This window comes from Rhinolophus hipposideros, assembly GCF_964194185.1.
Source record: "Rhinolophus hipposideros genome assembly, chromosome: 17".
Lineage (NCBI taxonomy): Eukaryota > Metazoa > Chordata > Mammalia > Chiroptera > Rhinolophidae > Rhinolophus > Rhinolophus hipposideros.
In genome coordinates, this window is record NC_138063.1 from 34,457,782 (window position 1) to 34,529,870 (window position 72,089).

General features: G+C 35.2%; 1 protein-coding gene across 2 annotated transcripts; it reads left to right on the forward strand.

Annotated features, from left to right (window-relative positions):
* Nucleotides 1-1,853: 1,853 nt before the first annotated feature.
* On the forward strand, nt 1,854-44,523 carry DSC3 (desmocollin 3). Of its 2 annotated transcripts, XM_081078656.1 has the most exons (17): nt 1,854-2,287; nt 11,112-11,196; nt 12,906-13,105; nt 13,802-13,921; nt 16,202-16,357; nt 17,574-17,718; nt 20,618-20,784; nt 24,202-24,336; nt 24,731-24,916; nt 30,859-31,118; nt 31,229-31,371; nt 32,279-32,503; nt 34,729-34,956; nt 37,186-37,307; nt 40,518-40,775; nt 42,574-42,616; nt 42,695-44,366. In XM_081078656.1, the coding sequence occupies exons 1-16, from the start codon at nt 2,222-2,224 to the stop codon at nt 42,598-42,600; spliced, it is 2,523 nt and encodes an 840-aa protein (XP_080934782.1). In that variant the 5' UTR covers nt 1,854-2,221; the 3' UTR covers nt 42,601-42,616; nt 42,695-44,366. The 2 variants fall into 2 exon arrangements, with proteins under 2 accessions (XP_080934782.1, XP_080934783.1); XM_081078657.1 differs by lacking the exon at nt 42,574-42,616 and having other exon boundaries at nt 1,909-2,287; nt 42,695-44,523.
* The last annotated feature ends 27,566 nt before the right edge of the window (nt 44,524-72,089 follow it).

Here is a 72,089-nt window from a genome sequence, read left to right on the forward strand (position 1 = left end):
AAAGGGGCGCTTTGCTTTCTGGTGTCTCTTTTCATAAGGACACTAATCCTATCAGAACAGGGCTCTACCATCATAACCATTTAATCTGTATTACTTCCTTATAGGTCCCATCTGCAAATACAGTCATATTGGGGATTAAAGCTTCAACTCATGAATTTGGGAGGATACAACTCAGCCCATAGCATCACCTATGTTACAGGAAAGCAATGGTCCACTTGTGTTTCTAAGGCTGGGTGGGGACAGAGGAGATTTTAAGAGGCATTCCTTGAAGTCTTTGGTGAAGGTGAGGATGGGAGGTGAAATGGTTGGAGTAGAGAGGAATTCAGAGAGCTTTCTTTGAGAACGGAAGTGTTCTTTTATACAGAGGCCTCCAGAAGTGAGACAGGATCTCTGATGGATGCCTCCAATACCTCAGAGGTTGTCTTTGTCCAGAGAGATGACTCCTGTGAATGTTAGGGAAGCCCAAGACTTTAGACAATGAGCCTATTGGGGTGACTATGGTGGGATGAATGAAGGCCATAGCACCTTCCCTGATTGATCTGGACTATCTGAGGAACTTGACCTTGGAACTTACCCATGGGATTTGAGGAGCAGCAACACATATCTAAGGAGTTCCTTCTGAATCACACAGGTGGGGCTCAGAGGACAGAAAATTCAATGCAGGGAGAAATAAAAGACTGTGCCTCTAGTGTTGCCAGCTACCCCTCTATTAAAAGGTTTAGCATACTGGGCTATTGATGATTGCCTTTATTCCCTCTTAGACTTGGAATTGCTTTGGGCAGGAGCTGGGTTTCATACATTTCCTTCCTTCCAGGCCCTCACACAATGCCTGGGTGACCTTGAGCCCTGATACAAGGTGGGTGTATGTGATAACCAAAATAATAATAATATGATAGAAAAGCATTGCTAAGAGAATCACTTAAAATAGAGTCAGAAGGCTATTAAAGAAGTAAGGCCTACGCACATCTTGTGCCTCAGTTCTGAGAGATGCGAAGTTGCTAAACTCGTTGCTAAACTCAGCTTAAGGCCGAGCCATAAAAACCCTGTAACAACTACTACGTGGATAGATATGGATTTTACCTCCTACTTATAGTTTTTGCTTCTCATTTGCATATTGGAATTAACCAATCCCTGTTAACCTAGTCAGCAATCCTTATTTGCATGAAAAAAATACATTTTGTGGCTTTTGCCTTGATGAAACTTGCCTGTCTTTGTTCTATCTAGAGTGCAGTTTGGGTTGCTACCATGTTTCCCCGAAAATAAGACCTAGCCAGACAATCACCTCTAATGCGTCTTTTGGAGCAAAAATTAATATAAGACCCAGTCTCATTTTACTATAAGAGCGGGGTCTTATATAATATAATGCAATATAATATAATATAAAATATCTGGTCTTATATTAATTTTTGCTCCAAAAGACGCATTAGAGCTGATTGTCTGGCTAGGTCTTATTTTCGGGGAAACAGAGTAGCTGAATTTTGTAAGCTTATGTGAACCTTTGGGTTTGTAAACCTGGTCAGACAGCAGAATTTCTTTTAGTTGGTTTGAGTTTCCGGTATACCAAATGCCAAGTTCTTCATGCCATTTGGGATACTTTTCCCTCCGTCGTTTATCTTATCCTGTTAGTCAAATTTGGAAAGAATACATATATTTTGTATATCAGGAGACATTGCCCCGAACTTCATCAGGAGTCCAAGGGAGGAGCCTGTGATCCAGTCCCAGAAACGTTCCTGGCAGCTACCTAGGAGCGCCCGTGTAGGGGCAGGGATCCCTGCAGGCGGATTTGGGTTCTGCGGTCGGAATGAGCGGTGCGGCGTCGGCTCTGGGGACGCCGGGGAAGATCTCGGCGGGGAGGATCGCGCGGAGGGAAGGCGGGGCGGTAGCGCCGCGGGGCAGCCGAGGGGCGTGGGAGAGCGGGCGGGGCCCGGCTCGTGGGACCGCTTTCCCGCGAGCAAGCGCCCGGCGCAGACCTGGGGAAGCGGAGGGGCAGGCTCGGGCAGCTCCCCAGCGGCTCCCGCGGTGATAAAACTTGAGAAATAACAAGGAGGGGCGGCTCGGCGTCTGCTGGGTCCAATCCCGTCTCACAAGCGAACACGCTCCCAGGCAGGCCAGCTTGAGAGAGGCCAAGGCGACTTCGACACTTGCAGCCGCGAGAAGCTCCCCGCCCGCGCCGCCGCACCTCCGCGGGGTATCGCGTCCCCGCAGCCCGTCCCGCGCCCCGATGGCCGCCGCCGGGCCCCTGAGTTCCCTGCGCGGAGCCCCCTGCAGGCTGCTGCTGACGCTCCTGGTGAGCGGGAGCCTCCGGGAGCCCGGGTGGGGACGGGGGTGGGTGCCCGCGGGGGGGAGCTGTAAGGGGCAAAGCCCACTGGAAGGTGACGGCTGCTGCACGGCTTAATCGGGGAGGCAGGAACGAGCCCAAATTCAGGCTCGGAGCCGTGAGGATAGATGGCAAACGAGCTTTGGGAGAACGACTGGGACTGAACTTTGTTGTTTGGGACGCCGCGTTCGATTGAATTCTGAGTCGCGGCGTCACGGGTGAACGGGGCCTGGGGTTCGCACGCCTCCCCTGGCTCCCGGGGCTGGTGGTGGTGGGTAGGATGCGTTTGGGTGAAGGAGGAAGGGTATTTGGCCAGGTATTTCAGGATCCTTGAGGAAGCAAAACACAGGCTTGAGATGTGGTTCAAAGGGCCGCCGCCCACCCCAGGGTGACTTGGACGGGGGACGTTTAGGGCGTGGAGGGGTTGAAGTGGTGCTTCTGGGTCCCGGCGTGGAGTAACCTCTGAAAAACCGCTGTCAGGTTTTGCCTTCCCTAAAGGTTATTCAGCAGCTCGCTCATACCGCTCATCCCCGCGAGCCACTCCGGGCGCGAGGGCGTGGGAAGGCTGGATAAAGGCTGGGTTGGGGTGGGGTGGTTGGTGTGAGGGGACTGTTGTGATGAGACGGAGGGGATAGGGTCAAGGTGGAGGGTGGGGTGGGGTAGGCGTGGGGTTGGGTGTTCCTTTGGCTCCCGGGAGGATTGCACAAGCCCAGAGCCCAGCGTGGGGGTCTCCTGTGCCCGGGAAACCTGCGACGCAGGACGAAATCGAGCTGGAGAGCAAGTTAGGGACAATTTTTTGAAAACTTGGGAGACAGAAAGCGAAAAATCAGAAACTCTGACGGTTGCACTCGGAAAGTGCAGTGGAAAGGAGCCGCGGACCCGCACATCCTCTCATCCAAGAATGGGCATTCAGTGGCCAGAGGACCCGCCTAATTCGGGCGGTGTGCTCTGACTGCGCGGATTCTTGCTGTTCTTACGCCTCCAAGGAGGGAGAATGAGTCCAAGATTTGTCCTCTCTGAGTCAGTGAGGTATGTGTATTAGATTGATAGTTACGACCAAAGATAGATTCATGGGCAGGGAATTGTACAAAAGAGCGCAGCGACCTTCCAGACATCTGTTCCAACAAAATGTCTGAGCTGATTAAATGACTTTATGAATAAAAACTGTTCTCTGAGAAAGGGACTGGAGAATAGGGAGAAGAAACTACAAAGGTTTTGTGTTCCCAAGACTTCCCATATTCGCTGGAGGGTAGGGCATGGCATTCAGGGAGCTGTCCTAATGACAGAGGGTTTTTGGGGTGTGGCAAAGCAAGAAGGTTCGTGTACATCTAGAGATAGCATCAGTTGTAGTATATGATACTCGTTTAGGATTATTAAAAAAAATCCTACAGTTTAGATTAAATGGTATCTCTGGAGATTTGAATACTGGAGAGTGCATATAGAATAATTCCTTTCATCCGTGATCCCCAGTTTACAAACACCTTCAGTTTCTGTGCAGGTGGGTAAATTAAGACTTCTATTGGCCATTTTATGTCTGTAGCTCCTTTTGATTCTTACGACTACCAACGTTTCAGCCTAATATGAATGGCGTAACACTTTAGAAGCACAGTTTTCATTTTATAGATGCTTTAATGGATCTTTTGAAAACAAGTTCTTGTTTGAAGTGAGAGCTCTTCAAGGCAAGTCTGTAATACAAAACTAAGACTTAACATGTTAGCCCTTCCCACTGAGCGGTCCCGTGGGTTGAGCAATGTTTCTTTCCATTTGCACTTTTCTTCTCCTGCGTCTGCACCCCTTTACCACCTCTCTATTCTCAGTACTCTAAACTGCTGTGATTCCTAATGATCTCCCTCCCCCACCACACAAACAAAAAAAAAAAAAAAAGAAGAAAAAAGAACGAGAGGGGAAAACTCTTGATGTTACAAAAATTGTTAGGGATGGTGAAAACTGAATTGCATTAGCTCAGTTGCTCAGATGTCTTCAGCTTGAGATTCTTTTAAATATGTGTTCAATGTTCTCCATATCAAATCCACTTTGGGAATTATGTTATCTATATGTTAAGAACGGTATGTACTTGGACACAGTTAATCTATCATTTTGCTAAAAGGGCTCTTCAAAAGGAATGAAAATAGTGTTTTCCTTTATAGCATAACATACTTTTCCTCTTGGATTATATGAATTCTACCTGCAGCCTATATTGGCAAACAGGCATGCTACCTTTCCAGATTTTATAGCATTAATTAATGAGAATAATGTGACTCCTTTACCAAGAAGACTTTTTTTCCTTAAAAAAATGAGTGTAATAATTCCGATTATCTTTGGTATCAGTGAAAAAAAGCTTAAGGCAAATAAAGGAAGTATTATAAATGAGAACTAGTTTGTATTAAAACCATGATCTTAAGGAAGTCAAAGTTTTAGTATTTATTTAGATAAGTGCATTATCAGTTACCTTTTAAAAAGGAGATTGTTGATGTGCATATTGAGATACAGCTAGATCCTGAAGCACCTTCTGAATCACTTAATACATGTAAGCTCAGGCACATTTTTGGGACCTGTTGCAATCCTATTGGTAGTTGGTATTCCATATGTGACACCTGTGGTGACTTGTAATTCATCATACATTTCACTTAACTAGAATTCCATGTTACAAAAAGTTTGGTTAGAAAGAAATTTAGTCATAAAATCTACGCATTGAAAATACCGAGAGGTAAATCTTACCGTTTACCTTTAAAGTGATAAGAATTTCAAAGGAAATATTTCCATTTTGCAGAAGGCAGTGTCCATAAGAAAAATGACAAATTTAAAATCCTTAACTATTATGCTCACTCAAGAGGATCCTTATTTTTCAGACATTCCACTAATTTCCGTTACTTAGCTTCTTTTTTCCTTTATTGAAAAAGGGAGTCATTTTAGAAAGCTTATCTTACGTATTCACTATAAAATCGAACAATGTACAGAAGTGAAACAATCTCAATTAACCCCTTTAGTTTTCACTCTCTTTTTGGTATTAGATTTTTCTATCAGTATTTAATGATTTGTATGATAAGCATATATATACAATTAGTTGTATGTAAGCTTATCATACATTTAATAAAAAATGGATTGTACTTTAAAATAAAACAAAGCAGCTTATTTTTCCAGAATACAGTGGACAATGATTTCTATTATCATTTTTAAAAACTTACTTTGTTATATTTTAATTTAAAGCTGTTTGCAACTCTAGGTTTCATAAATCAAATATTTAAAGTTGCCTTAGATGGTTCTCCATTAAAATAGATTTTTTTAAATAGCTCAAATATTCATTCCATAATTCATCAATTTTTTAAGTCTTTGCATATTGCAATTTTTATTGGGCACTCTTCCATATAAATTATTTTAAAAATACATTTAAAGGTTACTAGTTCATCATTACTAATTTAATGGTGACTTTACATTTTTTACTTTATTTTCATTAATATATCCAATCACCACAAATACAGTATCACATTAAATTTAGTTTCAAGAAGCATGACATAACTGAAATGTATTTATGAATATCATCTCTTTCAAAAATTATGTCAATGAATTAATTGCAAATTCTTTCCAATGATACAGCAATGAAAATTACTTCTGTATACTTAGCATGAATAAATTTCACAAGCATAATTTAAGCAAAGAAATCCAGTTGCATACAGTAAGCATATGACTGCATATACTGGGGGTAACAAAAAAATGTATACACATTTTAAGTGTTGTCATCCATGCTCAAACAGTAGTTCGCCATAATCAGAAGTGTCTGGACTCTGATGGTAACCACTTTGAGCACCTCTATAATTGCAGAAATCGAATGTTACTTGTATTCATCTTTTGTTATGAGTATTATAATTAATACAGTTTTTTCCTTTCTCAAAATGTGTATACATTTTTTTGGCACTCTCTGTATTTAAAAACCAAAAATTGGCAAAATAAACCTGTATCTCCTTTAGGGGTAGATAGATAGATAGGTAGATATGCACCAATACATGGGGTAAAATAAGCAAAGGCAGGGAAACAAACAACACAAAAATCAGCCTTTAGTTGTTACCCAAGTTTTAGGGGTTGAGGGATGGAAGGAAATACAATTGGGGAGAGATTTGAAAATAACAGTAATGTTTTATTACTTAAATGGTGAGAATTCCAGTTTTCACTTTATTATTTCTTAAAATACTCATATATGCTATATATTGTCTTTTTCATTTATATTTTATGAAAAACATGTTAAAACAAGAAACAAGCAATAGAAAGGATGAAAAAAACCAAAAGTTATTCTTTGAACATATAGACAAACCCTGCTATGATTCAGCAAGTAAAAAATAGAGAAGGCACAGATAAAACAATGTTAAGGAAAAAAAGGAGACATAGTCACCAAGAGGACAGATGTTTTAAAAAAAACATAATAATATTAATGGATTATTCCAATTAATTTGAAAATACAGACAAAATGTGCAATTTCCTACAAAATACTAATTACCAACATTGACTTGAGGAGGTATAGAAAGTCTAAATAGACTTGTAACCATTAAAGACATTGAATTAGAAGCCAAGTGTCTCCATGCACACACCTTCACATCCATCAGGCCCAGACTTGTGATAGGTGAATTCTTCCATAATTATATGGAACAGATAATTTGTACCTCATGTACATTGTTTCAAAGAACAGAAAAAACTGGAACTCTTCTTAACTTATTTTATGAGGATTGTATGAAGTTGAAAAGAAGTAACTTGACTTCACTTATGGACATATATTTGAAATACTAAAATAGCAGCAAATGAAACCAATAATGTATTAAAAAATTATCGTGTCCTGTAATGTTTATTCTAGGTATGGAAAGATGGTTTTGCATTAGAAAATTTATTATTGTTCTGTATTTATATGTGTATATGTATACATACATACATATGCATATATAGTATATTCAGAGAGAAAAACTATATGTTCCTTTCAAAATAAGGGGGAAATTATATTTATTGTGATAAAAAATTCTGAGCAAACTAGGAACATAAGGGAATGAACTTTGTCAACATAGTGAAGCATTAGTAATTTTTTTTTTTAAAGCATTAGTAAATTTGACTGCTTTAAAATTGAGGTACTGTTTATCAAAAGATACCACAAAAAAGAGTGAAAAGGTAACCTACATAAACCTACAAGTAAAAAGTACTGTAATTTAAAAATAGATAACTTTAATATGGAAATGATTAAAGGATAGGAATACACAATTTACAGAAGATAAATGGCAAATAAATGATGCTCAATCTCAGTAGAAATTAAGAAAATGCAAATTAAAGCAACAACCATAAGATTGGAAAAAATTTTAATGTCCTTTAGAAGTAATTGTAGTAAAGAATTTGAGAAATAGAGAGATCTAATAATCTGGGGGTATACATCAGGATATCTTGTACCTGCAAGGCTATTCATTGTGATATCATTTGTAATAGAAAAAATGGAAAACAAGAAAATAAATTACCATCTTAGGGAAATGATCAAAATAAACTGGTATCTTCTTGGAAAAATCTTAAACATACTGTGAGTGAAAAAAGTAAGTTGCAAAAATATGCACATAGACACATACTACACACAATATTAGCTTGTAATTTTATGGGCATGTGCATACGCTATATATATATATATACACACACACATATATATATGATGAAATTATGAAAACCTTCAGAGGAAGTATAAACATCAACTTAGAAGAAACTATTGCCTAGAGAAGAGAGATGGAAATGGAAAAGAGCATAGGACTCTAGCACATCGGTAAATTTGAATTAAAAAAATGAAGCAAAAATTGCAAAATGTTAATTTTTGAAACATCTGGATGGATACATGAGCATATATTATATTTACTTGATTTAAATATTTCAGAGTAACTTAAATATTTTTTAAAAACTTGTGATTAAAAATATGTTGAACATGACTTTCTTTTGATATTAAAAAATACCAACTATGGAGTTAAAATATATTTGGACCAATGAGTATATTATTGATTAACACCATTTTTCACTGCAAGATAACAACTATAGTCTTAGGAGCAATATGCAATTGAGCACATATAATATATTTTTTTTTAAGGCAAACATCTTTTTACTTCATTGTCACAGCAATCTGATTATGACTTTCTGAAAATGAGTTTTTTGGCTTGTATTTAAATGAAATAACACTATTACATGTTGACCCCACATGTTCAGATTTTTGAGTTGTTTTCTTAACTAATTCAAGCAAGGATAAGATAGATGTTACAGAAATGCAATAACATTTTGAACACAGATTAGTTAAGAATTTTGATTATACATATATATATATATATATCTATTTACAATAATATTAGCATGACTTAAAATCTTTTAATTTTGTGAAGAAATCTGTTTTATATTTGATTATTATCAGAAGTGAAGTACTTCTTTATGGTTACTCAATTTATTTTGCTGAAATTACTTACATGAATTTGTAAATTTGAAAGAGCCTCTCACTGTCAATTTGTAGAGGTGGGTGTGGAAAGAATCATTTTTATATCAATGACAATACATTTTTTTGTTTTAAATAGCTTTATTAAGGCATAATTTATGTATCATAAAACTCACTCATGTTAAATGTAGAATTCAACTAAGTTTCAGCAAACTTACAGAATATACAATCATCACCACAATCTAATTTTAAAACATTTCCATCATTTTAAAAAGAAACCTCATACTCATTTACAACCATTCCCCATTCCTACCCCCCAGCCCTAGGCAAGTAATTTACTCTTTCTACATTATTTCCCTTCTTTGGACATTTTATATAAATAAAGTCAGACACCATGTACCATTTTGTGTCTGGTTTCTTTCACTGGACCTAAGGGGATTTTTTAGGTTATGCATTGCTTTTTTTTTTAACAGCTGAATAATGTTCAATTTTCTGGATATAAAACATTTTGTTGATCTAGTCAACAGTTGATGGGCATGTTAGTTGTATCCTCTTTTTGATTATAGTGAAAAATGTTGCTGTGAATATTCATGTAGACGTTTTTATGTGGTCATAGGTTTTAATTTCTTTTGGGTAAGAGTGGAATTACTGGATCATATGTTATGTTTATGTGTAGCTTTTAAGAAACTGCCAAACTGTGTTTTAAAGTTGCTGTACCATTTTACATTTCCACCGGCAATGAATGAGAGTTCCAGTTTTTCTACCTCATCTCAATAATTGTTACCCCTGTCTTGCTTATGTTAGCCATCCTAGTAAGTGTATCATTGTGGTTTAGGTTTGCATTTCCTTAATGCCTAATGATATTGGGCATTGTTTCATCTGCTTATTGGCTATTTGCATACCTTCTTTGGATAATGTCTGTTTAAATTCTCTTTTGTGTTGTCTTTTCATTATTGAGTTGTAAGAGTTCTTTATATATTTTGGTAGAAGTCCTTTATTGTTATGTGATTTCAAAATGTTTCCTCTCATTCTGCGGGTTTAATTTTCACTTTCTTTGTGGTATTTTTTGAAGGGCAAAAGTTTTTAATTTTGATTAAGCTCCATTTATCAAATTGTCTTTCATCATTTGTGCTTTCGGTGTTATAGCTAAGAAATTATTGCCTAACCCAAGATCATGAAAAATTACTCTTCAGTTTCCCTCTAAATAGCTTTAGTTCTTACATTTAGGTTTGTGATCCTTTTTGAGTTAATTTTTATGTATGGTATGAGGTAGAGCGTCCAAATTCATTTATTTTTTTGCATGATGTTATCAAATTGTCTCAGCACCATTTGTTGAAGAGACTATTTCTTTCCCTTGATCTTTGTTGAAGCTGTTCATTTTAATGGAATTTGAATTGAATTTGTAGGTGAATTTGGGAATATGTTTTCTGATGCTTGATGATGGGATATCTATTTTAAAGGACATTGTTTGCTTAATTTTGTTTTTAGATATTTTTATTGCTAGTGAACAGGAATACAAGTGATTTTTGTATGTTGATGACCTTGAATCTGCATCCTTGCTGAACTCCTTTATTAGTTTTGATTTCTTTGTAGTGGGTTTCTTAGAATTTTCTATATACACAATCATATCATCTGTAAATAGAAACAGTTTTACTTCTTTCTTCCCAAACTGGACACCTTTAATTTCATTATTATTATTATTATTATCATTATTCTTATTATTACTATTATTAATTTGTGTAATTGCCCTGCCTAGAAGCTCCATACAGTGTTGCCTAAAACTGGTGAGAGTGGACATCATTGTCTTGTTCCTCATGTCAGAGGACAGCAGTCTTTCTCTATTAAATGTGATGTTAGTTGTAAGTTTTCCGTAAGTTTTGCCCTTTATCATGTTGAGCAAGTTTCCTTCTATTCCTAGTTATTGAGAGTTTTTAATCATAAATGGGTGTTGAATTTTGTCAATTGCTTGTTTTGCATCTATTGAGATGATCATGCGGTTTTGTTCTTATTCTTTTTTTAACAACTACCTTATTCAAGTAAGAATGACATACAAAAAATTGTACATATTTAATGTATACAACTTGATGAGTGGAGATAAGTGTATGTCTGTGAAATCATCACCACAGTCTGTGCCATAAACATATTTGTTACCTCCAAAAGTTTTCTTTCACCCTCCTTAATTTATTATTTTCTTGTGATAAGGACACTTACCATAATATTTATTCTCTCAGCAAAAAATTGAAGTATACAATATTGTATTGTTAACTGTAAGCACTATGCTATACAAATCTCTAGGATTTATTTATCTTGCATAACTAAAACTTTGTTTTTTATTTTGTGCTGTATTGATTTGACCTTTTTTTGTTCTAGGTCTTCAGTTTTGCTTGTGAAGCCTGCAAAAAGGTGGTATTTAATATGCCTTCTAAACTAGAGGCAGACAAAGTGGTCGGCAGAGGTGAGGAATTTCAAAACTGTTTTAAAACAGAAATTTAGTTTACCTACAGTGGAAAAAGCAGGTTATCTAACTTTTGCATTTTGGAATTAATCTGAATCTATTTATAATTCGATACAATTCAAGATAATTTAACTATATGTTTCTGTTCTTTATAACTCCGTTGAATTCTGTGGTTGATTCTAGTGCAAATGTTCTAAGCCAAGCTTTTATAGTCATTCATGCCTTAAGGGTTTAAAAATTACATAAAGAATTACATGTAGAAGATAGCCCTTTCATTGCCCTGGGATTCAAGCTTTAGAGAGCTACAGATAAAGAGCTGAGAGAATCAGAGCAGTATTTTTATTGATGCAATGGTTGCATTGGTGAACATAATAGGGTGAGCCATTCCATTCAAAATAGAACTGAATCAACTATTTGCACACTGAGAAAACAGGGAACTTCCAACTTTCCCAACAGTAAGTATGCTTTGCCCAGGTGGACTTTCCATGTGGTACAAAGTATCATGTTTTAAAAAGATATATAGCTTGTTCCAGAGATAGAAAATTATTATTTTTTCAACAAAGTGTAGCATTTCTGGTTATAGGGACTCATTTAATTTTATTAAGCAAATGTCACTTTAATTCTTATGTGGAGAAAAAAGGAAGAGCTGTAAAGAGAGGTCAGGGGTGTTCCTCTAGGGAAATAGATTAGAGGTTATCATTCTGCTAAAAATGTAAAGATGGGATAAATCACTCTTAAAAACGTTGACTCCTTTTTGACTACACATTTCCACCTGTGACAAATTAGGATTAAAGAGAAAACAGTATACTTGGAATTAACCACTATGCTGTACATCTGAAACTAGTAATTTAATATTGAATGTCAACTGTAATTGAAAAATTTTTAAAAAGTTAAAAAGTTAAAAAAACACTATACATGGGTGACATATGAATCCGTTGAGAGGTTATTAATTTATTAGTTTGGTTTCTGTTAAGGCAGATAGTTGAAGAAGGGGATGGATTTGATACTTTTGATATTAAGTATCAAAACACTGATACGGATGTTTATATTTCATTACCTTTTACTACAGGGCAAAATTTCCAGGGAAAGCAGACCCCATGTAGCCTTTTAGTGGGGAGTTCTGGGAAACTAGGAGCACAAAGAGAACTGTGGGCCTAGTGGGGGGAGGCTTGTTAGGAGGGAGTGTAACAGAAGAGTGCCAGTGGGAAGAATTCGAAGATAAATTTTTCTTATTTGCCTATTTGCCTAACTCATACACTGCATTGCTCTTTGGACCCGTGTAACTTCTGGCTGAAGACAGGTGTATCTTAAAAGACTCAAACTATATTAAGGACAATTTTCTGTTTGTTTCTTCAGGTGTGTGTGTGGGTGTAGGGCGTATGGCTCAGCTTTGTCAGGATTACAATAGACACACCTCTTTTATAGAAAGATCATTTTCATAAAGCTTTTAGAAGCATATGAAGCTTTAAAGCACCTTATTTAATACAGGTATACAATCAAGGAATTGCTATTTTTTAACTGAAAGAAAATTATCTTTTTTTTTTTTTTTAATACAAGTAAAGAGACTGGTTAAGATATTTGGTAAAGGCAAAATAGTTGATTTATTTTATTTTACTTCATGATTTTGAAGAAGATTGTATAAATTATTTTAAGGTTTTTTTTAACCCCCCAAGTGTTTCACTTTACAACATGGAAATTTTTACTTACAGTTAATTTGAAAGAGTGCCTCAGGTCAGCAGATCTCATCCAGTCAAGCGACCCTGATTTCAGAGTTCTAGATGATGGGTCGGTGTACACAGCTAGCACTATTGAGTTGTCTGATGAGAAAAGATCATTCACCATATGGCTTTCTGACCTGAAGAAACAGATCCAAAAAGAGATTACAGTGCTCCTGGAACATCAGACGAAGGTATTCAAAGTACATTGATATTTTCAGACATGTTTTTCTTTTTATTTAAATATTTTAATTAAAAGTGCAGAAGACCAAAGGATAGTTTTTTTTCCCTCCTCTCCTCTTTTTCTTATTTTTCCTTCATTTATGTTTGCTTTTCCTTCCCACCCCCCAATGCCTTTTCTCTCTCTTTCTCAACACAGGCTAAAACTGGCTTTGGTTTTGCCAAATGAATGTAAACAGTCCCGTATGGCTAGGGCTTCGATATTGGACACCTTAACACAGAGTGTTAAGGCAGTGAAGAACGTACATTTGCTTGCTCTGGTTTGTCTGAGAGTATGAGGTTTTAGCAGAAAGAACAAGTAAATGCTGTCTATAGATTGTTACAAAGAGAATGTGTTCTTCATCTCTACTTGGGACAGAACAAGAAGAACTAACGTTACAGTGATGATTTTCCTAACCTGAAAGTATGATCAGTGTTAGAAAGGTACGTATACAAAAGAAGTTCTCTAGTTTATGAAATCTTTAAAATCTGGCTACATTCTTTCTTACCATTCTAATATAAAAAGACCTTATTATCTGGTCTTTGGCTTCAGTATGGAAATTCCTGAGACTGAACCTCCAGAGAGGCGTTAGGTTTATGGCTCTCCACTACCTTACAGCAAAGCAGGCTTTGATCCTTTTGTTTATTTAATTTTCTTTCTCTAAATTCAGGTACTGAGTAAAAGACACACTAAAGAAACTGTTCTCAGGCGTTCCAAGAGGAGATGGGCACCTATTCCCTGTTCAATGCAAGAGAATTCCTTGGGCCCTTTCCCTTTGTTTCTTCAACAAGTAGGTTTTAAATTCCTTTTGATTGGGAGTATTTTAAGTCCAAGAGTCTGTTTTGTTCAGGTTTAATAACTCTTTAAATATTTTAAAATAACAGATTTGATTGAAGATATTCATGAAATGTAATAAAAGTGAGAAAAACGAGAAAAATCACTAAAAAACTAATAACACTATGAGAAAGACTCTCTAGCCATTCAGTGATCTTTATTAGTTTATTCATTCATTTAGCAGCTAGTTACTGAGCAGGATATAGTAATATCCTGTGGAAGGCACTGCTGTGAGTACTGAAGCTAGAAATAAATTTAGTTATGGTGCTTGCTCTCATGTAGTTTCTTAGCCCAGTGAGGGAGGTAGAAGCAACAAATGATTACAATGTTGAGGGATGAGTGCAGAGATGGTTTGGGGTGATCTGAGAATCCATGGGGTAAGCACCAGGTCCTGAAGTGAAATGGAATAGAAAACAAGAAAAAGCTTAGAGGAGGAGATCTCTGAGCTAAGTTCTGAAGGATGAGAAAGTGTTGTGCAAGTAAACAATTGTGGAGAAGATGGAGGTACGGAGGTGAAAGCGAGCAAGGCTGTTTAGGGGAGCCCTGGGTAGCTTAGTCTGGGATCCCAGGTGTGATGGCTGTGGAGCAGGGAGATGAGGCAGAAGAGGCAGGTTGGGGTCAAATCATAATGGAACATGTGTGTTCTGCTGGGAAGTTTAACTTTTTCCTAAAAACAAGAAGTTTTTAAGCAGGGTCAGGTTTACTTTTCCTAAAGATCTAAATGGAATATACACAATGAAAACAATTATTGAAATAAGGCGATGGCATGGAGCTTGCCTTTTCCCCTTAAATTTCTATTACTGTGGTTGATGTTTTATACCAATAGTGTGACCTGTGTGTTATTTGTTTACATTTTTAACTATTCTTCCAGGGTCTCTTACACTTATTTTTTATTTTATCCAATGCTAAACACTTATTTCTTCTTTTTAATTATTGTACTTAAAGCATGGAAGAGGCATTTTAAGAAATGCTTTCTGATTACGAAAGTTATGCCGGTCATCGGTAATTTTAGCCTTTGGATTACTAAACCAGTCACTACCTCTGAATCTCCATTTCTTTGACATAAAGACATACATTGATATAGCTGACCTCTCTCTCCTTCTGGAAATACTTTCTTCACTTGGCTTCTAGGACACCATTCACCTAGTTTTCCACTTAGTATGTTATGTTAGTTCTTCCCTGCTCTCCGTCTCACCTACCCCCATACCCTACCAGCCCAATCTCTAAACTTTGTGAATTTCCAGGGCTCAGTCCATGAAGCTTGTCTCTTGTGGTTTTTTATTTTTTGTGTTGTTAACATTCACCGTCTCTGTGATCTCATCTAATCTAGCTTTAAGTGTTATTTATACACTGGAGACTTAAAACTTCATATTTCCAGCCCAAATTGCCTAATTGATATATCCACATGAAAGTTTAATAGACATTTCAACAGACATACCATTCAAATGTTTGGGTTTTCTCCTAAAAACACCCTCCCATCTCAGTTAATGGCAGCTCCAACTGAAAGTTGTTGGCATTCGAGTCTGTTTGGTAAGGCTTTGGTTGTAGAGAGCATATTTCTGTTATAATTAACAGATAGGGATTTACTACAGTGTATTAAACAGTTTATAGAATTATTGGGAAGTTTGAGGAAACAAACTTTAGGTTAAATTTTCAGTAATGAGCCCCAAGCTACACCACAGAATCCACAACCAAGGGGCACGCTGCTTTCTCCACGATGGGGAAGCCACTAATTCTAGAGCCAAAGTGCCATTGCCATGGTCAAGAAATCACCAGAGTCAGGAAGCTGCTTGTCCAAATACAGCTTCAGAACATCTTAATTGCTCCAGTCAGCAAAAGATTGATCCATACCCTATCTCTCAACATCCACTAACCTTGTGCAAAACTACTGGAAGTTCTGCTGCTAAAAGAAAGGAAAGGAAAGTGGGAGAGGAGAGGAGAGAAAGGGAGGGAAAGGAAAGAAAAGAAAAGCATCTAAACTATGATGCCAGCAAAAATAGCAGAAACAGGGAAAATGAGACATCTACTTCGTTTATGGCTTCCAAGTCTCATGCAAGCACACTTGATTGTCTGTATTTAAATCCAGACCTTGGTGTATTGGTGAAGTGACACATGATTATTATTTTATTAAGTCATCTCTTTAAAAGAAAATTATAAACACATAGTCTGTGTTTTTTAAAACTAGCATTTTAATGGAATTTAAGTTTTTTACGTATTTTTTTTTTTTTCCTTTTAGGTTCAATCTGATGCAGCACAGAACTATACGGTCTTCTATTCAATAAGTGGGCGTGGAGTTGACCAAGAACCTTTAAATTTGTTTTTCATTGAGAAAAGCACTGGAAATCTGTATTGTACTCGACCTGTGGATCGTGAAGAATATGATATTTTTGATGTAGGAGTTTTATTAATATACATGACTTTAAGTGATTAAACCATGTTTTCTTCTGATATTTAACTCTTTCTTGTCTTCTTGCACTCTCTTCTTAGAGGCTATCTTAAAGTCAAAGGAAGTAGATAATGCAATATTTTGGAATACTAGGTCTGCTCTTTATCTCAATTTCTGTTAGGTACACTTGAAATGAAGCCAAGTTTAACTGTATTTGAATGTAAATTCCGGTAAATTTCCAGTTGTTTTTGCTTATGAGATATTCTTGCTCTCTCTGGTCATGATACAATTTCTCTCTCCAGTTCATGGACACACAATCTTCCCTCTTCTGCTCTAACTACTTTTTTTGGTCTTCTTTCCACAAGTATGATTCTCTGATCATATCTGAGAACTAGATAAGGAGGTAAAAGTGGGAGATCAAGGGTTAGTAAACTAGCATTCTGAGATGGATGTGCTTACTGTCAATGGGGAATAACTCAGACAATTTTCAGTGTAATATGGTAAATGTAGTGGGGTCATGTGGTCATCCCTGTGGTGCACGGACAGTGATTTCCCATAAGAAAGAAGGAGTCTCCTTCTAGAAGAAGGAAGAGATGCTGGGTAAGCAAATATGACTGATGTCCACCACATGACATTTCTTAGCTTTCGGTTAGAAAATTATCAACTGTATGTTATAATGATATGCTGAATAGAAATATATTCTATTTGGCATTCCATTGCCTTTAATTAATGAGCAGTGCAGAAATTGGTAAATATATTTTGTTAGAAAAACCCTTCAAATGTGTGCTCTACTCGGTAAAACAGTAAAAGTGCTTTGTAGTTCCAAGATTGGGAATCATTGCTTTATTTAGATGATGTAGTAGAGATTTTTCCCCATTATAGTGAGTTTGGTGTTCTCCCCCCAAAACTTTCTGATTATGGAGAGAATAAGGACTATAATCTTAGTCTGTATGTTCACATTTAATTTCTCAATCTAATTGACAGAGTTGTCTCTGACTTCACTGTACTCTGAAGTTTTATTTGAAGTATAGCCATTTCTACCAAACACTGGGTACTCTTTACTGTATCTCCATTTGATGACTAAAAAAACACGGAATAGAAAATTTTAAGTCATTTCTTATTGACAGGATTTGCAAGGAAGCTGGTAGATAAAACAAAGTATTCTCTCTTGCTAGGATCTTATATTAATGGCCTACTGAACTTGCTTTTTTCTGTTTTTCAGTTGATTGCTTATGCATCAACTGAAGATGGATATTCAGCAGACTTACCGCTTCCACTACCCATCAGAGTGGAGGATGAAAATGACAACCACCCTATTTTCACAGAACAAATTTATAATTTTGAAGTTTCAGAAAGTAGCAGACTTGGTAAGACAACATTTTTGTATTGAACTATTTTGTGCATATTTTCTTTGGCCATTTGTGTTTTTCATTTTATGAAATGTATGTTCATTTCCTTTATTCTTATTTTCCTTGGGGTTTATCTTTTTCTTAACTATTTTTTTTTATCTACCTAAATCTGTGCTTTATATATTCAGGATATTAACTTGTCACATTGCACATGTTTTCTCAGTGTATTGTTGCTTTTTAATTTTATTAAAGTTTCTTTTTGAGATACAGAAATTCAGGTCTTTCATTTAATTAAATATATCCGTATTAGACTTGAATGACCTTTTCCTTTCTGACTTTATGGTGAGACAACTTTTAACAATAAAATGTATTAAGTTAAATACATATGTGTACGTTTTTTAAGACATTGAGTTTTTTATATCAAAGTCAGATCATCCTGAGATGATATTGGACCAGTATCTATTTACCAGAGTACTTTTCATCCCATCAAATCCAAATGACATGTAAGTTAGGGAATATTAAAGGACTTTGTGGTGTTGTTAATATGATACCAATTGGTTATAAAGGCAGATAAGTTATTCAAACTTTGTACCATATTTGGTTTACATACATAATTTCATTGTATCGTTATGTGGATTTATCAATTTTATCACCTCAAGTAGACAATATGCAGGGTAGAATGTACAGTAAAACTAAAATCAAACTAGATATTTTTATTAGGTTTTATTTAGGGAGGTGTTGAATGACATCCACTAAAGATACAGTTGTTTAAAGCTCTTATTTCTTTTTCTTTTAAATCTACCACTGTACTACTTCTAATTTAAAAAGAATGCTGGAATAATTTTAGAAAAACAGATCACATGCTCTCCATCCTAAACACTTACTTTCACATATAGACAACCAGATGTTTCAGGTTAGTTGGCTTTTAAATGTGGCATTCATGAAGTCTGCTGAGACTTGCAATGTGGTGAATAGCTACTCACAATAAAGCTGAAAGAACATGGACTCAGTCATAAAGGATGACTTTGCTAACTTGTCTTTTAAGATTTCTTCTAGTTACTTAGATCTTCACTGCATTTTTATACTTGCTATTCCCCTTCATATTTTACTTTGATAATTTGATGCCATAGATATTAACTTCTTTATTACATGGTACAATTAAAAATAAATATCATTGGTTTGGAGCTTACGAAACCTAGTTTTTGATTCAGAGTCTGTTATTAACTCACTGTGGGAACTCAGGAAAGTCCCTTTGAGTTCTCTGACCTGTAAAATGAGTTAATTACATAAGATGACCTATAATGTTTTCAGCATCACAAGTCTATGACTGTTACATTTTTCTTTTTTCAAAGAGGGACGATTGATTTCAAACTCTTTCTTGAGGATTCTGTTCTCTTCAGTATTAACAGGGAAGAATTAAGGACAAACACTTAGATGAAGATTAGCCCCGGGTACTTTAAGGATGTCACATGGGTAATTTCAGACCAATTATGGCTGTGAAACTCTTAATCCAAAGGGTGCTCTAATAGGTGCTCTTGAGTTTGTATTAACTCACATGCAGAGAGTTTGGATAAAGGATGCTGAACTAATATTGAAGTATAACACTCATGGAAAGGAATTTTCAAGATTTTAGGAAGATTTTGTGTGATAAGTAAAGCAATTCTGTATCCAGAGAATTAAAATTGTGTTTATGTCTTCCTGAGTGTTAATAATTTTTCGGGAAGAAAATGTTATGTCTTACAAAGATTATACATTTTTTTCCTATGGAAAGATAGATGAATAAAATTTACTTTCTTATGGTAAAAAGATTAATATTTCATGTCTTCATATTGCTCCACTGCAGAACTCTTGTCATTAGTTATAAGTATGTAATGGGAAATTCTCTACTATATATAGTATATGTTATAAATATATATAAAAATATAGAAATATGCTAAGTATGTTTATTTACATGCATATATACACACATATTTAAGGATATTTTACAGTGACAAAATCATTTAAAACTAATATATCTTTGTGTTAAAAGTTTTACTAGACTTATTTCCTTCAAATACAATATTTCAATGAATATGTATGTATGTATATGATATGTATATATATGTACATATATATGTATTTGAATGTGTCTATGTGTTGTCTCAGGTCAGCCTTACATATAATGCTATAAGCAAAGTAGATCTATGCATTGCATTTTCATGGTCATTGGAACACTATTCTTACACTGTAAATACACCTGTAGGTATTCGATATGGGAAATTCTTTACTAGGGCAATATTCTTACATTCCATACAGGTGACAAATATTAATAGCTCTAACTGAAGAAACAGTTGGCTTAAATTCTCCCCAAATGGTGAATATAATAAAATCCTTTCCTGAAGATTAAGTGGGACTGAGAGAAGAGGGGGTGTGGATACTAAGCTGGTAGAAAAGAATTAGACAAATCAGACTACCAAAACACAAAAACATCATAGAAAGGAGACTGGGTCATGAAAGGTCAACTTAACCATGTATGCAATTATATCCCAAATTAGTCTTGATTTAGCTATTCATCAAAAGTTTAATTTTAAAATATCTGATTTACTCAGGAGACATGGTTTATCTCTCCAGCTAGGTTTGTTGTTGCAGTTATGTAGGAATGTTTATTGAAATCATTGTTGAATGCCATTTAAATAAACTTTTAGTAATCTACTATCAAACATTTTGAACTGTGAGCCTTGATGCTCAATTTCATAGTGTTTTACATTGTAAATTTGAAATCATCTTGATCAATATTTTCTAAGGATACAATACCTCTAGTAAGAAACACATTTTAAAATAGGTTTCCACCATCATTGTTAAAATTTGAAAAGTGTAGATACTTCTACACATATTTAACAATTCTGTAAATGAAAGACTCTTTTTTTCTAACATGTAGGTGTTACAGTGGGGGTGGTTTGTGCCACGGACAGAGATGAACCAGATACGATGCATACGCGCCTGAAGTACAGCATTTTGGAGCAGACACCAAGGTCACCGGGACTCTTTTCTGTACATCCCAGCACAGGCGTCATCACCATAGTCTCTCAGTATTTGGACAGAGAGGTAGCTTTCACACTCTGTCAAATATCCTTTTACTGGGGGTGGAGGCTTCCCTTTCTCCTCTAATTGCTGTAATTTGCTAGTCTTTGGATTAGAAGTTTCTAATTTTATTTTATTTAGGTATAACGTAATAAGAATCCCTGGATATGATACCTGTTGTGTGTTGTTTTTAAATATTACTTCTACTTCTTTGTGTAAGCGAAACCATAAGTGATAGAAATACATATTGATTGGCATTTAGGACTGGAAACAGAAAGTATGTCTTATGAAAGTTGTTATTATTGAATATTATTTTATTTCTTGTGTGGCTAGTTGGTTCCAGCTCAGTTCTCATGTAGGACAATTGTTTTTATTGGTTCCATGAGCATAGATCACAACCTCCTCCCTATCCAGTTATTATAGATAAGTATCTTTTTATCAGGAAAGGATTAGTTGAGGTAAGCTTTATGGATTACTACAAATCTGTAACACTATTTGGTTGATAGTAATAGCATATTGTCATCTCAGTTATAGCATTTCTTGCATAATTTTATTTGACCTTTATAGTTTCTTTGTTTGACTAGATGTGATATCTAACTATAGAGGAGAACTGCGATAGTCATTGATTGATTGACTTGATTTTGTCAGCCTATTTTTAACTCTGAGTCATGTATTATTAAAGGAGGTAGGTTAATCAATTTCATATGTACAAAATAGCTTTAGTGGAACACTTGAATGCTTCCCACTACAACTAGATTAAAATAAATAGAAGGATCAATATGACTGGGAGAGACGTTATGAAGAAGAAATCAGTAGGTTTTGATGCCAAAGAAAAAGAGAGAGATGGTGAGAACTTATTAAAAAGAATCAAAAGTAGTACCTAGGTTTTATTTATTTATTTATTTGTGTGTGGGGAAGCAGGACATTTTATGTCATAAAGCACATACTGGTAATAATCAATATGAAAGTTTGAAAGGGACAATATGAATGTGTTTTTCATGTGTAATATGTGGGGATGATGTGGTAATCAAGTGAGGATTTCTTCCTCATTTTTTACCAGATTGAAAAAATGAGGCTTAGAAAAGATCATTTTCTTTTTTAAATTAAAGTTTATTGGGGTGACAACTGTTACTAAAGTTACATAGGTTTCAGGTGTACAATTCCATAATACATCATCTATATATCACATTGTGTGTTCACCACCCAGTCAGTTCTCCTTCTATTACCATATATTTGATCTCCTTAGCCCTCATCTATCACCCTTCTCCCCCCTTATCCTCTGGTAAAAACTAAACTATTGTCTGTATCTATGAGTTTTTGTTTCTTCATTTGTTTATCTTGTTCCTTTGTTGTTTTCAGTTTTATATCCCACATATCGGTGAAATTTTATGGTTCTGGACGTTTTCTGTCTGACTTATTTCACTTAGCTTAATGATCTCAAGATCCATCCATGTTGGTGCAAATGGCACTATTTCATTTTTTCTTATGGCAGAATAGATTCCATCATATATATAGCACATCTTCTTTATCCATCTATTGAAGAACACTTTGGTTGTTTCCATGTCTTGGCCACTGAAAACAAAGACCACTGAAAATAAAATGAGCATATGAAAAAATGCTCAACGTTACTAATCATCAGAGAAATGCAAATAAAAACCACAATGAGATATCACCTCGCACCAGTGAGATCACTCACACCAGATAGTATCATCAACAAGACAAATAGTAACAAGTGTTGGAGAGGCTGCGAAACAAAAGGAACCCTCATATACTGTTGGTGGGAATGCAGACTGGTGCAGCTGTTATGGAAGGCAGTGTGGAGGTTCCTCAAAAAATTACGAATAGAATTACCATATGACCCAGCAATCCCTATCCTGGATATCTACCCAAAAAATCTGAAAACATTTATCCATAAAGATATATGTGCTCCAGTGTTCATTGCAGCTTTATTTATGGTGGCAAAAATAAATAATTTAAGGTTACACAGCTTGTAAGTTATTTTGGGCATCAAACCCAGATCTGTTTGCCTGAACAGAAAAAAATCTAACGAGATTTTGTGGGGACTAACATAGGAAGTAAAGAAATGAATATGAGGGGTAAAGAAACAGTGCATTTATAGGAAGAAAAAACAGGATATCAGAGTCCTGGGGCCTCTGGGAGGAGCACTTCAGGGAGGGAATGTTGACTTCCAATGTGGAAGAGAGGTAAGTAAAATGGAGACTGGAAAAGAGATAGAAGGAAATAGAAAATGAAAAAGAAAAAAACAACATAAGAACAGTAACATAGAAGAGAAAGGCAACAGAGATGTTTGTGTCACAAACTAATGAGTCGATTTCATCATCAACACACCATTGGCAAAACTCCATTCCCAGAAGTATGTCAGCAATGATTTCCTAATTGCCAAATCCAACAGTTATCATAAGTCCCTGTCTATTGTCACTTACTGAAACTCTGTCTTCCCTTGGATTTCTGAGTTTCCTCCTGCTTCTTTGATCTTTTATTTTTAGTGTTCTTTGTTTAGCCATCTTATTTCCTCTTTATATCCTCAGCTATTGAAATGCTATTATATCTTATATTCTCAGCTCTCCTCATCCTTTAACCTCTCCTAGATAATCTGATTCCTGCTATAATTTCTTTTTTTTTTCTTCCCGCTATAATTTCAACCACCACCTATCTACATACTGTTGACTCCCAGATTGGTATTTCTGGCTATCTCTCCTGTATGAATGAGACCATATATTCAAGGGCTTTCTAGATCTTTCTCTTTAGATTTCCCCCAGGCACATAAAATTCAATATATACACCAAACAAAACTCATTGAGTTGGTCCCTCCTTGCCAACCTTGCTAGTATTCACTTCCTCAGAGAACAGTTTGTCCTGCATTTCCTATATTGGTTGGTGGTACCCCTGTCTGCTTATCTATTCCAGTAGGACACCTGAGCATCATTCTCAACCTTTCTTTCTCTGTTAACTAACATATAGAATCTGTTATCAAGTCCTACTCTATTGACTCCCACCTAACTTTCCTGTCACCCTTATTCTCTGTTCCTATTGCCACTGCCTTAGATTTGGACCACCTGTCTGAGACTATTCCAGGAGCTGTGTACCTGGTTTCTTCGACTCCCAGTCCAAATTATGCTCAACCTTCTTTAATAATATTCTTTCTAAAACTCAAATGTTTTTGTTTTGTGCTCCCCCTATGACTCCTAGAAAACCTTTCCCTATTACCTGCTACTTAAAGCATAGTCTAAATTCTCAGTATGCCTCTTTATGTCTTAACCTTTGCCTCCCTTTTCAGCTTTATCCTGGTCTACCGAGTTCTTAGCGGATATACAAACAAGGAAATAAAAGCATGGGTATACACAAATAGAAGAATTTACAATTATTTATAAATCTAAACAATAGTTCATAAAAATAATTAAATATTTGCTTTCTTTTGAGGTTGTAGACAAGTACAAATTGATAATGAAAGTACAAGACATGGATGGTCAATTTTTTGGATTGACGAGTACGTCAACTTGCTTTATAACAGTACAAGATTCAAATGATCATGCACCTTCTTTCAGACAAAATGCTGTAAGTATATAATACCAAAACCTATTTCTTGCCTATTTATTGCCATTTGTTATTTAATCTGAATTAGTAAAAATTTATCATACTTTGAAATATATGTGTTTATCTTATGAATAAAATTAAATAGTAGACATATAAAACTGTTTTGTTTATTCATAGTAGTATTTATATTACCACCCTCTTGTTAAAGGCCATAACATTAGTCTACATTTGTAATGAAATTCCTCTTTCACTTAAAGATAACCCTTCATGAAACAATACCATGTATGATTCACAGTTTAAAAAATCTAAGCAAAAACTATAAGAACAAGTACTTTTAGAGTGAATGAAACATTTTACTTTCTTTGTAAAAGTTCTCTTTATGAAGTAAATGTTTAATGTGTTCTTCCTTTTGCAGTATGAAGCGTCAGTAGAGGAAAATGCATTCAATGTGGAAATCTTACGAATACCTATTGAAGATAAAGACTTAATTAACACTGCTAATTGGAGAGCTAACTTTACCATTTTAAAGGGCAATGAAAATGGACATTTCAAAATCAGTACAGACAAAAAAACAAATGAAGGCGTTCTATGTGTTGTAAAGGTACAGTAATAATGAATAATTGACAGCTTGGCAAGTTAACAAGTTTTAATAAACTAATGGTTTAATCAACTAAACGGTTTCATAGACTCTACAAGTTGCAAGAGAACTTAGTCTCTTTAGGCCAACTGTTCCCATCTAATGCCGCCTTTCTTCTATCATTTTTTTTTTTGCCAATTATTAGTCACCTAATTTATGTTTGAACGGTCTCAATTATAAGGATCTCCTTATCGTCATTGGAAGTTTATTCAATATTTAGAGAGTTCTGATTCTCAGAAGTTCCTACTTCTACTGTGCCTAAATTATTCTCCTTATATTCCATGTCTTTGATCCAGGTTTTATTGCTAATGCTGTACAGAACATGTGTAATTCTTTTGAAAAGCTGTTATATCCATTTGAGATTTAACCTTTTCTAAGATAAATATTCCCAATTCTTTTAACTATTCTTTACATGATATAATTTAGAAATGCATATTCTCCTCTCTCTCTCTTTTTTCCTTTCTCTCTCTCTCTCTCTCTCTCTCTCTCTCTCTGTCTCTCTCTCTCTGTCTCTGTCTCTCTCTCTCTCTCTCTCTCTCTCTCTCTCTCTCTCTCTGCCTCGCTTGGTTGTATCTGATTCTTTTAAAGGTGATATAGTATTACATTAGACAGCACTTAATGAATTTATTCTTTCTTCTGTTTATTGTATTTGTCATTACACTGTTACATGTGAGGGTCCAGTTTATGAGCACAGAAAATACCCTGTGTGGGGAGCACCATTGGTTTTATATTCTTAGCCCAGAACAAAAATGAAAATTGTCCTGCATGCAGATATAGGCATCGTTCATTGAGTAAAGGAAGTTGATCTGCCAGTAACAATATGGTGGAGGCATTGGTACATAAACATTCCTATTTGAGTTATTTCCTCTGTAAGAATTTCCAGAGATTATGTCCTAAGGCTTGGCAAGTTCTGTCCAGATGTGAATAGTCAAATATATTTGTTCCAGATGACTCTCAATATCAAACCTCTCCCTATTTCAATTTTCTATAACATGATCTGCTCAAACTGAATACCTAAAAAAGAAAAAAATGAAGTTTTATAATTGAGAGAAATAGGAGAGGAAATAAGGAAATGGTACTAATATTTTTTCCTCTTATTGGCCCAATTCGATCCAGCCTTCATTTGGACTCTCCAGAAAGCAGAGCCCAATACGAGGATCTCAATGAAGGTAGATATTTAGGGTGTGGATCCCAGGAAGCCAGAGTAAAATTGGGAAAGTAAGATAGGAAAGAATGAAAAGTCAATCAAGTCTGCATTATTGAGCTAGTCACCTCTGGTGTTCAATCACTCAATGAACCATGTAGAGTTTACTTCAGAATTATCTTCTCAAAGATAGGTACCTGGGGAATTTATCCATCAACTTCCATCCTCGATACCCATGCCTGGTTGGTTGAAGGTTACGCCTGTGAGCCTCAACTCTCTTGAATTTCTTGGCTGAGCTGTGCCTGCCAGCGGGAGCTCTCTGGCTTTGGAGGAAACCTTGAATCTGAAGAGCTGAATGTGTGTGTGCTTGAGATGTGAATTTATCAGCACAGACGAGGGAGGTGTCCACCATGCTGCAGCTGAAGGAGGGGTGGGCTGAGGGTCGTGGTAAATAATTCTTTTGAAAAGGGCTGCTATGCAGCTACTATAGTTTCCAAAGCTGGACACATTTATGTAGCACTGGCTTTCACTTCAAAATTGATGTAATTGGCAACAGATTTTTGTAAAAGATTTCTCCTGACATCTTCATCTATGCACCTCTCCCACCTTTGTCCTCCCCATCTTGACTTTTATCTGGAAATAAGTCAAAGGAGTAGTTTGAGATATGAGATGGATAGATCATGCCCACTGCAGTAGCTGGAGTCAAAGACCCAAGCTCAGATTCCCTGGAGGGAGAGCAATTAGATGGTGATACTTTATTGCTTTTCCTCTGGCTCAGTTAAAATTTCCTCCCCAATAAAATTTGTATGCATCTGTTTTCATTATTTTTAAACAAAAGATAGTTGCACTTATATTTATAATTACATTCCAGTTCCTACAGCTAGGGAATATTTTTGGAATTTTAAAATAGTTACCATTCACTGAGTAACGTTTATGTCACAGAGAATGATATTAGGCACCTCATGAAATTTATATATAGTTGTCACATCCCTTTAGGATAAGGTATTATTACCATTTTATAATTTTAGAAGTATTTGTTTATAGATTACTTTTTTGCACACTTTCTGTTAAGTTTTTATAACAGGATCAGGGTTGCTTCATAATAATAATTTGTTTTTCTTCTTTTTGCATACTCTGAAATTGTAAAAAGACAAAAAACATTTGATGAACAGATCAAGAGATTTTTAACCTTCCCAGCAACCCTGTAGTTGTTCCTATCATTCTTCCCATTTCCAGATGAAGAACCTGACTCAAACGAAGTGAAGTAACATGCCCCAATTCATACAGGTCGGAGGAGATAAAGCCCGGATACAAACCCAGATATTCCTGATGCAGAACCCTTCCTCCGAACCACTGTGCTCTTCTCCTTCCAGCTGGGTACCCTTGGGCCATGTTCCCCTTATATCTCCTCATTTGCACATTTGAGTTACTTGACTTGATAAAGCCATGACTTCAGCTGTACAGCGGGCTTTCTCTTTTTGGGACTTCAATTCATTTCTGCTTCTCTTAGTTTACTGTTTAAATGATCTCCTTCCTCTGTCATTATCACCTTTTTTGCTAATCTTACCTTTTATCTTTCTTTGAGTCTTCATAACATGCTAGAAGCATTCTAGAGCATTCATAACATGCTCTAACATTTTTGTCAATGGAATTTGCATTCGCCATGTTATGACTTCCTTTCTAGAGTGTTTGCAAACCTTAGAAAACCTTAGTTCATCACAGAGCCCCTTTGGTAACCACAATGGTCTGTAAAAGTATCTTATCCTTTTCCTTGGTAAAGATTTTTGTTTGTGTACTTGTTACATCTTCAAGAACTTTCTAACCTTTATGATGTATCTTTTATTTTAAAATCAAACATTGTATAATCAGGGCATTTGAAATCCATCTTTTTGTCCTGTGGGTTACATACCTGATGATGACTAACCTTCTCCATCCTGGTTAAAGTAAAGAATCACATTATGATTGCCTTGGAGGAATCCTTTAGCCAGGATTCTGTTTAGGATAGGAGTGTTTCTTTCTTTCTTTCTTTCTTTCTTTCTTTCTTTCTTTCTTTCTTTCTTTCTTTCTTTCTTTCTTTCTTTCTTTCTTTCCTTCCTTCCTTCCTTCCTTCCTTCCTTCCTTCCTTCCTTCCTTCCTTCCTTCCTTCCTTCCTTCCTTCCTTCCTTCCTTCCTTCCTTCCTTCCTTCCTTCCTTCCTTCCTTCCTTTCTTATATCCTAGAGGATTAAATAATCAGGTTAAACCAAAGATTGCTCGGGTATACTTCTTTAGCTGAACAAGACTTCCAAACGTTGCCTTGTTAGTTGCTGTCTCCTATTATTACATCATTTTGACTATTAACAAAAAATGCAACACTATTCCCTTCATTTACCTGTGTGACAGCTTGAGAGATTGAGAGATTAATAAAGCCAATAGGGTAGAGCGCTTATTATGTTCTATAATGTTAAATGTTATTCTTACAATAATTGTACAGAAGGGAAGACTTAGTTTTTTCTTAGAGAGAATGAGAAACTTTCCCAAAATCACACAGCTAGAATGTCACAGAGACAGAGTTTGAACCTAGGTCTCTTTGATTCCAAGTATATGTTCTTAAGCACTGTTATATTGCTTTGCATAGCTATATGCTTTTGGAAAGTTAGCCTCTGTATTATCTGTAAAGAATAAATAATAGTTCTCTTTGCCTCCCTAGTAGCTATTCAATATAACAATGGAACTGAAAGCACTTGGTAAACTATAGGATATTATTATTATTGTTATTATTATTATTATTATTATTATTATATTTTTAAAAGTATTAACATGTTCTTGGTACTACAGTTTGTAATAAAAAGATAATTTCTGTCTTAAAAATATATAACTTTTTTGGCACCGTAGAGGCTGAGTTGGTACAGTCTTCAGCTGAGTCCTAGGTAATCTTTCCATCTCAGTGTTTATTTCTATTTCAGCAGCAGCAGCAATAATAGTGCATATATATGGGCTTGAGTGAGGAAGCTATTGTTCTTGGTCATTCTCAACAGACAGGGTCCTTAGCTCCACAACACAACACTTCATTTTACTGGGAGTTGTAAGCATCTCGGTGCAGCAGTAGGATATTTTTGAACATTTTTTTTTCAATTAATGAAACAAAAAGTTATACCCATCGTGGAAGAGAATCATGTTTTTTCATTAATCATTGATTTCGTCCCAGTGGATTTCTAATCTTGTCAGTTAAAGTCACTAAGACAATATCCAGCTAAGCCTTGAAAAATTACATAAAGAAATTTTAAGGCTTTAGCAAGTGGCTCTGGATCTAATAACTTCTGTACCTCCTCCAGTGCAGCAGCTGTTTCCTAAATTTACATCCATTTCTCACTGTCAACAGATACTCTGACTCTCTGCATGATCATACCAACACATGTGATTTGCGAGATAGTGTTCATTAGCAACAAATAAATAGATATTAATTTGTTTTCCCTCTTGACTCTGCAGTTTCTGGGATAGTTATTAAAACACTAAAAAGCGTTTCACATACTTTTTGTGAATTCTAAGATTCAAAAATTCTCTTGACTTCTAGTGGACTCATGATACTAGTATCTCAGGATAATAGCTAAGTGTGAAGAAAGGTTTAAAACCAAAATTTTACTCATCCGTTTTGATTTTGTTCCATGTTCAGCCAGTGATTATTTTGATTAGCAGAAAGATAATCAAAGAAAAAATGCTTCAACTTTCAGTACAGTATAAAATAACGTTTATGGATTTTCCTTAATCTGCTCTCTGAAAATCAATTATAATCAAAGGATTGATGTAAAAATTTTTAGAGGCTGGTGCACTGTTAAGCAGTGTAGAATAGCAAAGGAATTATAGTGTGGTGGTTAAGAAAATGAACTCAAGCCAGACTACCAGGCTTCAAACTCCAGCTCAAATGAGACTCTTTTAGCCTTGGGAAAATCAGTTTATCTCCTCTTCTCCACTTTCCTGCTCTGTAAAACAGGGATGATGATGATAATAGTACCACGAAGCATGTCATGTTTCTCTTACTTAACTGCATTTTCATGGTGAAAGTTTCTTTAGACAAACTACAGACAATACCAAAGTATCGTTCTCAAATTGTCAAAATATAATTTTCATAAAAAGTAGGTAGTGAGAATGATTGAAAGTTCTACTTAACTCTTTAATGAAGGAACCAGTAAGGAGACAAAACATATTTCTAAGAAGAAAGGAGAACCTGGATGGGTTTTGATAAAAGGAAAAGCTGAAATAAGATTGGTCAGTTACATGCCTGATAGGGCAATTAAAACATGCACTGGGAATATCTTTTCTATCAGAGAGAAAATAAGATCATTGCACATCTTTAATTTTGTTTAAGTTGACATCTAATTTCATAAACTCTGTAAAATGTCTGGGCCCTACTCAATAGTAAATAATAAGTTTGCATTCTCCTAGACTGATCTGTTAGTACCCTAAAGCAAGGGCATAGGAACACTTATCTTTTTACATTATCTTCAAGTTCAGAATCATTTTTCTTAGTAAGAAGGAACTATAAAAATATTTAAGAAATTGCTTTTCCATAGCTCTACAAAACAGCTGTAGAAACTTTTGGACTATTCTTGCTAAGGGCTTAGTGAAGAATCACCTCTCTCTTTAGTAAAGGATAAAAGTCAATATTGACTAAATGGGAAACTGAAATTTTTGCAGCACTGTTCATATTGAAAAGAGTTGACATGCTATTTGAAATATCAAATGTATTTTACACTCATACTGATGTACATGTGGTCTTTTTTTAAGCCACTGAATTATGAAGAAAACCGTCAAGTGGTCCTGGAAATTGGAGTAAGCAATGAATCTCCATTTACCAAAGATGTTCCATTCAGAGTGACATCTATGAACAGAGCTTTGGTCACAGTTCTTGTGCAGGATCAGGACGAAGGGCCTGAATGCAACCCCACAGCCCAATATGTGCGGATTAAAGAAAATTCAGCAGTAGGGTCAAAGATCAACAGCTATAAAGCCTATGACCCCGAAACTAAAAGTAGCAATGGTTTAAGGTACAAAGAAATCTATAAACACATACTGATAATATTTAAAGTAATTGAGACAGTAACTTATTTTAATACGTTTTATCTTTCTAAAGGCTATTTTTATTTTTTATCAACAGGTACAAAAAATTGTATGATCCTGAAGGGTGGATCACCATTGACGAAAATTCAGGGTCAATCAAAACTTCCAAAATTCTGGACAGGGAGGCCGCAACTCCCAGAAATGACTTATATAATATTACAGTCCTGGCAATGGACCAAGGTAAACAAAAAAGTTTTAACCTGGTATTTTATAAAGGAATTGCAGAATAATGCAAATATTTTTGTGAACAATTATTCTTGTGATAAATACATGGAATTTTTAGATATTACTTTAAGGACTCTGCTCCTATTTCTCCTAATTGGCTATCAAGGTAAAACTACTTAGAACCAACAAGCTGTGTCTTAATTATTTTTATATCCCCAGTAAGATGGGACCTTAACTGCTTATCGATCTCTATGTTAGAGGACAATGAGACTGAACTCTGGGACTAGATGAAATGTTCTCACCAGACAAAACTCTTTATGTCACTTTACATCGAGCCTTTAAATGGCTCAGCTGACTACTAGGTCAAAATGATTCTTTGCTTGAATTCTGTTCCTTAAAGTAAGCCAGAGCTTCTCAACCCTGGTTTCATGTTAAAATAATCTGTGACACTTAAAAAATCATCAAGGTATAGACACTACCTTAGACTAACTGAGTCAGAATCCCTTGTTGGAGAGCCGAGGCATCATATTAAAAAACAAAAAATCTCCCAAGGTGGTTGGAATGTGTATCTGATTTGGAACAGCTTTTCTGTAGTCTCTTGACTGCTTGTTAACATCTGCACCAGAAAGAACCCAAGGAAATAGAGTTTGAAATTCAGACATTTATTTTTACTTTTTGGTAATAGCTCTGGTAAAAAGTTTATTGGCAGTTATATCTGATATTATCAACGGCAGTTCTCATTTTAGATGATTTGCAGTTTTTATTTATCCGTCTATGTTCTTACTTGCCATTTCTTCTAATAACCCAGGGTTCATTAAAAATAACCATGTATCATATTTAGAATCTAGTTGATTACTGTATTTCCTTAAGAAACTATAAACGACTTTACAAACGACACTAAGCCTTTTTCCTTTCTTCCTAGATGGTAGATCATGCACTGGAACACTTGTAATTAACATTGAAGATGTGAATGATAATGCACCAGAAATACTTCAGAATTATCTAGTAATCTGCAAACCAAAGATGGAGTATACTGACATTTCAGCTGTTGACCCTGATGACCTTATCCATGGTGCACCATTTTATTTCAGCATGCCAAACACTTCTCCAGAAATCAACAGAATATGGACCCTCTCCAAAGTTAACGGTATTCAATGAAAAAATTACGATTAATGTGCTCTGAAATAACTGAGAATGGACTTACTTATTTACTTACATGAAACATGTAAAATTGATTCTCATTAACGTATTTTAGAAGCCTAAGTTAAACTTCATCAAATATTGTATGGGGCCTACGTTATATATTGTCCATAAACTGAAAAAAAATCATAATTTTTATGAAGGCAAAATTTACTTTTACAACAGACAAAAGAGCTTTGCTAAAATATTGAGCAACTTATTCTTAAGTTTTATGTTTATTTTTTATTTTCGTTTTTTGCTGTTTATTAAGTAACTCCAGTGAGGTGAGGAGAGAACAGAGGATGGGCGGTTTAAGTTTGCTTGCAAGCAAACTCTGGAAATGTGGAATCTGAGTGTATGGGACAAGCACCCTATAGCATTTTGGAAGGAAACATGGTGGGATATGGACAGAGGTCTGGCACTGGAACTTTCGGGGCAGTCTCCTTGGCAGTGATTTCTAGGCAGTGTAGTTCAGCCACAGTTCACTGCTTCTTTGTTCCCGGGTCATGCTCTTTCATGCAACTGGACTTCACTGTATGCTGTCCCTTTAGCCTTGAATACCTCCCTTCCTATTTCTTAGCTTGATATTAAGTCATAATATTTATGGAGCACCTACTATCTACAAGACACTCTTCCAGACCCTGGCGATATATACAGAGATTAACAAGACAGACATGACTCCAGCTCATATGCTCACATCTAGGAACTCTTTCTCGAAGTAGAAGGATTAGCACCATGACCTTTTGCTACCTTTATATAATGCTTTTTCACGTTGTATTATCATCTGTTTACATTTGTCCTCCAATATATACATGAGTTTCTCAAGACATTTGTAATACATTTTTGTATTTCCAGCACCTAGCCCAGTGTTTAGTAGATGCTAACTGCTTAATAAATGTTTGTTGAATCAATAATACATTAATAAATATGCAAAAAAGGCGGAAATACTAGGGTAATAAGGAAATCAGTGTTGTTAGACTTTAGAAAGTTTTAACAGAAATGCTATGAGATTGGGTGGAAGGAAGTATGGAATCTGGTGATGGTACCAGGCAATGGAGAAGGGCTTTTGTACAGTAGGTGGCAGCTGATATGCATCGGGGGTATACAAGTAAGACAACACTGCATCCAGATTTAGGTTAAAAAGGTGACATTGGTGACAATTAGGAGGACAATTTGAAGAGGGCAGAGCTGAGTTGCACGGAAAAGCAGAGGCTGATGCCCTCGCATGAATGAATGAGACATGACTTTGGCTCAGTTTGTGGTCTTGACGGAGCAGAGGGATTTGAAGGATCTTACCATAGACACAGTATGATCCTGAAGGGTCAACATAAACCCAATTCCTTGGGGAAGCTCCAGGAATGAAGTGGAGCCAAAAATCTTTGAAGTCCTTTTAAGCACGGATTGTGAATTACAGATGGCTTCCAGGATATGCATGATGCTGTTAATACTTTGTCATTTCACTTACTGCATTGCAAAAACTCAGGAAGGTTGTAATTGTCATTGAAAGTGTGTGGAGCTTTGGGTCAGTTGATAATAAGGTCATTAAAATAAGGTATTGAGACTGTTGGAGGAAATAGCACAGTCGGTAAATATGTATTGTTATATAGACATAGCTGTTTTTGTGTAAGCCTTATGGCTAGCCTAGGAGACATTAATTAGCTTTCTGGTATTGAGACTACTTCTGGAGGCAAGGCATTAATCACAAAGTGTCTATTGTGTTTTGAAAAATTGCCTTATCCATAAGGTTAATGGACAGGCACCAGAAGGTAAATGGATCAGAGAATGTGAACTTAAAACATCCATTGTTTGTAACTGTGTTCTTTATGAGTGTCATAAATTGTTACTACAGAAAAATGCTTGAAGTGTATGTGAAGAGCCAATCTAGAATTATTAGTTTACAGATAAGGGAATAAGTAAGGCACCATTAAATATTGTTGAAATGCTAAATTATTTCTTTAAGTTTCTCTAATGCTAAATTATTTCTTTAAGTTTCTCTCTAAAATTTTACAATGAGGAACACATATGTGGTTATGTTAAGGCTTGAAAACGATGAAGATAGTCATTGATTTTTATCCATTTTCATGTGGCAGGTGGTTCTTTGAGAATAATATCTTTACCAACCAGTGTGGTAAAACAAATGCTAAGGGAGAAACACATGTTCATTAAAAATATAATTCTTTTATTTTCTTTCAGATACAGCTGCCCGTCTTTCATATCGGAAAAATGCTGAGTTTCAAGAATATAATATTCCGATTATTGTAAAAGATAGAGAAGGTCAATCTGCAACAAAAACCTTGAGAGTTAATCTGTGTGACTGCACTCATCCAAGCCAATGTGTGGCGACTTCAAGGAGTGCAGGAGGAATATCACTTGGAAAGTGGGCGATCCTTGCGATACTACTGGGTGTAGCATTACTTTCTTGTGAGTCCTTTCACTTACTTAAGGTTAAAATATAGAAGAAATAGCTGAGTTCAGGAAGAGGTCTTTGAAATTAATCTTGTCCAACCATCCACCAGATGTGAATCCCTTTTACAAATTCCTTTTGTGTTATTATCTGAATTCTGATTAACATTTTCTGTGAACAGGAGCAAGATCCTTTTTGAGATAAAAGATTTCATATTTGGACAGAACTGCTGAAAATTCCTTAGACTGTGCTCAATCTGTCGACATATAACTGTTATTTCTTGGTCATAGCGCTACCTCTTTTAGTACTATGAAACAATCCAAAGCTTTTGCTATATCAAAGCCCACTAAAAGCCATGTTCATTTCATGCCTTCTCACCATTCAGCCACAGACTTATGGAGATGTTCAGATTGCAGGAATGTCTCTTTTGATATTACTTGCTGATTTTTCATTCTATTAACCTCCTCACGAGTTGTGTAGTTCCCAGTGGCACCATATCTTTTCCTTTCTTTATTTCCACTGAATCCTCCAGGTTACATTAGCTGTTGTTCCTTTATTCTGTGATAAGAGTAGTGATTAAGGACAAGACTCGTAAATCAGACTGTCTGAGCTTGTACCCCAGCTTTATCATTTGCAAGCCATGTGACCTGGGGCAAGTTACTTAACTGTGCTTCAGTTTCCCCATTTGTAAAAGGAGATAATTACAGTAGCCTACTTTATGGAGTAGCTCTGATGATTAATTAATGCATGGGAAGAAGCTTAAAACAGTGTGTGGTATATTTCTAATAAGTGTTCATTATTTCTCATCAACTCAACAAAATAAATACCTATCGAACACCTATGATATCCCCCAAACTGTGTCTAGGTGCGTGGGATTCATAAATGAACAAATCAGACAAGAACAAACAAAACCAGTCTGTCTGGAGACAGTAAATTAATAAATAAATAAAGTGTGGTGGATTAAAAAAATAGAGCAAAATAATTAGGATCTGTAGTGCTGTAGAACGCGTGAGGGGATGAGTAATGATTGCAATTTTCAGTAGATGATTAGGTCAGGCCTAAAGGAGAAGGTACCCTTTGATGATTTTTGGAAAAGGTGAGAGAGTCAGCCAAGTGGAATACCTGGGGAAAAGGTTTTCATTCGGAAGGGAAAGTCAGTTCAAAGGCCCTGAGGTGAGAGTATGCCGGGGGAAATCAGGGAATGGCAAGGAGGGGAAGAAGTGTAAGACATGGAAGCTGAAAGGTCCAAGGGGCCACACAGAGTAGGTAGGGGTTGGTGCACTTCTTTTGTAAAGATTTTCAGTTTTAACCAATGAAATCTGACCATATAGCAAGAAAGCAGCCATAGAAAATATTTATATGATGGGTATGGCTGTGTTCCAGTAGAACTTTATTTATGGACACGCAAATTTGAATTTTATATAATTTTCACGTGTAATAAACTATTACACTTTTGATGTTTCCAGCCATTTCAAAACATTAAAACCATACTCATGGGCTGTACAAAAACATGTGGTAAACTGGATTTGGGGGTGTAGTTTGGCAATCTGTGGTATCAGAACTTGTAGAACATGGTAACGAAATGTTGTTATTACTGTTAGTTTTATTATAACATATTTCAACCTCCCAAAATTATGGTGTGGAGTGAAAATTCTGACTAGACAAAATACAAAGTAGGTTCAATTATGAGACTTGGAGATAAATCTATTTTGGGAAAAATGTTTTGTCATGCTTTCATATAGGCAAACCAACCTTTAGGGAGTCAATAAATCTCTTTTAAAGTCTTTGGCTTAAAATTCCAAAAATATATTTAGTTTACTTAAATAAACCAGGTGAGGCAATACGTACTTCACCTCGAGTGAGTGGCCCGGCTGTTTGTGTATTTTACCTCATATGGCCCTTGGTGAAAAACATTGAAAAAAGTTTTGACACCCTGGCTTAAATAAATGTCAGTGATGTTTTTTGGGGAAAAAAAGTACTACTTAAGTCATGATTTTAAATACTTTAATATGATGGGTAGAATTCAAACTCTTAAAAAGCGCTATCATCAAAACATACGTATAATCATGCCAAATTTTAAAATCTAAGCTAAATCATGGTCTGTTAATTTAGAAAGGTCAAGGTGATTCATGGGACACAGTGCTTAGTGACTTTATTTGCCTCCTGTGTACCCTAAGATGCAAAAGATGGGTATTTTATTTTGTGTATGTTAAAGTTTATATATTCTTTTTTTTTTTCAAATTCAGCTGTTCTGCTAACTTTAGTATGTGGAGTTGTTGGTGCCAGAAAAAAAAAAGGTGTTCCTGAAGATTTAGCACAGCAAAATTTAATTATATCAAACACAGAAGCACCCGGAGATGATAAGGTGGTAAGTAATATTTTTAAATGAATATTTATCTTTGAGTATCTCCCGTAATTTCTTAATTCATCCTCATGAAGTTATTTTGACATTTAGGAGTTAATTTATATTTTCAATTGAGCCACATTTTGTAGGCATAAGTATTTTAGCTGTCAATATTCAAATATTTATGTAGTGGCATTTATTAAATTTTTTACACCAGGTATTGTCTGTTATCTTTTTTCTACTCTTTAGTGTTATGACTTAAAACCTGCACTTTGATGTTGTAAATTTATTATAACAATCTTTTTGGCTCCTCTCTACAATGTATATTTCCAGATATTGTTTTTCTCTTTAACTATTTATAATAGGAAAAAAAAACTTGCTAAAAGCTATGAAGATAAACAAAGAAAATATCAAAGAAACATATGTTTTTAAAAAGTGTGTGTGTGTGTGTGTGTGTGTGTGTGTGTGTGTGTGTGTGTGTGTGTAGAGTGGAAGATTACTGCCAGTCTCTTTTCTTATATATTTCTTGGGACCTCTGAGGTGTTTGGCATTATGTTTCTTGTTTTTTGGGGAAGTATATAAAAAAAAGCTCTTACAACGCATGTTATCTCCTCAAAAAGATTTCAATTTATTTATGAGAAATAGAATCTACTTTGATACGGAAAATAAATAGGCAATGACAGTAAACCATCAGCACCAATGTGATAGGGCATTGTCTGTGTTCAGAGACACTTCCGACACATAAGTATTAATATACACCTGCCACCTGGATCAATTGGAAAAGGTCTGGTGAAGGAGGTACAGGTTACTCTGTAATTGAAAGAGAAGGGTATGAAAGTGAAGAGATGTTGGGAATAGCTAAAGGGGAGGAAAATAACCTAAAGAATAGAAAAGGAGGTGACAAAGTTTAGGGATTATTCCACAAATAGTAAATAAATTGATGTGAAATAGAAGAAATGATGTTTTAGAACAGAGGCTTGAAACTAAAGTTAGGCTTTGCAGGAGAGGATATGAGAGGAGTGGGAGATGGGACTTTCATAGGCCACGCTAAGGATTTTGGATTTATTCTTTCATAAAGGAGAGCCAGTCAAGGCTTTTCTGTACAAAAGCAGCCTAAGGTGATCAGTGTGATGCTACATTAGCAGGGTGATCAAGGAGAAAAGGAAGCCATGGAGAAGGAGTTTCTGATACTCTGTGAGAATCAACTTTGGGGAATGCACTCGGAGGTGGGCAGAGAGTAGAGAGAATGTGAAACAGCGCTGTGGGCTTAGCCCCCATTTTAGTTTATTTTCAATTCTCCTCTCGTTAGCTTAGAAATATGATCTCTGAACGTGTATTTATAATGACAAAATTATAGTATCAAGGACCTTTGAACATCAGAATTTTTTTTTTAATAATAGAAATGTACTGTAGCAGCAACTTAAACCAAAAATATAGAGTAACAGTGCCACCAAATGGCTACTTTTTAGTTCTCTTTTTCCAGTTTTTTTCCCCCCTAAGGCAATGCGTATGTAAGACTTTTATAGGTATTTTTCAGGTTCAGTAAATCTGAACTTGAAAATCTTTCAGTTTAGTTAGAGACTGCATGTTAAATAAAAAAGAAACATAGTCAGATCTGACACACTGAGGTTCCCTCTGTAACTAAACTTCTCACCTGTGGTCCAGAGGATTGGTGTGAAGTTTCAGAGTCAAGTTAAAATTTAATCAATCAATCTTTTTTATTTTAGAACATTGCCTTGACTCTGTCCTTCTCTAGTTTTCTCAAATGTCCTTTTGTTTGAAACTGAGCTTTTGGAAGGAAAGGTTTATACTCGATTACGCTATGATATTACTTCCTGTTCACTCAGCACTCCTTGGAATTTCTTTTGACAAAGATTACCCGTGGCCACTATTTTACTTGAATCCAATGAGTGCTTAATTTACTTGAACCAGTGTTTATCCTACTTTGATTTTTTTTCTACTTTCATTATTGACTTTTTTTTTTTACCATACTTCTTTGCATGGCTTTAGAGTCATGCCTCTTTCGTTCTCTTTATTATCTCAATGGCTATTCCAGATGAATTTTGTCATAGCTCTAATTCCTTCATCCACCCCTTAAAAGATGATTTTTCTTGTGGTTTTATTCTTAGACCTCTTGTCTTTTAGTCTACAGTTTTCTCTGGATGATGTCATTTATTCCCAGGGCTTCGCTACCACCCATATGGTAGTGACTCCCCGAATTCTATCTCCAGTCTAGATCTCTCACTTGAGTGCCCCCCACATATCCATATACTCATCTTGGACATCCCACAAGTTTCTCAAGTTTACCACGTCCAAAACTGAATTGCTCATTCTCCTCTCACCCACAAGATCTTCCTTCTTCCCTATTTCAGTGTGAATTCTATCATCAATCTAGTTGCACAGCAGAACACATACGGTAGAAATTATTCCTGACCCTCCCCTTTGCTGTCTCATCCATCTAACCACCAGTAAATTCTCTATGAAGTATAGTCACTTCTTTTAATCATCACTGTTTCTACTTTGGCTTAGATCATTATCATTTTTCACCTAAAAGAATTCAGTGATCTCTCTGATTACCATGACATAATTTCGTTTCTTTCTTATTTGTCTTTCACATTATTGCCTAGAATGATTTAAAACCTAGGTTCCTCCCCTGTTAGGAAAACCCTTCTTCGAGTCCTCATAATCGCAGGATAGTCTACATTTTTTAGCACGGAATGTAGGTCTTTATGACTTCTGATCTTTTACAAACTTTCCAGCTTCCCCTCTCTCTCTGAATTCTATGTGGTAGCCATTCTCAACAGGCTGAAATTGAGGACCTCTAAAGAATCCTTTGCCTCTAGACCCTCTTACATTTCTCAGTAAGAGTCCTTCAGCTGAGTTTTCCAAGTCTACTACAGTTAGCATTTCTGGGTTTGAAATTTAATGCTCTTTTTCTGTGCTCCTATAGCATTCCTTGTTCACCTACGTATCAGAATAATCCTATTCTTTAAATAATTATCTATTTTTTGCCTTATTGGAATAAGAGCTTCTTGGAGCCACTGAAGGACCATGTCTATCTTTGCATTCCTAGATCGGCATATAATTGGAAAATGATAAATGTCTGTTGAAAGAATGAAGGAATGAATTAATGAATGAATTAAAAAGTTGAATAAATATTCTTTCTCCCTTGCCTTTTTGTGACTTTACTTGAAATCCATATTCTCCCCATATGAATGATCTATTTTATTTCAGTGTTCTGCCAATGGGTTTATGATCCAGACAATCAACCACTCTGGCCAAGGTATTTGTGGCACCATGGGATCAGGAATCAAAAATGGAGGGCAAGAAACTATTGAAATGATGAAAGGAGGACACCAGACCTTGGAATCGTGTCGAGGGCATCATCACACTCACACCCTGGATTCCTGCAGGGGAGGACACATGGAGATGGACAACTCCAGATACAATTACTCAGACTGGCATAGTTTCACACAGCCCCGTCTTCGTGAAGTGAGTTTCCCTAAGCTATTTGACTGCAATTGAAGTGTCCAAGTAGAGAACAATAGGAAATTGAAATTAACATATATATGTTTAAGAAACTGCTTCTCTGTATTCTTTATTGCATCCTCTTTCTCTGTCATTCTCTTGTTATTTTTTCCCTCCTGCTCTTTGGTTGTGTTACATTATTTAATGTAAAAGAGATTTTATTTCATATGCCATATTCTCTTAATTTCTAAAATCTCATGAAAAGTGGAGGTTTCTAATATCCCTCACTAAAGTTACATTTCAATTTTAGGTGTGTGTTTACCTTCTTTTAATATAGAAGAATATGAAAAAAAAAACTCATTCCTCACAATCAGAAAACTCCCCAAATCAAACCTCAGTTCCTCTGCATAAACAAAGTTTCTGTACACAATTCTAGGATGAACATTAAATAACATGATCTAACTGAACTATTTTTAATCTAAAAAGCACCGTGCAAACATAAAGTGTTTTATTCATAAGAAAGCAGGGATATGAAGAAAGGGATTTTCCATCCTAAAAGCACATCAAAATCCCCTGGGGAGCTTTTAAATATATTAGTGCCTGTGCTCTACCTTGAAAGATTCTGATTGAATTGATTTGGCTTTAAAAATAATTTTTAAAACAATTTTTTATGTAAAGCTCCTCAGTTGATTCAAATGTGCAGCCCTGGTGGAGAACCGCTGGATTAAATATTCTTTCTGGCACTAAATTTTCACTTCTTTGATCAGAGGTACCGTTGTAACCAGAAGGTACTGTTGTAACCAGAAGTCCGTCCAATCCTTTGATGGGCTGAAAATGGGCAATCTTCTGCGACACAGCTCTAGCTTATTCTATGTCGATGGCATTTTATTTTTCATGAAATTCAAGTATTAATCCTTTTTCTCTTTCTAGACAGTCATTTCATGTAATATCAGGTTGAGAAGGAGCAAAGCTTAAGAAGCTTAAGAACACTCTTAGGAGTGTTTTTCAGTGTGCCTGTCAGGTAATGGGATGTGAGGCTAAAATGGTCGTGACGAAAGACAATGGATAATGTAACACAAGGAAATAAGCTCTGGCTGAGAGAGGGAGTGGGCACACAGGGGAAGAAGGGAGGAGGCACCTGAGTGTGACAAATGACAGACAGGCCAGTGACAGACCACGAGGGTAGATGTGGCTGAATGTTTGGCCTCTGCATTCCGAAGGCCAGGTTTGTGCATGTGGGTTATGTTATTTTTAATGTCACTGAAATTTTTGAGCATCTCTATTTTGTCCTGTTTTGGCTATCTTGGAAACTTGATTCTGAAGCCAATGAGGTAATTCTTACCGACTTTATAATTGCATATAATATGTAGTGATTTTAGGTAACATCTATTATCTATTTACTACGTACTGGGCATAAGGGTATTTTTCATGCACTATTTCATCATTTAAAAATTATTCTGTGAATCACAGTCTATATTCCTATTTTAGATGTAAGGAGAGGGAGACAAAAATATTTAGTAACTTGCTCAAAGTCATGTAGCTAGTTGGTAAAGTCAGAGCTATGACTCAGAATCAGGACTGTTTGACTATTGAAGCTCAAATTCCTAACCAGTATGGTGACTATATTGTCACCATTCTGTGTATTAGCCTGATCTCTAGATCTAAATTTTAGGAATAAGCATTTAATGATAATTTAAATATACTTAACTATAACATTTGTATACGTGTTTTTGTATTAATATGGATTACTAGTAATGTAAAATATACTGACTTTATGGTATGGCTGTGATGGAGACCAATCATGTGCATTTTTTGTATGTAGGACTCCATTAGAGGACACACTGGTTAAAAATAAAACATAAAAGGTAAATAAAAAAATAAATTTTATGTTTGTATGTTTGTGTGTTTAAAACAATAATATAGTCCTTTTTTTTATTTTACAGAAATTGGATCTGTGTAATCAGAATGAAGACCACGTCCCATCTCAAGATTATGTCCTTACATATAACTATGAAGGAAGAGGATCTCCAGTTGGTTCTGTCGGTTGTTGCAGTGAAAAACAGGAAGAAGATGGTCTTGACTTTTTAAATAATTTGGAAGCTAAGTTTACTGCATTAGCAGAAACATGCACAAAGAGATAATGCTACAATGCTAAAATTAGACATGCTTTTGTCAGATATTCTGGAAGTTTCCAAAAGGAATACTGTAAAATTAAATTTCAATTTTTAAACATATACATATATATGAATATATATGAAGTTTTCTAAAGTTTGAATTATGCTAATTACCATTTTGTGTTTTCAAAACAATTTGTTGCTTATCTTTTCCAAGAAATTTAAATGTTAAAACAGATTTTGCCTTCTTTACTTATGAGTAAATGGATGACTAGCAAATCTCATGCTGCAGCATTGGAATTAAGGTTTATAAAGGACCTGCTCTTTTTACAGATAGTTTCCCAATATGTATATTGGGTAAGTATTAGTCCAACAATAGCTAAATTGTACTTAATTGAATATACCAGAATAACTATCTGTTCTTGTTCCAGATTTAGATTTAAGTGGAATAAAATTATATCCACAGTATAGCAAAGTATGATGGATTTTTAGCTTTAAAAAATCAGTAGTACCTAGTCAGTAGCCCCTAAGATTTCTAGAATTTTGTTTTCCTTCTGGTTAGCAACATTATCATGAAGAGCAGCCTTATCTACTCGATTGTCCTAATAAAATTCTCAAAAAGACAGTCACAACTTTAAATTACACCAGTAACTATAGAATAGACTAAAAAATTGTGTTGTTTTTATGCTTTTGAAAGTGTGTTCTATGGTACATAAAAGGGTTACTATGAAGAATATAATTTCCCTTATTCTCAAGAAACAAAATTATATTCACCATACAGTGAATTATTGTCCGTATTTTAATGAAACATACTAACAATCTTTATTGAGATTATAATCCCAAATCTTAACTTATTTTTTCCCTGTGATTCAGGACTACTATCAATAACTTGCCAGAAATGAAAATTGTACTGAGAAAAAGTTGCTTTTCTTCTCTTGAGTCTTGTACTTTCATATTTTCGTTTGCAAGTATAACACATGTAGCTCTTGTTTTCTCTCAAACAGTGGTCACTTGCAATTAGACTACGTTATCCTTAGATGATTGTGGTTATGCCTTATAGCCTGAAGAAACAGACTCCAATCAGTTATAAGTAGCAACAAGAAATAAGCAGGCATTTTCATTCACTACCATTTTCAAAGAAAATATATTACTCCTTCTTAAGGCAAATAAATATTACAACATGCTGTAAAGAATCAAAAGAATATAGGGAAACTTAACACCTAGGTGCAATTTAATATCTTTCAAGATTGCTTAAATTTTTCAGTGCTTCTCAAATTTGTTGTGATACCAGTAGAGCCTCTGGAAGATCTGTGGAATACTCCAAGGAAATGACGTTTAAACTTAAAATAATGAATATCAAAATTTATTATAAATCTGTTATCACATTATTGTATAATCATTTCAAGTGATAGTTTAAAAAATAGAGAAGAAATACTAGGTATCACTGCTTGAAGAAAATTTTGGAAGAAAAACATTTAAGAATAAATTAGCTTAAAAATTTTGCAACTGTGAATTGGGACCTGTTTCAGCCCCCTCTCCTGCTACTCCCCTCAAAAATTCTTCATTTGACAGAGTTTATTGAGCTAGCCTATGAAATGGCAATATTCTATAGGAATATAATTTGAACTGAATACACACACACACACACACACACACACATATTTAAAAAGAAATGAAAACAAAGTGGAAGATGATGATAATTTAAAATGAGGCTGGGATGTGGTGTGTCCTACAATAGAAATCCAGGGTTTAAAGAGACAGCCTCATATGCTTACCTCTTATGTGCTGCATGATAGCTAAGCATATCAAGAAATAGTTCATGTTCATTTGTGTAACTTGTTTAAAATGGTATACAGATAATTAGACTTTTCTGGTTTCAGTGGACATGAAAGGTAACCAGGTGGAACAGTAGATTTACTTTGCAATCTATTTCTGCCCCTGCAAATTAGGAGCAAAATGGTGAATGACTATCATGTCTAAGCCTCCCTGACTTCTGGTGACAGGGTTCCAGAGACGAATAAAAACATTTTTTAACTTAATTCTGGTGAAAATAAATCCTATATCACCATTTTTTTCTCCTATCAACTGTCATTTAAAAAAAATTAGAGCCAAGTAACTACATCCACTTGGCCAGATTTTAGAGAATAAGGAGAGCTCAGGGAGATATGACTGTTCTAAGACCGAAGCCCACAAATCTGTCACCATTTGCACTGTGTTCTTATCAAAGCCTGGGAAATACAAAATGCCGTTTCCCTACTCACTGCCCTATTTTAAAGTGGCATTGGTGTGAGTCAGCCCTCTTCTTTAGACTCTCTCCCAGTGCTGCTGATAGCACTTAGGTGGCAAATATTCCAGGTTGTCAATCACCTTTCAGTATGAATTAATTTTTATGAGTTTGCTTTCTTAAGAGGATTTTTTAAATAATAGAAGAAATAATAATATTGAATATGTGAAAGAAAAAGACTGAGTGTTCATTTGGGGGATATAAGGAACTTTGGTAGACGAGGGGGTATTTGGGGGGTCAGAGAGAGAGCTCGTCATGAAAACCCAGGCCTTCAAAGCCTTGAGAGACTCCAAGAAAGGGATGTGAGTGGCAGTAAAGGCAACACTGTTTGCTTCCAAGTTTTCCCTAGGCCAGGCCCTTCCTTTTCCTTCTTTTCTCAGGCCAGTGGTAGCTGCCATTTGATTCTGGTGAAACATCACCAACCCTTCCATCGTGTCTCACCTTATTTGGAGTGTGGACTCATGGAGAAGCTTGATTGCATGATGAGCCTGAAGACTATTACAGAATGGGCCTGAATTCATTGTGCAGAACAAACAAGGCATTGCTGGCAAATTCTTCATTCCTCATGTAGCCCTCTGGGCACTAAGATAGAGGTCTTCAATTAAATGTGTGTCTAAACTTCTGTATTTGATGCTACATTTTCAGTTTTATTTGCCCCCGAAATCTAGATTTTTAGGCTTAGACTTTTGAAAGGGTAATTTTTCTTTTAAAGTTTTCTTATTTTTTAATGTAAACATCTTTGATGTGTAGTATTCTTCTTTCCTTATATGTGTAAGGTAAAAATTATGCTATTTTAGTGTGAAAGGAAATCTCTTTTTAAAGCTTTCATTTTTTTTTACAGTTCATGAATTTTTAATGTAAATGTACAGATTGTTTTTTCTTATTTTTTACGAGGAAGCAGCCAACTGTCTGTCTAAAATGCAGTGGGGTTTGTCTTGTGACATTTTTAACAGAGCTTTAATTTTGCTTTTAAAAGAAGTTACTTTGTTTTTAAAGAAACATGGCAGGTGAAAATAGCAAAAATTGGGTATGTAAAGTAATACTTACAGATATAGGATGTAATAAAACTATGTTAACTTGATTTGTTGTCTTTGCTGTATTTAGAGATCAATTCCAAGGTGATCATGTTGTAAAATTGTGCTTAAGACTGGCACGGAATTGTCGATAATGCCTTTATTGTATTATTAGAGAATATTTAGAGAATGGATAATTATCAGATTGTCAACATCATTAATATATATTATACTTTTATGAGAAGACCACCTTTTGGGGCACAACTTTACAAGTAATATTCATCTGTATCTCATCAATCTTTATCTATCTATCATCTATCTATCTTCTATCTATCTGATTTTGATTGGGTAAAGAAGAATTAGAAGGTGATTCTAATTACAGAGTGCTTCAGAAATAAAATGCTGATACAGGATTCTTAATGGGAGGAACAATGTAGTCAAGGGGAAACATTATGAGTTAAAAAGAAAAAAAGGCAAGCCATATTTCAATCTTGGTTCTGCCACTTCGCCACTTATAGGATATACGAGTACACGAGTAGGCTTCGAGCTTTAATCACAACTGAATTATGGTGCTGTGCACTCCACAGTGAATCTTTCATGCAGGTGTGTGTGTGTGTGTGTGTGTGTGTGTGTGTGTGTGTGTGTGTGGTTTCCCCACAAGTATAAGGCTGACCATATCAAAAACGTATGAGTTCCATCAAAAGCTTTAAATTTTAATATAATTTGAACCACAATTTCAATTTCAGGAACTTTCATTGTAATCATTTTTGTGTGTATATTTGGCTCCGAGAATGTTCATTGAATTTTTGTTTGTGATAGCAAAACATGGATAAATTTCAAGTGTCTAGCAGAATTGATTTGGTTAAATACTGGGTCATAGTGGTTGAGAAGCATGGACTCTAGATTCAGGTTGTTTGAGTTTGCGTCCTGGCTCTGCCACTTACTCTCTTTGTGACTTTAGCAAGGCTACTTATTCCCTCTCTTAGTTTTCTCATTTTTAAAATCAAAGTAATAATACTGACCTCATGGGTTTGTTGGGATGATTAAATCAGTATATTTAAAGCACATAGAACATTCCCTGTACATAGTAAAAGATTTATAAGTCGTAGGTACATAGGCAGTAAAATTATATGGTTGAATATACTGCAAAATAATATCTAATCTCTCTATAGAGAAAAGTTTATGCTTATACAGGAGAAGAAAAAAAGACCTGAACAGATTGTTTCCAGACAATGAAACTATAGTTGATTTATATTTTGTGTTCATTTTTTTACAATGAACATTGAGAACATTATTATTATTATTTTTAAGGATTAACCCCAGCCCTACACTGCTTCTTCATGGCTCTTGTATTAGTTAGGATTAGGATTGGCTGCATGGACAGAACACTTAAAATGGCAGCGATTTAAATAGATAAGATCCACATTAAGTTTGTGGGCCTCTCTAGTCATGCAGTTTGTTTGTTTAAAATATTTTTATTAAAAATATAGTTGGTATATAACATTATTTTAGTTTCAGGTGTACACCATAGTTATTCAACATTTATATACCTGAAGAAGTGATCACCATGATAAGCCCAGCAACCATCTGACACCGTGACATGCTATCATAGTATTATTGACTATATTCCCTATGCTGTACATTACATCCCCGTGACTTATTTGTTTTATACCTGGAAATTTGGACCACTTATTGCCCTTCACCTTTCTCACCCCCTTTTTTAATTTTTCAGCTACAATTGACATTCAATATTACATTATATTAATTTCAGGTGTATAGCATGTATTTAGACATTTATATAATTTAAGAAGTGATCTCCCTAAATAATCTAATACCCACCTGGCACTATACAGTTATTACTATATTATTGACTACATTCCCTATGTTTTACTTTACATCCCCATGACTATTTTGTAACTACCAATTTGTACTTCTTAATCCCTTTACCTTTTTCACCCAGCCCCCGCACCCCTCATCTATCACTCTGATAAATCTAGTACCCGTTTGACACCATACATAGTTACTACAATATTATTGATTATAATCCCTATGCTATACAATAAATCCCCATGACAACTTTGTAACAACAAATTTGTACTTCTTAATCCCTTCCCCTTTTTCACCAACCAATCCTACACCCTCCCATCTGGCAATCATCAAAATGTTCTCTGTATCTATGAGTCTGTTTCTGTTTTGTTTGTTTGTTTTGTTCTTTAGATTCCACATATAAGTGAAATCACATTGCATCTGCCTTTCACTGTCTGACATACTCTACTCAGCAAAATACCCTCCAGGTCCATCTATGCCACCACAGATAGCAAGAATCTGTTTCCTTTCCTGCTGAGTAATATTCTACTGTATTTTTATCCATTGTTTCATTGATAGACACCCAGGCTGCCTCCACACCTTGGCCACTGTAAACAATGTTACAAGGAACATGTGGATGCACACATCCCCTTGCAGTAACGTTTTGGTTTCTTCAGATAAATACCCAGAAGTGGGATTACTGGGTCCTTCTTGTCTCTTGTTACAGCCTTTGTTTTAAAGTCTATTTTGTCTCCTATAAGTATTGCTACCCCAGCTTTTTTTTTTCCATTTCCATTTTCATGAAACAAATTTTTCCATTCCTTTACTTTCAGTCTGAGTGTGTCTTTGGATCTGAAGTAAGTCTCTTGTATATTTAGCCACCCTATGTTTTTTGGAGCATTTAATGTACTTACTTTGAAAGCAATTGTTGATAGAAATGTTATCATTGTCATTTTATTATTCACAATTTTAATTCTTTTTTCATCTTAAAGAATTTCCTCTAAGATTCCTTGTAATACTGGTTCGGTGGTGATGAACTCGTTCAGCTTTTTCTTGTCAGGAAGCTCTTGATCTGTTGTTTTATTTCAATTGATATCCTTGCTGGGTAGAGTACCCTCAGTTGTAGGTCCTTGTTTTTCATCAGTTTGAATATTTCTTGCTAATTTCTTCTGGCTTGCAAAGTTTCTGTTGAGAAATCAGCTGACAGTTTTATGGGAGCTCCCTTGTAGGTAACTAATTGCTTTCCTTTTGCTGCTTTTAGGACTCTCTTTGTCTTTAACCTTTAGCATTTTAATTATGATGTGTCTTGGTGCTTGCCTCTTTGGGTTCATTTTTTTTGGAGACTCTGCACTTCCTGGGCTTGTATGTCTATTTCCTTCACCAGGTTAGGAAAGTTTTCAGTGATTATTTTTTCAAATAGATTCTCAATCCCTTGCTTTCTCCCTTCTTCTGGTATCCCTATAATGTGAATGTTGTTACACTTGATATTGTCCCAGAGGTATCTTAAACTATCCTTGTTTAAAGTTATTTTTTCCTTTTGCTGTCCGATTGGGTGTTTTCTACTACTTTGTCTTTCAAATCACTGATTTTGTCCTCTGTTTCACCTAGTCTTCTGGTGATTTTTATTAGTGCATTCTTAATTTCAGTTATTGTATTTTTCACTTCTGACTGGTTCATTTTCATGGTTTCTATGTCCTATTTTTATGCTTGCTATCTCTCTGTTGATGTTCTCTCTAAGTTCCTTGAGAATCCTTATAACCATTATTTTGAACTCTGTCTCTGGTAGGTTGCTTGCCTCCATTTTGTTTAGCTCCTCTTTTGGAGTTTTTCCTGTTCTTTCATTTGGGATGCATTTCTTTGTTTCCTCTATTTCGCTGCCTCTCTGTTTTTGTTTGTATTTACTAGTTAGGGCTGCTGTGGACTCAACACAGGAAAGATGGCATCTGCCTGCTGGTTACACAGGAGAAGAGCTCCACACAGGGAAAATGGCGACTGTCCCTCCAGTTCTCACCCCAAAGTTACACAACTCAGTCTCTCCTCATATGTGTCTGATGCCCCCAGAGTCACCATCCCTCCACCAAAGCCCAGAATGAGTGCCTGTTTAGGCCATTTAAAAGGATGTCTGGGTTTCCTGTAGCATTCCGTCCCACCCAGATGGTTGGAATCCCCACCACTATTTTTCACAGCCAGAAGTTGTGGAGGCTCCTCTTTCTGGCACCAGTACTCCGGGATGGGGAGTCTGGTGTGTGGGGGGGCTGGGTCCTTCACTCCTTTGTGGGGAACCTCTGTGGCTAACATATCTCTCCAGATTTTCAACCTTCACACGTGGGTGTGAGACCAACCTGTTTCACATCTCTGTCTCTCCTACCAGTCTTGACGTGACTGCTTTAGATCCTTAGTTATAAAACTTCTGTTCAACTAGACTTCAGATGGTTCTTCAGGTTGACTTTTCTATAATTTAGTTGTAATTTTGATGTATTCACAGGATGAAGCAAGCACAGCATTTATTTACTCCACTATCTTGGATCTCAGATCCATACAGTTTATTTTGATTCCATCTACTTGAACCTTAAAACTTTTGTTTTTGCTTTACTTTCTAAAAATTGTGCTAAAATTTGCATAACATAAAATTCACCATTTTAGTCATTTTAAATTGTTCAATTCAGTGCCATTCAGTACATTCAGGATGTTTCTCAACCATCATCACTAGGTTCCAGAACATTTTTACCTCCCCTAAAGGAAATCTTTAAGCAGTCACTCCCATGTCTCCATTCCCTCAGATCCTGACAACCACTAATCTATTTTCTGTCTCTATGAATTTCCCTATTCTGGACATTAAATATAAATGGAATTATATAATATTGTGTTCTTGTGTGTCTGGCTTCTTTCATTGAAATTAAATATTTTGTGCATACCTTTACTTTGGAAAGAAATCCTCAATATCTGAAAGTTTGTGTTCAGAATTTCTCAGAAACAAATATGACTATCAGCTATTTACCAAATTCAAAATGAATCTTTTTTTGTGAAAAATCAAATATAGTAAAACAAAAATAAACTCATTGATAAGTAGAGCCACGTGTCCTAATATATGTTATTTGTAGAAGCATCATATCTTCTTGGCAAAATTTAGAGCTATAAAAATAGGCCACTGTTAATAGTCACAGAAAACTGACAATGCAGATACTATAACTGGTAAAATTTGATATAAACTGCCCATTGATCAAATGAATCAATTTTGCATTGGAAAATATAAATAAAAATTTAGTCTTATTGAAACAATATAAATTAAATAATATAGAAAACTGGAAAGAGTTTGTCTTTACTATACAAGAATTTGTAAAATCAAAATGGCTTAATTTTATGTGAAGTGAAAATTTTTTTCTGGACAGAAATATATAAATCTGGGCATAATTCTAATATCTATAGTCAAAAATACAGAGTAAAATGTTCTAAAGAGTTGAAGCTCAGGTTGAAAACTTGCGTTATTCTCTCTATCCTCTCTATTCAATTTTTTTTTTAATTTATTAGTTTCAGGTGTACAAGACAAGGTAATACTTAGACGTTCATCATTTATATCCCTCACACTGTGAACCCCCCTCCCCCCATCCACTATCCCTCCGACCTCACACTGAACCATCACATTATATATATAAAATTATAGTTGGCATTCATTAATGTTTAGCTTCTGGTGTACAATGCCATGATCAGGTATCCACAGTATCCCTGAGGTGGTCTCCCAAATAGGACGCATGTCCATCGGATACCCAACAAAATCTTTACAACATTATTGAATACCTTCCCCAAATTAATTTTCAAAAAAACCCTGAGGCCATCTTGTGGTTACCAGCTGCTTCCAAATCCCTTCACCTTTCCCCTTATCCCCAACCCCCCCCCTACACCCATCTAACAACTCTCGGTTTTGAACTACCCAAATGAGTCCATCTTTCTCACTATCTTTGTATTTGTCAGTTCTATACAGCAACCAGCATACTCTGTAAAGTAGAGTCCATTCTGGAGTGTAGTCGTTGCTGAAAACACATGCTACATTGCAGTGCTGAATTACTTTCTGTGTGATACCACTGACCATCGTTAGGATGTGCCTGTCTAGACTTTATATTCATGACCAAGAAAGGCCCAGGCTAAAATAGTAGCCTCTGCTTGAAAATTAGTTAACCAAAAAATGACAGCATCATATCTACTGAAAAACTATGATATTTACCGATATGCACTCTCCCCCGGTCTATGCCTTACTGAATTTCAAGAGGCCCTTGAGCCCCTGACGCTGTCTACTAGCTGCCCAACTTTATGCTTGTGGGAAAGCAGCAAAGCCCCATGATTCAGCTGAGGGCAGTGCAGGTGGTGGTGGAAAAACACTTATTATTATTTTTTTTGGAAAAATTATGTCTTTATAATACACAGGAAATTTTTGTAACATGCTTTTCTTTCTGTGCTTATTTCCAACTCGAAGCCCATTCAAACAACAGAATATTTCCAGGTTTATTAGATGCTCTAGAAGTGTGCCATAGAATTAGCACATAGAGACTCCAGATGACAGCACCCAGGTGACTGTACTCAGAGTAGGAGCTGCCTTGGTGACCACCTGTGTGAGTGAATGACCAAGCATCACATGCTCTCCCTACACAGTTCCTTTTGATATTCTACAGGAGTAGGTGAACCTACACTCATCCCCAGGAAAGGGGGGTGGAAATAAAATACCAAATGACATATTTATTTTCTGCCACTTTGGCTCAATAGGACTTGAAATAGATATTGAGTAAAAGAAAATTAAAAGGAGTTGTATTTCTGGAACATAATAGGATAAATTGAGATTATTTTCTATTCAAATAAGCAATTGGAGATTACTGAAAGACAGGTAAGAAACTTGCTTTTCTTGTATTTATATACACAACATTTTCTTTATCCATTCATCTATTTAGGTGTTTCGACCTTTGTGAATACCCCCTGTTGTGAATAGTGCTGCAGTGAACATGGACTATAAATACAGAGGGTGCCAAATACACACACACACACACACACACACATTTTAAGAAAGAAAAAAACTATTAAAATTGTAATACTCAATACATATCGATAACAAAAGACGAATACAAGTCACATTTGACTTCTGCAATTACAAGAGGTGCTCAAAGTGGTTACCATCAGTGTCCATACACCTCTGATTACAGCGAACTACTGGTTGACCAATGTTGTCCAAAGTGTCCACTTGTATACATTTTTTTGTCACCCAAGGTATATCTTTAAGATTCTGATTTCAATTCTTTTGAATAAATAACTAGAAATGAAGTTTCTGTATCATATACGGTAGTTCTATTTTTAATTTTCTGAGGAACTTCCATACTATTTTTCACAGTGGCTTCCATTCAACCATGAAAAGAAGAAAACCATGTCATATGTTACATGGATGAAACTTGAGGACATTATGCTAAATGAAATATTCCAGTCACAGAAGGACACACACTATATTCACATATATTTATATGAAGTATCAAAATTAGTTAAACTCATAGAAAGAGAAAATAGAATGGTGGCTTCCAGCAACTGTGGGGAGGAGGTAATGGGGAATTGATGTTCAGTGAGTATAGAGTTTCAGTCATGCAAGATGAAAAAGTTTTAGAAATCTGTTGTACAACACTGTGCTGATAGTTGACAATACTATATTATACACACAATCATTTGTTGAGGGCAGATCTCATGTCATGTGTTTTTCACCACATTGGAAAAAAAAGGAACCACACTCCATTCAGGATAAACTGGATTATGGTATTCTTTTGGGTGAGGTAATTTCCACGCTTCCTGAAAGTACAGAGGCTTGTGTTCTACCTTTGCCTCCGGCTCCCAGCGTCCCTGGCTCCTTTTCAGGTATCTACAAGGAGGTGAACACGCCCTTCAGTCACTCAGACCTCTCCTTGAAACACAACCAGAAGACACCTGGGCCTGCACAAACAAGTGGGCAGTGCCAGAGAAGCACGTTGTTATTACATCTGACTTCAAAAGCAGAACAACTTTCAGAAGCTAATCTGAAAAAAGCCAGAGCAGCTAGAAGTTGGCTGAGATACCTGCAACCTCTCTTCTTAATCATTCTCTGTTTCCTGTGCACAATGCAACTATAGTGGGAAGAAAATATTCCTTTTGGATATTATCGGCTAGTGTTTTATATTAGGGAAAGCTAAGAGATGCAGTGTATTTCCAGAGGAAAACCTAAATATTTGTTACAGATTCCCACAAATTTTAAAAATTGGTTTATGATTTTCTTTTCAAAATACATTAAGCTAAATATATGCTGTGTGATATAAATGTATACACATTTATTTTATTAAAAGATAGGTTCCCATTTTAACTCTAATAGGTTCACTTCCTATGTAGAAGTATATCTGAGTCTCTGGAGTTAAATTGCATTACTGGTTACAGAGTTGTGCTGAGAATCGGTATTCTGGCTCATAGACTATACAAGTTTCTCTGACACAGTGTGACAGGTTCCAAGCTGAAGTACAATTTCACAGAGATTCCTAATACATTGAAATTTATGGGTTTTATTCTTAATATGAATCATCATAGATAAAGTAAAGCAGATATATAATGATATAAAGTTGTTAGGGAAAATGCAAGAAAATAGCTTAAGTATATTAGACATAGAAGGAGGAACAAATAGAGAGAAAAAGAGTGATGAGGATTTTATTAGAATCAGATTGGTTCAGTCACATTTTTGTTCTGTGATTCTAACTTTGTGAAGCTGAATATATCTGATCCACAATAAGAATGGTGCCTCAGAATTAAATATGAATACTTTCCTCAGTTCAATTTTTAAAACACCGTATTTATTCTTCAAAAGAAAGCTTTACTCATCTCACCCTCTTGATTTACAAAGGTCATATATCATTTAGAATAAATTATGTGTTATATATATGCTAACCTAGGACACAAATAATATCCAGGATCACAATTTCAGATGTAGAAAATATATCAACATTTTTCATAACTTAATTTGCCTTTATGTTGACACTCCCCTCATTCTCTATTTAGCAGAGTGGCAAAAACGAAATAAAAAATGAAATTTTATCTGTTATATGAAAATTAGGGTTTTCTGTTACTCTTTTATACATAGATTATGTCTAAGTTTCGGAGAGTTTCTGATACTTTATGCAATTGTGGATGAGAGTGAAAGGTTTCTCTTTCTGAGACTTGAGATCCAGTTTGCAGTATCTCCTTGTTTCTTTTATTTAATTATATTTACTAATACTTGAAAAAGTTGTAAGCTACTTTAAGCCTATCTTTCTGATCAGATTTGTTAGGCAAACTAATTAAGCAAATTATTATCTCCAGCAACCAATTGGACTAATTTCCTATCTCCAATCTATCCACCAACGCACATACCAAACATGCAACAATAAAATAAGATTATTATCTTGATAGATGAGGATCTGACAGCTTTGGAACAATGATCCAAAGAAAAGGACAAAAAAGCAAAAACAAAAACACACATGTATACATAAATTTAAAAAACCTTCAAATTTGAATGCCATTTATGTTCTAAATAGGTATAAACATTGTTTGGTTCAGCATGAAAAAAGTATTTAACTTGCCAGATAACTTGGATAAACTACTTAATCTCACTGTGCTTCAATTTACTGTCTGAAATAAGGTCATTCATTCATTTACTGACGGTTATTTCTTGGTCAACTACTACATGCCAAACATAGTTCTATATGCTAAAGATACAGCAGTGAATAAAACAGCCAAAGGCTGTGTTCTCATGACAATTAAATTCTGAACAGTGAGGGGATGCAGATAATAAACAAATGTACAAACATGAGGTCTGACACTTAAGTTCGTGAACTCATCCTAGAAAAAGTGCTACATACCTCATTGCTGAATATCACTACGGTCACCTTCGAAGTACTTCCCTTGCGAAGCTATGCACTGACACCAGCACCTAGTCCACCCTTCAAAGCGATTTTGGAACACTTTTTCTGGAATGGCCATCAGAGCTGTCATTGTATTACCCTTGATGTCCTGAATGTCATCAAAATGTCTTCCTTTCAACATTTCCTTTATCTTTGAGTAAAGAAAGAAGTCATTGGGGTCCAGATCAGGTGAGTAGGGAAGGTGTTCCAATGCAGTTATTTGTTTACTGGCTAAAAAAGTCTCTCACAGACAGTGCCTTGTGAGTTGGTGCATTGTCCTAATGCAAGAATTGTTGGCAAAAAGTTCAGGTCTTTTTTTTTTTTTTATGCAGCCTTTTAAGCACTTCCAAATAGTAAATTTGGTTAACAGTTTGTCCAGTTGGTACTATCAGGGGGTAATGAATAATCCCTCTGATATCAAAAAAGGTTAGCAACAGCATTGCAACAAGTTCGTGAATTTAATTGTCAGACCTCGTACATATAAAATATGACATGCATTAATAAATTCTATGCAGAAAAAAATAAAGCAGAATACGGCACATAGAAAATCACAGGAGATTTTTATTTTATTAAGAATGGTTACAGAAGGCCTTTATAATTAGATGACATTTGAGCAAAAACCTGAAGGAAGTGAGTGAGCAAGCCATGTGACTATGGGGTCCAGGGAGGAGAGAGTATGTTCTGAGGAAAGAGAACAGCTAACACAGATGCTCTGAGCTACTGTGTTTCCCCGAAAATAAGACCGGGTCTTATATTAAGGTAGGCTCCAAAAGACGTATTAGTGGTAATGTTCAGGGGATGTCATCCTGAAAAATCATGCTAGGGCTTATTTTTTTGTTATTTTCAGGGAAGCATGACAGGATTTTGCATGGTGTGTTCCATAAAGCCAATGCAGCTGACCTTGAAAGGAAGAGAGAGTAGGAGGAGGTGGGGAGGAGGGGTCACAGTCCCTCCCCACAGGGAGGAGGGGGAAGCCAGATCAAGTAGGGTTCTCTGGCGATAATGGTGGTTTGAGATCTTACTCTGAATAAGGTAAGAATCTATTGGAGGTTTTGAACAGAGTAGAGACATGAGTTATAACAGTACCTACATCGTAGGTGAAATGAGTTAATACATACAAAGGATTTTCTTCTTCCTTTTCTTTTTCTCTCTCCTTCATTTCCTCTTCCTCTTCTTCACATTCTTTTCTTCTTTTTATTTTCTTCTCAGTTCCTTCATCTTCCTCATTTCTTCTTTTTGTCCTCGTTCTTCTCCTTCTTTTTTGTTTTATATTTACTGCCTCCCTGAGTTAGAACTCAGTTTGCATCCTAGTTTTGCCACTTGCCATATCCCCTCTTTTGCATTTTGCTGGAAAACCCATGTGAATAGTTTTGGAATATTACAAAGAATACATTTAAAGACGTGAACCAGCAAGTGTTTCTGAGAACTTAAGCTGCCGATATCAGAGATTTGGCATTTTGTTTCTCTTCTAATAATGGGAATATAACTTGTCTTCTAACATGAACTCCTAGTTAACTTGCTGTTTCTTTTTTTTTCCCCTTTCCTCTGTTTAAAATCAAATGCTTTATTTCACATACCATAAAAGCTCAGTGCAATTCATGTGTATGGTGGATAGCTACGTATAAATGCTTTCTTCCTGCGACTGCTGCTTATAAAAAACATGAATCAAACAAGTGTACTTGAGATGGTTTCTATGAGAAAATTATTTATTTTTCATACCTTGCCAACCTTACATGAAAATGTCAATTTGGAGCTATGGTCTATTCTCCTAAAATTCTAGTTAAAAACAATAAGGTTAAGATTTCAGGATAGAGGTCAATTTAAGTGGCTTTTTTCCCCCTATGTTTTTATTATCTATCCAAAATAATACTTGCTAAACATATAAGTGTTGTTCACCCTTATTTTATAAATTTATTGGTAATATGACATTTTTTTCCCCAAAATCAGTTTCAGAATCCTTGCATTTTGAGGAGTCAATGGGAATCTTTTTCCAAGCAGAGCTGTGGATTTTACTATTTTCACTACAACCTTTGAGGCAGAAATCATGGGCAACAATGTGGTACCAAACGTATTACTTTATTTGAAGCAGTTTTAAAAGGTAGGTCCCTTTCTACTTTTTAATAACAACATTACACAGGAAGTTGGCATAATTTCTTCAGTCAAATACTCTACTACTGCGCTATATCCTCAGTGGCATTATTTCTGGACTTAGAAATTCCTCAGAAGAAATTTACAAAGTATGTGGTTTTTTTTTTTGGACGTGACATACAACTCTTGTAAATTTCTTGTCAGAGACTTCACTCTGAATAAAATGAGAATCCACTGGTGGTTTTTAATCAGAGGAGAGATATGAGTTATGATACCAGTACTTACCTTACTGGATTACTCCAAATATTAACTGAGCTAGCCCATGTAAAGTTCTTAAAACATTGCCTGGCGGGGAGTGAGCATTCAATAAGTGTCAGAATTTGTTTGGTTATTTAATATTACCACCTCTAGAGTCAGAACTGGATTTGAATTCCCAATTTTATCAATTCCTGGAGTCTCACATCTTATGATACTGTAAAGGCCCTCACAAGGAGTTGAGTGACCTCAATATGTGGACTCTATGAAAAACGCATCAAGGGGCCTAAACGAACAGGTTACATTTAGAACCCTAACCTTTATCACTATTTGGCATCTTACCCTGAGTGGTTCAAGAACTTAAACAAACAAAAAATGTATTTCATGATTAATTACCTGAGTGGAGTGGCACAAGTTTAAGATGCTCTGTTTCTAGTGATGATATTACACTCTACATGGTACAGATTATGCCCTGTAATGATCCTTTATCAAATTTCTTTTATTAGCTTAAAATATCTTGACTCTTTCAATGCAACCAAAGATGTTTTTCTTGTCTGGGAAAAATACATCCCTTTAGCATAAGTGAAATGAAATGTATTAAGTCAGCTTGTTGAGGAGGTTCCTGGGGATGGAAGGGAGGGTATAATCACTTTTCCTATTGAAAACCCTTTCTCTGTTCAGCTTCTTATAATTATGGTGTATCCATGCTATGCTTTCTATAATCCTGCATTCCTTGCATCTATGAACTAACCTGGGTGTTTTATGGTAACTACTCAATCCAGATGCCATGCAATTTTTGAAAGCAAAATCTAAAGTTTTTGCATGTTGAAATGAGCTCTCACTTTCAAGGAATGTGTTGTTATTGGCACTTTCTGAGATTTCCTCCACTGGTCCTTTCAATTCACTGCTTCTTTCTTTTTTAGAAAGTTTCTGTTTGATTTCAGCCACTTTTGGTAGCCCTTGTATATATTTTGTTGGCTGAGGGTTATATCTGTATGTTTATTTTTTATCGATGTGTAATAAATTACCACAAAGGTAGTGGCTTAAAATAGCACATATCTGTTATCTCGATTCCATGGGGCAAGAGTGTGAGTACAGTGTAGCTAGATAGTCTGCTCAAGGCTTCATAAGTGTGTGATCAAAATCTCAGCTGGGCTGTGTTCTCATCTGGAGGCTTGAGAGGGAAGAATTACTTTCAAGTTCTTTCAGGTTGTTGGCAAAATTCATTTCCTTGTAGCTATAGAACGGAGTGCCCCTGCATTTTGTTGACTGTTATCTTTATAGGTTGGCTTCAGGTCCTAGAGGCCACGCAAGTTCCCTGAAGTCACTCCAGTTCCTTGTCACACGGGCTTCTTCAACACAGCTGCTTACTTTGCTCTCTGTCTAGTCTGCAATGTTGGCATCTTATATAACAGAGCCTGATCATGAATGTGACGTTCCATCACCTTTGCCATGTCCTATTGGTTAGAAGCAAATCATAAGCCCAAACTGCACTCCGAAGGAGGGCTGACACTAAGGCACAGACACCAACAAATCACTGGGGGTCACCTTTGGGGCAGTCATCACAGTCTTTTCCTGAAAATGAAGTTCCAGGGTCTTATGACTATTCTGTTTTGTTTTTGATGTTTCTTATTGTGCTTTTATGAATTCCAGGAGGAAGGGTAGAAAAACACTGACTTAGACCTCGATGTTCATACTAGATGTCCATTTATAGAAAATTTAATGATTTGTTGAAAGATAGTATTTCTTTCAGCCGTATTATACTTTCTTTTTTTCTCCCCCTGGACACCCTGGAAATGCTTAAAACACTTACAATATTACATTTCTCTCTCTATATATGTATATTTTGATGAGGCTCAGCAATATGTCTGTTTTTAAAATAAATACCTCATTTTCTTTTTAAAAAATACAATTTAAAATACCAGTAGTAGCATTGCCTCGATATTTCAAATCCTTTCTTATGTGTTTGCAGATTTCTTACATTTCTATTTTTAAAGAAATGACACTTGTCCTTCTTAGAAACTATAATATGTGAACATTCTTTGTGAAAGTAATTTTCAAAGTTGTGTTGATTTAATCAACCCAATTAACATTGTAATTATGAGACATCCTCAAAAGTAGTCTTCAAAGTTGGTTTTGGCTTTCAATTACTTTTTCAATTAACTAAGAAATGCTTCATGGATAAAAATTTTTCCAAATAAGACCTTTGAGAATAAAGGGTTCGTTTTGAGAGAATAACAAACCAGGCACTTTTAAAGGATTATTTTAACAATGAAACAAGTGCAAACATTAGAGAGATATGAGCTACTTTATGGTTTTGACAGTCTATAAGAGTTTTCCAAAATGGCAATATCCACACAAGTCAATAACTGCTCAATATCATGATAAACTTTCCTGTGCAGGTATTTCGTAAATATCTTTAATTATCCCTGTATACTTTATTATGTTCTGGTTTAAAAAAATAAGTATTAGTATAATAAGAATGATACATGCTCCTTATTAAAAATTATAAACATCCAATGAAAAGTAACAAAGTAACAAAATTCCCATATTTTACCAATCTGAACTATCCTAATTAGAGATCTTTTCTATTTTTATGGTGACAAAGCTTCATCCACCACTTGGCTTAGAGTCCTAGAAAATGAAAAGCTATCTGTGATCTTCCTGGCTAAACTGAAGTCTCATGGTGAACTGCAAGGATTTCCTACGCTCAGTGGTTTTTCCTTTGTCATTTGCAGGGCTGCTCACTCCTAGTGTCAGCCAGATTATCTTAGAATTGTATCCTATTAGTAGAAATACTCAGAACATTTTTTATAACTTATATTATTTTCTCAGTACTCTCTCGGGTGTCAGAGCTACGTTATATGTAAAATCCACAAATCTCTTCTTTCTTTACTTTGGTTTTATTTTTCAAGGTTCTGAGCATGTAATTAAGTTTCATTCCTTATTTCATTGCAACTGGTGAATGCAGTTTAACTGGTTTTATACTAAATTATGTTGAACTTGGTTTGAGGACAAACCATTATTGATTTATCTAGGTGTGTACACACTAGGATGTCATGTTCTAGCATTGTTTACCAACGTCAAAAATATTTTATCTACATGCATTAAATTCATATCATTCCAAAAACCAAAGAATTTTCAACAATAAGCATTACAAATTATCTGTCATTGGCTCATGAAAACAATGGTAGTATTTGAACAAAATATTACCTTGGTCAATTTTTAAAATATATTAAGGATGAGTTTATACCAAAAATCTTATTTAAATAAGACAGCATTTCGTTCATTTTTATTTTTACTTATTGTCTGTTTAGTTTTTATAAATATGTTCTAGTGGGAAAAATGTCAAAAAAATTTTGTTATTTCAGTAATGTTTCCACACTATAAATAGTTTCTCACAAAATGAATTTCAAACATAGATATGGTTTCTTTCCATTAGAGAAAGTGCCAGATGAAATATTTTAAAAATATAAACATTTATAAATATTTCAAGACTATATTTAAGCCACCATGTGTAATATGGGCGTTTTCTTTTCCATAAAGGTATGAATTTTTAATCTCTGAAAATAGTGAGGATAGAAGGAGTGTCCAAATTGAGAAGCGTAGTGAATCCAAATTGACACAGATATTTTTCTGATGCTTGGTAGTGAATGGGGTGTCCGATATTGAAAAGTTAAAGGGTGGTTGATGAAAAAAAGAAATATATACAAGATGATAAAAGGCAACATTTGAAGATGTGGCCAAGATCTTCAGAAGAAAACAATAGATTGATAGCAAGAGAAATGGTAGAAAAAAGTCCTAAATTGTGACTTTGAAAACCAAAGCCAGGGTCAGAAATTTATGAAATAAACTAATACGGACAGAAATATAAAACAAAATAGCCATGATTCTTATCTAAAAGAATAATATCTATGCCAGACTTTAGACAAAGTAAAGAAAAAATTAGAACTCTGCAAGCAAAAACATACAAGGGGACAGTATTTAATCTGAAGATTTAAGTTATTTTATATCACAATAGAATCTACTGGAATTAAGGAGAGTTTTATTGGAGTCCAATGGGAAAGAAATTTTCATCAAGAGAAGCAAAATGAAAAAAAGATAGAGAAGGAGAGGGAATTTCCCAGCTACAATTTAAAGATAGAGTGGACCAGCCAGATAACTTGAAGCCGAGTTTGTGCTCATGTGCAGATGTGATTGTATACTTAAAATAGCAGTACATGCAGAAACACAGTAAACAAGTGGAAAGAAGCAAGTACAGCTGTCATTAAAGCAAAGTATGGAAAAAATCTAATATCCACTGGCAAGATGTAGGTAGTGCTGGTTGAGAAAGGACAACTGAAATTAACCTAGTCAAATCAGACCAAAGTGCACACTCTACACCCGCTCATGTGACACCGATTGAGTGACTGTGAATGCTTCTTCAATTTGTGTCTCAGCTGCTAATGGATAAAATCTACATTTTTATATGTGACCAATGAATGCTTCTCCTGGTCATGTGAGCATTCTTTTCTTCTTTAAAATTTGCTGAAAGCAGAAGTGACAATTGCAACCAACTTAAAGAAAATGTGATATTTTAAAAACTATTAACCTAAAGCATCCTTGTTACAGCAGGGATGCCGTGTACATAAGCAGAGAAGGATCTCAGTGGTCGGGTGTCACAGTCCATTTTATACTCCTGTTTTTTACTATTTGTTATATAGACATTGATTATCCAGCATCTGCTCTAGGAATACAACCAGGAAAGAGAGGCCAGAAGCTGGTACAATGATGGTGAAGGGACATGCGATTACAGTCTTTCATCTTATGATGTCAAAAAATTTCTTTGAGTCAAATTCAAAGGCCTGAAAAGCTGTCACTGAGATTGACCTAGAACCATGTAAAACGTCCATTCCCCCTTCCTTCTGTTGTACCTTCCTGTAGTGTATAAGCTCGAAAGATACCGGCTATATTTCTCGGATTCTCTTCCATTTAGGGTTTTGGTTATAATTTAGGTTCCATCCATTAGATGCCCTTGCAGAGGCCTAGATTCTGTTTTTTTCTGTGCTTTTCTTTTGAAAATAAGTCTTTTGGAGGTACCTTATTTTCAAGCAACAGCTTCCTGACAATTGATGCTAATTGATTGTGGTTTTGTTCTGATGCTGGTAATTTCATGAATGTGGCGGTGGTGGCTTTCTCCTAGAGCCAGGCACTGTAGAAGCAGCTTTCATGGTGATTTTGGTCTTCAATGTGGCTCTATATTCTTTCCTACATATTCCAACTGTTCATTTTATTTCAATTCAATTCAATTCAATTCGATTCGATTCGATTCGATTCGATTCAATTCAATTCAATTCAGTTCAGTCTGTTTCCTTAGGCTTCACAGCAAATCTGTAAGCACATAATTCCTTCATAAATCTCATCGCTAAAACTAGCTTAAGTGTATTCTGTTTTCCCCAAATCCTGACCTATGTGGCCCCTTGTTCAATGATGAGTCCAAATACCTAATATTATTGTTGCTTCAATCATGTGTGGTTAAATAGTAGTGAAGTTAAATATCATCTAGACTTTAGGTGGCATTGAAATTTTGAGACTGGCTGCTGAAATGTGCACATTGACTGATTATCACTAGTGTGCATAGGTTGTACCCTATCCAATGCATTCACTATTCAATGCTGAACCATTTTCTCACTATTCCTTTGGATGAAGACTTAAGACATTTTGTCAGATCTCAAAGATACGGTTGATGTGTCCATTCCAGTTAGCCAGGCAGATTACAATCTGTGTTGTGTGTAAGAATGTGTGTGGTAAGAAGTTAAAACAGGTCTTCAGCATAACCAAAATTTCATCAAAGAACTTCATCTCCTCTGTGGTAGAAAGACTTCTGGGATTGTTCCCAATAATTCTATATTCTAGCATTCACACCCTTATGTAATCCTCCATTGAGTATTGGCTGAACATAGTGACTTGATTCTAACCAATAGACTACACAAAGTTGATGAGATGTTACTTCTCTGATTTGGTTGCAAAATATTGCAACTTCCATTCTGCTTGAAGATTCTACTGCCTTCTTTCTTGGCTTGCACCTTGATGAAGCAAGTCTCCATGTTGGGGATGCAATTACAGCAAGGTTCTGAGGTCAACAATAGAGAGGAACTAAGGTACTCATTGCAACAGCCTGTGAGGAATCCTGTTGAATCCTGCCTATATCCATGTTAATTTGAGGGTATATCTTTGACCACGTGAGCCTTGTGATGATTATAGCCAAGATGGCACCATGATTGAAACCCGTTAGAGACCCTAAAGCAGAACAGTCATCTCAGCTGTGCTGGGTTTCTGACCCAAACTAACTGTGAGATAATAAATGTATTCCTTTAAGCCACTAAGTTTTGGGGTAATTTGTTATTTAGCAGTAGATACTTTTTACTTACTTTTATTTAGTTGCAGTGAGTTTTTAGTATGTTTATTGAAAAAGCACCTGACTTTTCTGTTGTCGTGCAAGGAGTCTGATAACTACTGAATGCCTTAGTTTAAAATTCCAAAGATTCACAGCAAAGGAAATAATCAACAGAGTGAAAGACAACCGACAGATTGGGAGAAAATATTTGCAAACTATATACCTGATAAGGAATTAATCTCCAAAACATATTAGGATCTCCTACAACTCAATACCAAAAATACAAATAACCTTATTAAAAAATAACCTAAGGATTTGAATAGATATTTCTCCAAGGAATACATACAAATGGCTAACAGGTATGTGAAAAAAATTTGCAATGTCATTAATCATCAGGGAAAGGAAAATCAAAACCACAATGAAATATTATCTCACATTATCAGGATGGCTCTCATCACAAATAGCCAAAAGACAATAAGCTAAAATTTAGAGAAATTGAAACCTTTATACACAGGATAAGCACAAAATGGTATAGCCATTATGGAAAACAGTACAGAGGTTCCTCAAAAAGTTAAAAATACAACTGTCCTATGATCTAGCAATTCCATTTATGGGTATTTATCCAAAAGAATTCAAATTAGGATCTCAAAGAGATATTAACACTCCCATGTTCATTGTAGCACTATTCACAATAGCAAAGATGTGGGAACAAACCAAATTTCCATCTACAGATGGATAAAGAAAATGTAGTATATACATTTAGTGGAATATTACTCAGCCTTAAAAAGTAAATTCTGCAATATGCAATGACATTGGTGAACTATGAGGGCATTATGCTAAGTGAAACAAGTCAGTCACAGAAAAATACTGTACAATTCAACTTATATGGTGTATCTAAAACAGTCAAATTCATAGAATAAAATTGTGGAATGGTGGTTGTGAGGAACTAGGGGTAGGGAGAAATGAGGAATTGCTGTATAATGTGTATGGAGTTTCAGTCATGCAAGATAGAAGAAGTTCTAGAAATCTGTTGTGCTCCATTGTACCTATAGTCAACAATACTGTACTGCACACTTAAAAATTTAAGAGGGTACATTTTGCGTTGTGTTTTGACCACAATAAAATACATTAAAAAAATTCCAAAGATTAAAATATTTGATGGAGACACTTCTATCATTTTAGCCAAATTTGAAACTATTATTTAAGAATATTCACTTTGAAAATAACAGTCTCTCTTTCCTTTCACTGTTCTTGTAGGCCAGCCAACTCAAGCTTCAGTCAATCTTCAGTCAGTGGTCATATTAACATAGTTTCCTATCATAATTTGATTACATATTGTGAGATAATTGAAAATACGTATTTTTTCTCTGCCCCTCAGTTACTGGCACAGAACTCCTAAAACCTTTGTTATTTCCCAAGTGATAAGAGCACTAGGAGCATCTTTTGTTCTAATTGGGACATTCCAGATGGGCTCCTGGATGGCTTCTGGATGGTGGCTTGTCACCAGAAAGACCAAGTCATGATTAGAAGCTTGCAAGGTGTGATCAAAAGATATGGTGAATGTTTAAATTAAAAAATAATATTATGGTAAAAGACACATTGCCATTAATCCCCCTCAAAAGACTCCCCCTCATTTCGGACACACTTACCCCATCGTTCTTGCCACTTTCTGAAGTAATTCTGGAAGTCCTCTTTCGTGAGTGTCATTACTTCATCCTTCATCATGACAAAACTCGCTTCTGGTACTGCAATTTCTGTCAAATAAAAACATTATGTTGTGTCCTCATCCACCTTATTCACTGGATCTGGCACCATGTGACTTCTGACTGTTCCCCAAAGTCAAAATGACCATGAAAGGTAGACGTTTTGAATTGATTCAGGACATTGAGGCAGCCACAAGAGCGCAACTCAAGACACGGAAACAGGCCTTCCAGAACTGCTTCAGAAAATGGCAAGAATGATGGGATAAGTGTGTTTGAAGCAAAGAAGAGTGTTTAGAGGGGTATTAATGGCAATGTGTCTTTTACTGTATTTTTTTTTTAATTTCAACATTCACCGTATGTTTTGATCACATCTTGTAATTACTGCATGATCCCTTTCAGCCAAATGTCTGTTTTACCTAGTCCAAACTGTGATTTAAGAAATGGCCACTAGATGGCAACATATATTGGTAAATTTGTTTTCAAGGTTAGGTCCAATTTATAATTACATGGTGCATAATTTTCACATAAAAATTTTGCTTTAGATAAACTGAATTATTTACATCATTTAGAATATGAGAAACTTTTAAAATCGGGTTGTTATCTCAGGAATTTGATAGGATTTTCAATGTTAATATTCTGGGTTGACAACTAAGTGGGTTAGATATTTAGTCTTGATGAGGTCAAAATGCTAGTTTTGTATGTAAGAGACATGAATCTCGAAATGCAATGTTAATGTTTTGACTTATCTTCTAAATCAGCATTTCTTAATGCATGTTAATAGCAGGGTTTAAAAAGCTGGATTTATAAAAGGTAAAATAGTCCTTTTCTGAAGGATTTTTCAGATGTTTCATATGTTGGTGTGTATTTCTTTTCAAAAGAGAGTGTGTGGAATTCCTCAAATGGAACTCCTTTCATGAAACATTTCTGTAGGGATATTGTGACAAATAGTATAATTTGAAGTAATTGTGGGCATGTGAGAAAACAGAAAATATATGTAAGCAACAAAATATAGAGTGTTTTGAAAATATTGCAGTTTTTAAACTTTAAAAGTACCTAAAGTTGATTGGCTAGCTCATTCAGCTTGAAGAAAAATTACATACTGTTCTGCAAAAAGATAAAGAAAATATTAAAAATGTTGCATTAATTAGCCAAAATAACTTGCTATGATCAGAATGGATTTTTGTACACTTCAGTTTCTTTTTTATGATAGAGGAAAATGGGACGAGAGACTGGGAACTAGGTATTAATTTCTAAAAATAAAACTCTAAGACTGTCATGAACAGGTCTTTTACATTTTCCTTTTTAATTATTATTAGTTTAGGTATACAAAACAACATAATGACTAGACATTTACACACCTCATAAAGTGAAAACCCCAACAAATCTACTACTCATCTGACCCCATACATAGGTATTATAATACCATTGATTATGTTCCCTATGCTGTAATTCCGTGAACGCGTGTATGTGTATATGTATATATATGTATATATACATATATACGGTATTCAATATTATTTTATATTTGTTTTAGGTGTACAGTGAAGTGGTTAGGCATTTATATAATTTATGAAGTGATTCCCCCCGATAAGTCTAGTACTCATCTGCCAACATACATAGTTTTACAACATTATTGACTATATTCCCCATACTGTATTTCATATCCCCTTGACTATTTTGTGACTACCATTTGTACTTCCTAATCCCTTCACCTCTCTCAGACCCCCCCCAATCCTCTCTCATCTAGCAACCATCAGTTCGTTTTCTGTATCTATGAGTCCATTTCTGTTTTGTTTGTTCATTTATTCTGTTCTTTAGATTTCACATATGGTATAAGTGAGATCATATCGTATTTGTCTTTCTCAGTCAGGCATATTTCATCTAGCATAATGCCCTCTAGGTCCATTCATGTTGTTGCAAATGGTAAGATTTTATTCCTTTTTATGGCAGAGTGATACTCCATTGTATAAATGTACCACAATTTTGTTTTTATCCAATCCTCTATTGATGAGCATTTTGGTTGTTTCCATATCTTGGCTATTGTACATAGTGCTGCAGTAAACATAAGGGTGCATATATATATGTATATATATATATATTTTTAATTAGTATTTTGGATTTCTTTGGATAAATACCCAGGAGTGGAATTTCTTGGTCATAAAGTAGTTCTATGTTTAATTTTTTCTGGAATCTCCATACTGTTTTCCACAGTGGCTGCACCAGTTGCAATCCCACTGCAGTTCACAAGGGATTCCTTTTCTCCACAGCCTCTCCAACACTTGTTACTATTTGTCTTGTTGATGATAGCCATTCTGACAAGTGTGAGGTGATATCTCATTGTGGTTTTTATTTGCATTTCTCCGATGATTAGTGACATTGAGCATCTTTTCATATGTCTATTGGCCATGTGTACATACTCTTTGGAGAAATGTCTATTCAGGTCCTCTGCCCATTTTTTAAATTGGATTATTAGTTTTTGGTGTTGAGCTGTATGAGGTTTTTATAAATTTTGAATATTAACCCCTTATCAGAGGTATCATTGGCAAATATCTTCTCCCATTCAGTAGGATATCTTACTTTTGTTGATGGTTTCCTTTGCTGTGAAAAACTTTTTAGTTGACGTAGTCCCATTTGTTTATTTTTTCTTTTGTTTCCCTTGCTTGAGGAGATATATCAGAAAAAATATTGCTAAGACTAATTTCTGAATTACTAAGACTCATATTTTCTTAGGAGTTTTATGGTTTTGGATATAATATAAAAATCATTAATCCATTTTGAGTTTATTCTTGTATGTGGAGTAAGAAGATAGTCCAATTTCATTTTTCTCATGTACCTGTTTAGTTTTCCAATAACCATTTATTGAATAGATTGTCTACCCCAATATATATTCTTGCTTCCTTTTTCATAGATTAAATAACCATATAGGTATGGAATAATTTCTGGGCTGTCTATTCTGTTCCATTGATCTATATGTCTGTTTTTGTGCCTATATCATGCTGTTTTGATTACTATGGCCCTGTAGTATAGTTTGATATCAGATAGCATGATACCTCCAGCTTTGTTCTTCTTTCTCAGGATTGCCATGGCTATTTGTGGTCTTTTGTGTTCCAATATAAATTTTAGGATTATTTGTTGTAGTTCTGTGAAAAGTGAAATTAGTATTTTCACAGGGATTTCATTGAATCTATAGATTATTTTGGGTAGTATAGACATTTAGCTATATTAATGCTTCCTATTCATGAGCATGGTATATATTTTCATTTATTTGTATCTTCTTTAATTTCTCTCTTCAATGTCTTATTTTCTGAATACAAGTCTTTGACTTCCTTGGTTAAATTTATTCCTAGTTTGGTTTTTTTTGTTTGTTGTTGTTTTTTTTGATGCAATTGTAAATATTGTTTTCTTAATTTCTCTTTATGATAGTCTGTTATTGGTGTATGAAAATGCAACTGATTTCTGAATATTAATTTTGTAATCTGCTACTTTACTAAATTCATTTATCAGTTCTAATAGTATTTTGGTGGAATCTTTGGGGTTCTCTATCTAGTGTCATGTCATCTGCAAATAATGACAGTTTTACTTTTTATTTTTCCATTTGGATGACTTTTATTTACTTTTCTTGTATGATTGCTGTGTCTAGGACTTCCCTACTATGTTGAATAAAAGTAGTGAATGTAGGCATCCTTGTCTTGTCCTGATCTGAAAGAGAATGCTTTTTAGCTTTTCCCTATTGCATATGATATTACCTGTGGGTTTGTCATATGTGGCCTTTATTATGTTGAGATATGTTCCACTTTACTGAGAGTTTTTATTATAACTGAATGATGGATTTTGTCAAATGCTTTTTCTGCATCTATTGATATGACCATATGTATTTTATTTTTCATTTTGTTTATGTTGTGTCTCACGCTAATTAATTTGCAGATATTGAACCATCCTTGCATACCAGGAATGAATCCCACTTGATAGAAGTGTGTGATCTTTTTAATGTATTGCTGAATTTGGTTTAGTAATATTTTGTTGAGGATTTTTACATCTATAATTGTTATAGCTATTGACCTATAATTTTCTCTTTTTTTGTAATGTCTTTGTCAGGTTTTGGAATCAGGATAATGGTGGCCTCATAAAATGAGCTTGGGTCCTCCCCCCTTTTTCTGAAATGGTTTGAGGAAAGTTTTAATTCTTTTTTGAATGTTTGGTAAAATTCACCTGTGAAACCATCTGCCAGGACTTTTGTTTGTTGAGAGCTTCTTGATTATTGATTGAATTTTGTTTGTAGTAACTGGTCTATTCACATTTTCTGTTTCTTCTTGATTCAGTCTTGAAAGATTGTAAGCTTCTACGGATTTATCCATTTCTTCCAGATTGTCCAATTTGTTGGTGTGTAGTTGCTCATAGAATTTTCTTAAAATTTTTATATTTCTGGGGTCTCCATTGTCACTTTATTTTCATTTCTCATTTGATTTATTTGGGTCCTCTCTTTTTTTCTTGATGTGTCTGGTTGAAGGTTTTTCAATTTTGTTTATCCTTTCAGAAAACCAGCTCTTGGTTTTCTTGATCGTTTGTGTTATTTTTTTTTAAGGCTCTATTTTGTTTATTTTCACTATGATCTTTATTATTTCCTTCCTGTACTCACTTTGGGCTTTGATTGCTCTTTTTTTTTTACAGTTCCCTTATGTGCAAAGTTCAACTATTTATTTGAGATTTTTCTTATTTCTTAAGGTAGGATGGCATTGCTATGAATTTCCCTCTTAGGATTGCTTTGGCTGTGTCCCATAGATTTTCGGTCATTGTGTTTTCATTTTCGTTTGTATCAAGGTATCTTTCAATGTCATCCTTGATCTCATTGTAGACCCATTCATTATTTAGTAGCATGTTATTCAGCCTTCAGGTGTTTGTGTGTTTTTCAGTTTTATATTTTGTAATTTATGTCTAGTTTCGTACAATTGTGGTCATAGAAGATGTGTGATATGATTTCAAACATCTTAAATTTATTGAAACTTGCTTTGTGGCCTAACATGTGGTCTATCTTGGAAAACGTTCCATGTGCACTTGTAAAGAATGTACATTCTGCTGCTTTGGGGTAAAATGCTCTAAAAATATAAATTAAATTAATTTGGTCTAGTATGCCATTTTAGGCCTTTATTTTCATGTTGATTTTCTATCTGGAAAATTTGTCCATTGGTGTCAGTGGGGTGTTAAAGTCCCATATTGTGAATGTGTATGGGACTTATTATTTTACTATACCCAGTCTTTTTTTACTATAATTTACAACTTGGTATTATTTTACTGTAATATAAGACCAGGGAACATAATATAATATAATAATATAATATAATATAATATAATATAATATAATATAATATAATATAAATACTGGGTCTTATATTAATTTTTGCTCCAAAAGATGCATTGGAGCTGATTGTCTGGCTAGGTCTTATTTTCTAAGGAACATGACAGTTGTCTTTCTCTTGTTGCTTTTAGGATTCTCTCTTTGTCTTTAAACTTTGTCATTTTAATTATGATATGCCTTGGTGTGGGTCTGTTTGGGTTCATTTCGTTTGGGACTCTCTGTGCTTCTTGGGCTTGCATGTCTATTCTTTTGCCAGGTTAGGGAAATTTCCAGTCATTATTTCTTCAAATAGGTTGTCTATCCCTTGCTCCCTCATTTCTTCTGGTACTTCTATGATGTAAATATTGTTACATTTTATGTTATCCCAAATGTAACTTAGCTATCTTTTTTAAATTTTTTTTTTAGTTTTGTTGTTATGATTGGG

Excerpts from the sequence above, each read along its gene's own strand:
- DSC3 (XM_081078657.1), top strand. The coding sequence starts at position 2,222 with ATGGCCGCCGCCGGGCCCCTGAGTTCCCTGCGCGGAGCCCCCTGCAGG. Across the intron at positions 11,197-12,905 it reads AGACAAAGTGGTCGGCAGAG|TTAATTTGAAAGAGTGCCTC; the intron begins GTGAGGAATTTC and ends TTTTACTTACAG. Across the intron at positions 34,957-37,185 it reads GGGTGTAGCATTACTTTCTT|CTGTTCTGCTAACTTTAGTA; the intron begins GTGAGTCCTTTC and ends TTTCAAATTCAG.